This window comes from Lathyrus oleraceus, chromosome 5, assembly GCF_024323335.1.
Source record: "Lathyrus oleraceus cultivar Zhongwan6 chromosome 5, CAAS_Psat_ZW6_1.0, whole genome shotgun sequence".
Classification (NCBI taxonomy): domain Eukaryota; kingdom Viridiplantae; phylum Streptophyta; class Magnoliopsida; order Fabales; family Fabaceae; genus Lathyrus; species Lathyrus oleraceus.
This window is the reverse complement of record NC_066583.1, coordinates 138,805,374-138,877,462: the sequence shown is the minus strand read 5'-3', so window position 1 is coordinate 138,877,462 and position 72,089 is coordinate 138,805,374. Positions and strand designations below refer to the sequence as shown.

The window sequence follows — 72,089 nt, the reverse complement described above, 5'->3', positions numbered from 1 at the left end:
GTTTATCCATTGCTACACACTTTGAGCCTAAGCCTTTCTTTTGGTGACGTAGGCTTAAATTCTTAGCCATATTACTTGAAAGATCTTTTCTTTCCACCCTCTCTTTGGAGTTAGGCAGAAGTATCGTTCTTAACGTATATGAAAAATATTAAGTTTAGGGGTGCTCTTGGAAGTGATAAAAGGTTTAAGTTTGGGGATGGGGTACTAGAGAATATGATCCAAAATTTTAAAAATTATTGTGAAAAAGAAGTGCAAAAAGACACTTCTTAAAAAAATGAATGAGAAAAGAAAAGAATGATATTATAAGAAGGATCAAAACTCTATAGTACTAGCAAAAAGAAACAAAGGGGTATGGTGATAGAAGGAGAACTAGGAACCTATCTCTAAAGGTTTAAACCTACTTTCCTAAAAATATCCTACCCTAACATAAGCCAAGTTACAACGTGAAAAGTCCTCTAATATGTGTGTTGTGATTTCTATGATGAACTCGATTAGAACATGACCAAAGTAAGTTTAATTGATTTTACATGTTGATTGAGAGATCACCTTTTCCATTGAGTGAGTTATAGTGAGCTGAGAGACAGGTTGAGTACTCGTGAATGTTGAGGATGTTTTCTAAATTCGTCAAATAGAAGTTGGAAGCTATAACCATGGCCAAGTAAAAGAAATATTTAACTCGATTAGTGTATCCAATTACAACAAGCTCTTCTTGACCTCCATATATCAAGAATGATTCCTTAGTCCTTCTCAAATACTTAAGGATATTCTTGACAGCTACCCAAAAAGCATCACCGAGATCAGATTGGTACCTACTCGTTGTACTTAAAGCATACGAGACATCCGGTCGAGTACATAACATGGCATACATGATAGATCCTATTACAGATGCATATGGAATCTTATTCATGCGATCTCTTTCTTCCTTAGTTGAAGGGGATTGTGTTTTTGATAGACACATGCCATGTTGCATAGGTATGAATCCTTTCTTAGAATCATGCATATTAAAGCATCTCAACACTTTGTCTATGTATGTACTCTAACTTAGGCCAAGCAGTTTTTGTGGTCTATCTCTATAGATCCTGATTCCTAATATATAGGCTGCTTCTCCTAGGTCTTTCATAGAAAAGCATTTCCCCAACCAAGACTTTACTTGTTGTAGGGTAGGGACATCGTTTCCAATGGGTAATATGTCATCTACATATAATACCAGGAAGATAATCATGCTCCCACTCACCTTCTTGTAGACACAAGACTCATCTTCATTCTTGATGAATCCATATTGTTTTACTGTTTCATCAAAACAAAGATTCTAACTTCTGGAAGCTTGCTTCAATCCATAGATTGATCTTTGTAACTTACATATCTTTTGGGCTTCTTCTGGTATGTCAAATCCTTTAGGATGTGTCATGTACACATCCTCAAGAAGATTCCCATTAAGGAAAGTAGTTTTGACATCCATCTGCCATATTTCATAATCATGATATGTAGTGATAACAAGTAAAATCTGAATAGATTTAAGCATTGCAACTGGTGAAAAGGTTTCATCATAGTCAACCCCATGAATTTGTTTATATCCTTTTGCAACCAGTCTTGCCTTATAGGTATGTATCTTACCATCCATGTCAGTTTTCTTTTTGAAGACCCACTTGCATCCTATAGGGTTAATTCCTACAGGAGGCTCTACCAAGGTCCAAACCTGGTTTGTGTACATGGAATCCATTTCATATTTCATGGCTTCTAGCCACTTCTTAGACTAGTTATGGACTCTTGGTAGGTCACATGCTCATCTTGATCCATGAGTAATACATCATCTTGATCAGTTATGAGATATCCATATCTCTCAGGTAGGTGACGTATCCTGCTTGACCTACGCTGGTCTTGTTCTACTTGAGCAGGTTGCTATTCCACAACTACTTATGTTTCCTGCTCTAATTCCTCCATAGGTGTATCAATTCTTTGTGATTCTTGAATTTCTTCAAGCTCTATTTTCTCCCACTGATTCGTTTAGAAATAAAATCCTTTTCTAGGAAAACTCCAGTTCGAGCAACAAACATTTTTCCCTCAAAAGGATTGTAGAAGTAATACCTTCTTGTTTCTTTAGGATACGCCACAAATAAGCATTTGTCAGATTTGGGCTCAAGCTTAGTTGAAATTTGTCGTTTCACATAAACTTCGCAACCCCAAATCTTCATGTAAGACATATGTGGTTTCTTACCACTCCATATCTCATATGGTGTCTTTTCAACCTCGTTGGATGGGACATGGTTAAGTGTGTAAGCTGCTGTCAATAGTGCATGTCCCCAAAAGGAGTTTGGAAGATCGACGTGACTCATCATGGATCAGACCATGTCTAACAAGGTTCAATTTCTTCTCTCAGATGCATCGTTCCGTTGGGGTGTTCCAGGAGGAGTAAGTTGGGATAGAATCCCACACTCTTTTAGATGGTCATCAAACTCTAGGCTTAAATACTCACCACCTCGATCTGATCGAAGAGTTTTAATATTCTTACCTAGTTGGTTTTGTACTTCATTCTTGAATTCCTTGAACTTTTCAAAGGACTCTGATTTGTGTTTCATTAAATACACATAACCATTCTACTAAAATCATCAGTAAATATGATGAAGTACTGAAAACCTCATCTGGCTGGTATGTTCAGTGGTCCACATGCATCAGTATGTATGAGGGCCCAAAGATCATTAGCTCCTTCACCTTTTCCTATGAATGGAGACTTTGTCATCTTTCCAATTAAATAAGATATGCATGTCTCATATGATTCATAATCAAAAGAGTCCAAGAGTCCATCTTTATGGAGTTTGGAAATGTGTTTCTCATTTATGTGGCATAATCGACAATGCCAAAGGTAAGTTGGATTTAACTCATTAGGTTTCATCCTTTTAGTATTAATGTTATAAATAGGCATTTCAAGATCAAGGTCATATAGTCCATTGTTCATTTTTGCAGTAGCATAGAATATATCATTCAAATAAATGGAGCAACAATTGTTCTTTATTATAAATGAAAAACCAAATTTGTACAAACAAGAAACATAAATAATATTCCTACTAATTGCAGGTACATAATAACAGTTCTCTAACTGAATTATTAAACCACTAGGTAAAGTCAATACATAAGTTCCTACGGCTAAAGCAACAACTTTTTCTCCATTGCCAACTTGTAGGTCAACTTCACCTTTTGCCAAATCTCTACTCCTTTTTAGCCCCTGCACATTGGTACAAATGTGAGAACCGCATCCAGTATCTAATACCCATGATGCAGAAGTAGATAAATTAATTTCAATAACAAAAATACCTAAAGTTGAAGTCTCTACTCCATTTTTCTTATCTTCCAAGTACTTTGGGCAGTTTCTCTTCCAGTGTCCAGTCTTACCGCAATGGAAGCAGGTGCCTTCCTTTGCTATGCCTCCACTAGGCTTCAAAGCAGCAGCAATGAGTTTGGGTTTGGCAACTTCCTTGCCTTTCCCTTTATCACCCTGCTTGATGGGTCTTTTGTTCTGTCTCTTTCCATTTCTGATCATTAGAATGGACTTCCCTTTTGACTTCAGATTCTGCTCAGCAGTTCTTAACATGGCTAGCAGCTCAGGAAGAGATTTGTCCATATCATTCATATTGAAATTAAGGACAAATTGACTAAATCTATCTGACAACGATTGCAAGATCAAATCAATCGCAAGTTCCTATCCGAGGGGAAAACCCGACCTCTCAAGGTTCTCCACATACCCCATCATCTTGAGCACATGGGGACCTACAGGGGCTCCCTCATCTAAATTTCCTTGAAAAAGGGCTTTTGAAACTTCAAACATTCCATGCCTTGCTTGCTCTTGATAGAGCATCTTCAGGTGTTCGATCATATCGAACGCTGCCATGTTCTCATGTTGCTTTTGTAACTCTGAGTTCATGGTAGCTAGCATGAGACAAGCAGTTTCATTGACATCATTGACATGCTTCTTATAAGCATCTCTTTCTGCCTTAGGTGCAGAACAAGGAGGTTCCTCTTCAGGAACAGGTTTCTCCATGACATACAACTTTCTATCATGTTTGAGGACAATCCTCAGATTTCGGTGCCAATCCAAAAAATTTGTCCCGGACAATTTTTCCTTATCAAGGATTGATCGTAAAATGTTGTTAGAGGTGTTTGTTGTCATGGTAATCTACATGAAAATAATGAAAATATAAGTATCAATAACATATTTAATTAGGCCTTTAATTAAATATGCTCCCACTATTTTACTCAAAACAAATGACCCTCACCATTTGATTCGGAAAATCCCGTTGGAATATTTTCTAGTGGGTCGAGATCCACATTTCACTTTGTTTTAAGTCCGCATAGGCGGATTACACAAAACTAGGTTATTTAGGTAGGAACTCCTTCCAATTGTATCTAATACAACTTTCGAATATTTTAGTTGGGTGAATAACTCCTTATTCCAATCCATCACATGGATCATTTCCAACTCTTGCTTCTAAACATATATAATCTTATTATAATTTGTTTAGTTAAGTTTGACCCATTTTTTTAGAAATTGAATATTAGAATTATCCCGTCGCACCTTACTAATATAGAATATGCACATCGCGTAGGCGAAACCTACATTATTCGATACTAGTCTTAATGAATGCTAAAAGTTGGAAAGCATAAACTTAATATATTTGAGGGAATTTGAAATTATTCTGATCTCACCGGCTTATTTATCATATAAATCGTCTCTCACATGCATCAACATACATTCACATGCATCAACATACTTATAAAATGAAACAGTTATGGCCCCTAGCACAATTGTTCTCCCAAGCCAATGAGAGAACCTAAGCTAACATAATAACGATCTAAGCTTCTCCAAGCAAGATCTTCAAGGTTGTCCTCCTTTGATATTGTATTCTTCTCTTTCTTCATAACATAACATTACTTAAAAGAAACTCGTTTTACATACGAGGGAGTGAGATGAGAAAATAAGTTACATTAAGAGATTAAAAGCGAGGCACGTCACGCAGGTCGTATTTTAAAATCTCAAAACAAAATAAAGGAAAACTAAGGCCATAACCGATCACCACAAGACAATAATAATAAACACATTATTATTATTAATTTAAATTCTGTTAATTAAATAAACTAAATTAAATTTTGGCGACCGATCACACTACACAGAGTTAGCTGGGGGTTCTGCTCCGACGCAAAATTTTAATGAACAATTCATTTGAAATCGACGTCGATTTTCGCATCAACACTTGATGCTTTAAAGCACAACTCTTGCGCAGTCACAACTCTAATCGCATAACTCTTTGACAGCACAACCCTTGTACCGTCATGAACCATATTGCACCAATTTCAGACCGTCAAACACACCTCGGTTGTTAATTCAGTATGATTGATCAACACGTCATTGCTTCACCATACTAATGTCAGATCAAGAAGCAAATGACCATTGATGGCTAAAAGGAAAACAATCACTAAGTGTTTGAATGAACGAAACAGAAACAATATATCATATATATCATATATATATATAACTTGATCAATCTCAATTGCATAACCTATGGATGATCGATATATCGCTACTTCACCATACTAACATCGGATTCCGAAGCATAGTCAACATCAATCATCCAAATCGTACACACATGATGCCAAATTTAATTACTCGTTTATTCTTTGATTCATTCTATCTTTTAATCGTATTAATACAGAAAATACAGAAAATAAACAGCTATCAGATGCATGGTTTCGTAAGTGGCTCTGATACCACTGATGGAGAAGAGCGGTCCAAAACACAGAGGAATTTAAAACTTTCTCCTTTAGTGATCCTTACGAAAGTGCATGATCAGTGATAGAATCGTTACCTCTTGTGGCGATTGAAACCTTTGATACAGATCTACAGAGCGATCACGAACGTTGAATGGTGATAACGCCTCTACTCAGTCCACACGAACGGATTCCTTCAATCTCAGTGCTAGCTGCTACGAATGAAGGCTTTGAGTGAGAGAGAGAGAGAGAGAGAGAGAAACGAAATTACAACTGCAGAAATGCTTCTGCACAACGGTTCTATTTATAGAACCACTTATGCGGACTGTAAGCTAAAAAATCCACTTAAGTGTATGTGGCCAATATCTTATGATATGCCAAAATCACTTAAGCATGTGGTACCTTACCATATTTTGTATTCTACTTAATTACACCGTACCTTACGATGTTCTACAATTCACTTAAGTGCACCGTACCTTACGGTGTTCCTTAGTTACTCTATCTCTCATCAATTTGTCCTTTTGTGTGTAACCCTGTAGGTTTTCGCGACATTAGCAATTATATTAAATCACATATTTAACATAATAAATAGTGAGCGGTATCTAGCAACACATCACTGCTACCCAAGACACGAAAATGTCATGTGATATGACAAATCCTTTTGTGATAATACTTATGTATACAATTACCCTTTTGCCCTTATGTCTATATTGAACACAAGGCATAAACCGTGTCATCCTTGTCCAGTTTAATATTGGCCCCGTAGACACTTATCCTGTTACGCATGATGGGAAAATTCCATCTAGGTCACTCATGTCCCTCAGCATGCTTCGTGCAGTACCCATCAACTGTCTTTATGGCCATCCAATTACGGACAATGTTTGATCAGCAATAAGGCACTCGACTCTACATCTAGGGTACATAGTGGTTTCAGGTCAAAGGGTGATATACACCATTATCACCATGAGAATAACTTATTGTTGGTGTAAGCCCTAGAGGCCAATACTTTTGGTACTTATATCGAATTATTTATTAATAATAAAAGGCTTTTTCTTTATTACGTTTGTTTAATAAAGTCCCTAGAATAGCTAGTTTGTTTAATGTATCAAGTATGACTTAATCATGAGATCACATTAAACATAAGGACACTATTCTTAAAGTATCCGTAGTCGAGCTTTAGTGTGAAGTGGGATAACATTAAAGCATTAAGACTATTATGTTTGTAGACTGATGATCACATCTCATGGATCATGGATAAAGAGTTATCAAGTCTTAAACATAGGTATGAATATTAGGAGTAATATTTATACCGGATTGACCCGCTATGAGAGTACTATATAGAAAGTTATGCAAAGTGTCATAAGTTATTCTCATGGTGATAATGGTGTATACCACTCTTCGACCTGAAACCACTATGGAGCCTAGATGTAGAGTCGAGTGCTTTATTGCTGATCAAACGTTGTCCGTAACTGGATAACCATAAAGACAGTTGATGGGTACTCCACGAAGCATGCTGAGGGACATGAGTGACCTAGATGGAATTTGCCCATCCTGTATAACAGGATAAATGTCTATGGGCCCAATATTGAACTGGACAAGGATGACACAGTCTATGCCTTGTGTTCAATATAGACATAAGGGCAAAAGGGTAATTATACACATAAGTATTATCACAGAAGGATTTGTCAGATCACATGATATTTTCGTGTCTTGGGTAGCAGTGATGTGTTGCTAGATACCGCTCATTGTTTATTATGTTAAATGTGTGATTTAATATAATTGCCAACGTCACGAAAACCTACAGGGTCACACACAGAGGACGGATTGATGAGAGATAGAGTAACTAAGGAATACCGTAAGGTACGGTGCCCTTAAGTGAATTATAGAACATCGTAAGGTACGGTGTACTTGAGTAGAATACGAAATATGGTAAGGTACCATGGGCTTAAGTGATTTTGGGCATATTATAAGATATGGGCCAAAATACACTTAAGTGGGCTTTTTTAGCTTGAAGCCCACACAAGTGGTTCTATAAATAGAACCCTTGTGCAGAAGCATTCATTGCGGTTGCATTATTTTCGTTTTCTCACTCTCTCTCTCTCTCACTCAAAGCCTTCATTCGTACCAGCTAGCATTGAGATTGAATGAACCCGTTCGTGTGGACTGAGTAGAGACGTTATCATCGTTCAACGTTCGTGATCGCTCCGTGGATCTGCATCAAAGGTTTCAATCGTCACAAGAGATCTGCACCGAAGGTTTCAATCGTCACAAGAGGTAAATATTCTATTACTGATCATGACCATTCATAAGGATCTCTACAGGAGAAAATTTTAATTTCCGCTGCGTTTTGGATCGCAATTCTCCTTCACTTATGACACTTAGCATAACATTCTATATAGTATTCTCATAGCGGATCAATCCAGTATAAATATTACTCTCAATATTCATACTTATGTTTAAGACTTGATAACTCCTTATCCATGATCCATGAGATGTGATCATCAGTCTATATACATAATAGTCTTAATGCTTTAATGTTATCCCACTTCACAACAAAGCTCAACTACAAATACTTTAAGAATAATGTCCTTATGTTTAATGGGATCTCATGATTAAGTCACACTGGATACATTAAACAGACTAACTATTCTAGGGACTTTATTAAACAAACATAATAAAGAAAAAACCTTTTATTATTAATAAATAATTTGATACAAGTACCAAAAGTATTGGCCTCTAGGGCTTACACCAACACTCCCAACTATGAGGGACCTTTCTTCATCAAGAAGGCCTTCTCAGGTGGGGCTCTAATCCTCACGACAATGGATGGGGAAGACTTGCCCTCGCCGGTGAATGCAGACATAGTCAAAAAATATTATGCCTAAAAAGAAATGACAAAAGCCTGATAGATTAATCTTCACAAGATTGATCTAGGCAACAATGGCTATCCCGATGGACCCAAAAAATGAATTGTCCATGCAAAGTTAGGGAACAAAGTAAAGCTCGCTAAGTCAAAAACCCGAAAGGGCGACTTAAGCAAAAAGGAGCATCCCGGTGGACGAAAAGAAGGAGAATGTCCAGGAAAAAGTTAGGGATAGAGACATTGAGTATGATCCTCGAGCCCATTACGCTACAAGCCAGATATCAGATGGTCAAGGATCAATCCAATCCTCGAGCCCATTACTTTGGGTGCTAACACCTTCCCTCTGTGTAACCAACCCCCTTACCTGAAATCTCTGGCATTTTATTAGTTCTGATTTGAAAACTTCTTATCTTTGGGTTTTGTTCGTACTTTTCCCTTTTCCTTTGGAAACAATAAAAGCGTGGTGGCGACTTTGATTTTATTGACGTCAAGTTTATCCATAGCTTAATGGTCATAAATTTACCGCTACAGAAATTAAGTGGCGACCCTGTTGGGGAGTAGTCCTCAGTGGGTTTAGCCTACCTTTTTATGTGTATATATTTGTATATTTGATGTTTGTATATATTGTTTGTGTGATATAATTTGTCCGTTGTGCTTGGTGATCTCTGAGTGATGAGATAAGTTCTAACCCGAACTTGAGTGCAATTATGATAAGAGGATGGTATAGTCATGTTCAACTTATGTGGAGTAGTCCTTAACAAGTTGGCTTGAGACCCATCTACTCAGTGGAGACCTCTTTGGAGTTACTGATATCGCACAAGTTATTTGTGGATAGGCATTACTTTCTCTAAATCTGGGGTCCGAGAAGTTAAGGACCGTAGAACATTTAACCTAACTTGGCCTATTTTGGACGTAGTGCGGGGACTGTTCAGGTATAAACCTAATAATAGTTGTTACGCGATACTACACTCAGATGAGTTTCTCTTGAGAATATTATGGGTTGATGAGTCAGTCATCCTAACCTATAATATCTGATAGATGGGATTAAGACTCTGGGAACTTTTTAGAACATGATCTGCAGGTTTTTATCCTTAGTAGACTCCTTTGGGATGATTCTTAACCTGACTCCATGCTCGTGACTCACAACAAACCCTTTGATTCTCGGTTGATCCGATCAAGTCTTGTCAATATCAATGGAACTTGGGTGTTGATAAGGTGAAAACCATAATCCACCAAAATGGATGATTGATCTTGATAATGACTTGACCCATCCCTTGACCTTTGTTTGTGTTTGTCTTATGTGTGATCTCTTATGTGATTAATGCATTCATGCATACACACGCATCATAACATTCATCACAGAAAATAAATTTCAAGGAACTAAGGTCTTATTTGCAAATATTTTCAGACCATGGATTATGGACGAAGGAACACTAAGAAGTACAGTTTCAGATGTCCTGATTTGAAAGAGCTAAGGAAGTTGTCATCCTTTGTATTAGATCCCTTGGACTTCAAGCAACGTCATGGGAAACTTTTGTCTGTATTATCTGCTGATGTGGTTGAAGGACTTTTGAGTGTTTTGGTTCAGTTCTATGATCCTTTCTACCGTTGCTTCACTTTTCCCGATTATCAATTTATGCCTACGTTAGAGGAGTATGCCCATATCTGACAAGGTACCTTTTAGTGGATTGGAAGAGATTCTCAGATCTCATATCATAGTTGAAGCTCTTCATTTGAAGAAGTCTGAGATCGATGCTCATTTGGTGAAGAAAGGAGGTATTCTTGGGTTAACTTTTGAGCTCCTCATTGGTAAAGCTACTGTTTTTGCTCAAGCCAGTACCATGGATGCTTTTGAGGTCATCTTTGTATTGCTTATTTATGACTTGGCTTTGTTCCCTAACATTGACAATTTTGTAGATGTTAATGCCATTAGAATTTTCTTGATTGGGAATCTTGTTCCAACTCTGTTGGGTGACATGTATTTCTCTTTGCATTTGAGGAATTATAAAGATGGTAGGACTATTGTGTGTTGTGTTCCTCTTCTGTACAAGTGGTTTATTTCGCACTTGCCTCAGACGTCTGCTTTCGTGGAGAACCGACAATGTCTACGGTGGTCCCAAAGCATGTGTCAGTTCCAATGACATCTCCTTTGAATGGTTATTGGATGCGCCAGTTCAACTGGCGCATCAGTAGGGAAAAATGATTATTTTAGTAATTAGTTTGAAAAATTTGTAATTTTGATATTTAAATTGAAAAAAATGATTATTTAAAAAAAATATACATTATGATTTGCATGCTTTAGTTTATCTTATGGTTATGATTACCATGCTAGAGTGGTCCCCTAGAGTCCAATATTTAAACAATTTGATATTTGTAAGATTGATAAAACCTTTATATTACTTCATTATTACTGAACACTTGTGTCGTATCACTGAGCACCTAATCCTAATTACTCAAATATTTGTTGTTGTTGGATTTGATTGGACAATTCCCTACATCAGTCATTGTGTTAGACGGAGATGGTTTCAAAGTAATATTTCATATTTTATTTACATTTTAAATTCACTCAAATTTCCCTAATATTTCATATCAGTTTATGAAATTTAATTTTATCAAAAGTAAATATTTGTTGATTTTTTTTTAAATTAAGCTAAAAAATATGATTTAATAAAGGGATTCAATAGAATAAATGTAGAACAAAATTATATTATAAATAAATATAATATTATTATAGTCTGAAAATAAAAATATAAAGATTGAATAACAATGAAAATATTAAAATAGTAAAAAGAGAGGTATTTTGAAATACCTCATATTTCACTTCTTTTCCTCTTTCATCGTCTCTCTCAATGCCAAGTCTCGAACCGTGTTTCACATGGATATAAGGTTACCTTTAACCAAGTGACTTCACGGGAAACAGGCGACTTACGCTGCTAGATCATTTAATTTAAGTATTAAGAGCTGAGGTGGTGGTGGGGTCTTCTACTTTGTATAGGATCATTTTGAGGATTTAAATGCTACCACCAGCTTATACCACACCCTCACATATTCTGTTAATTTCAATTTTAAAAATAAAATAAAATTGGATTAAAATGTGCGAAATAAATTTTTAATAATTGATTAAATTTTTTCGATAACATTTAAAATTTTAAGTAGTTTATTTTTAAAAGTTGTATGAATTGTGTAACCGTTTTTATTAAAAGTAAATTTAGAATACTGAATTTTTTTATTAATCCAATATTCTTTGGTAAGTTTTTGGATTCTTTACAATATCAATAGTTCATATTTACTATGTTTTGAAGGTGGTATGAAAAATAAATGAGAATATGATTTTTTTTTCTCTCTTCACATAATGATGTTGTTCTTTAACACAAAAAAGACGTACGTGGACAGCTAGATAAACTTTATGTTATTTTATTAATTTATCAACTTTTATTGTTTGTAATTAGTATAGATGTAAATGTTATTAATATCTCATAATTAAAATTGTAAGGAATCTGTAGAGGTTATGTGAATTTCATGAATTTGTTTAATGTATACAAATATATAATATGTAGTTACATACTCGATTAGTCAATTCTACTTTTAATAGTAATAATTGAGTAGATTATTATAAAAATATGAAAATACAAAAATAGTTTTATTTATTTTAAAATTAAATTTCCATTTTAAAATACCATAATTAATTGGGAAGAATGATTGAATGCATATTCACATACTTCTTGAATAATCGAGAGCTTAGCGCACGCTTCGCTTCCACGATCATTTGCCTTCCGCAAACCATCTTCCCAATAAACTTAAAATAAATTTTAACTCATCAAATCAATTTTTTGCCATAGTGTATTTAAAATAATTTTTTCATTAAAAAATGGTGTTTGACTCATTTCAATGTGAAATACAAACAGATGCTTCAGCCTCCATCGTGCAAGCATACATGAAGATGTTTAATTGCTCAAATGACTTAAACACATATTTTATAAACACAACCAACACACAAACATTTTATACCAAAGAATTATGTAGCCTTGAATTCTCTATCGCACCTGGAGATACATAGGAGCGAGATTCAATATCTCGCCAGACTCATAAATAAAAAACTAAACTTTCCCCCCATTATGTAATTATCTTTTAATAAACAGAAAACTACAAACATATTTAATCTATGCACTATATTCCATAAGCTAGTTAGAAGGTTCCCGTTGAGTAAAACTGATTTGAGGGGTGCTAATACATTCCCTCTCACATAAATCGATTCCTGAATCCAAAACTTGTTGCGACGATCATGTTTTCGCACTTTAAGGGTTTTATCGACGTTTTCCTTTAAAATATAACTTTGGTGACGACTTTGTAGTTATTTCGAGTGTTAGTACACTCGAGTATTTTTCGCGCTGTGACAACTGGCGACTCTGCTGGTGACTGCTTTGCGAGTCAAGCCTATTCCTTTTAGTTTTAGGTTGAGTGTTTTTGTTTGTTTGCATATTTTTATGTTTTATTTATTTATTTGTTTATTTATCTTTTTATCTTTTTTATGTTTTATTTTAATGCTTTATTTTTTATTCATATATCATGTTGGTTTGGGACTGCTTATTGAGATAAGCTTTATAACCGGACTTGAGAAAAAACATAAGTTAGAAAGGATTTTGTGTAGTATGGGTCAATGGGATGCACATCCCAATAGATTTTATACGAAGACTCCTTCTAGAGTAGATATGTGTGATACTTTAGTCATAAGTTAGCTAGCCCACCCTTGTGACGAGATTTCGAACATGATCCTTGACTCTGGGGAAATCTTAAACGCAAAATCTTAATCATCCTTCCCTTCATCACCGTCCAAGGGAAATGGGTCCAAGCAAGGTTTGACCAACTGAATCTTATAAAAAGAAGGCAGAGCATTGATTATTACAACAGTGGATAGGAGTTTCCATGCCTTGATACTCTGACGCAGTCAAAAAAATTTATACCTAAAAAACAAAAGAGGAAAAGAGTTCGCTAAGTCAAAAAATTGAAAGGGCGACTTAGGAAAAAAAAGGGTATTATCCTGTTGGATTGAAAACTCGAAAGATCGGTCCATGCAAAATTTAGATATTTTCAAAGAAGGCAAAAAGAATGCAGCACGCGAGCCTGCTCCAAATAGAAAACTAAAGATAGGAAGAATCAACGATAGTCTCCCAAATGCAACAAAAGTTGAGAACCTAATGTTAGAAAAGTCTAAAGAAGAAGGAGTTTGGAGGATTCAGTGTCAAATCATGATGAAACTTGAAGCACATTCTCAGCCTTGACAAACCTATCGACTTCAATCTCATAGTGGGTAAAAAGGCCAATCTAACAATGAATCAAGCATGAGAGAGTCTCCTCTACATTGGAAATCATTATGCTATCATTTCCGTTTGTAATTTATTCATTTTTTAAATGCGACTTGCTTGTAAACTTGTTATTTTTATAAGATAATAATAATGAAATGAGCATGCATGTTTTGAATCAATCCTTTTGTGTTCACTTGTTTTCCATTTTTATCACAAAAATAAAAAATATATATCAATACTTCTCCCATTCACATTCCTTCATCAAATTTTTGTTTAAGCAAATATCAGAGGGAGAATGATGAAAATAAAATACCCAAAATTATTGACAGTATGCTTTTGAATAAAACCTTACTGACAGTATAAGACATTGTTTCAAATTACAAGCACCAAGGAGTTAAGGAGTGAATCCTCTGTCAACCACTTTGAACCGAGAAATTGGTGTTTCTTTCTGTATTAAAAAACCCTCATGCTTAACCAGTAGAAGGTTAGTTTTTTTAGTTAGTTTGGCTATGCATTCGAATTTCAAGAGAATCATTCCATTTGCACACCTTATAATAAGAGGTTCAACCATATCTTCTTCCTTGCACATATCACAAAGTGTCGAAGAAGTCGTGAAAGACCGATTTTTTTAGCGTTTGTTTCTCACCAACCAATAACAAGACACTCACAACCTTTATCCCCAAAAAATAAAAAATAAAGAAAAACCCGCTAAGTCAAAACTTGAAAATATGACTTAGGCAAAAATTAGGCATCCTGATGGACTAAAAGTTTCAAAGAAGCGGTCCAGATAAAAATTAGGGATAAAAAGCAAAAAAAAAAGAGGTCATCAAAATATTTTAACAAAAAAACAAGATTACGTGACCATCATACCAAAGCAAACAAAATAAAGTGACTGCCACCTCAAGCATAAAAACCTCATTGGCTATTGAGTCATCATATCATCACATTTTCAATTTCAAAATTCTCTTGAAAATGGAATGCGTGTTTCAAATCAATTGAACGTAGGAATGAAGATCATCAAGAAGAATGGGGTGGGTTAAAATTAAAATTTTGAGCCTTATATCCTTTTGTTTTGAAAATCGTGAATCAGACCATGTTACAACCCTCAAAAGACCTCATTGAAGCAAGGTTTATTTTGAAAGCGTACTACATCAAGATTGCGTTAACTTGACTCCAAAGGTCTTTTCTAATCATTTTCATTGGTATCATGCTTGCACATTACCATTTCCACACTTTAAATGTCTAAATAAACATTGCGTTCTCACTATTGATCCATTCACTGTACACCATAATATGATCTCAACACTGATTTTAAAACCTTCATGTGAATTGCATTAGAAATACCATTTTAAAGGAACAATCTTATATGCAAGTCAGCACTTAGCATCAAGGAAGTTCCAACAATGAGCAATCAACAAGGAATTCAATCATTCGCAAAGGATACAATCTGAGGAAAACCCTCTCAAGACTCTATTGACCATGGGAAAATCGCCTAAAGACACTGTTGGCCAGGGGAAGATCCCTCAAAAGCTCAGTCAATCTAGGGCAGATTGTTGTGAGGCTTGATCAAAAGAAACCACTCCAAGAAAAATTTCATTAGGGGCAAACCATTCAAAGAGTCGGTTAGTCGAGGACGAATCTCTTCAAGGATCATACTAAGGAAAGTCGCCTCAGGAGCATAATGAACTCAACCCTCCCAAGATCGTTCAGGTAAACCACTCCAAGAGTCGATTAATCAGGGGAAGACTACTTCAAGATTCAGAATATTGGGGCAATGCATCTTAAGGTCATATTATGAAGAATTGCTTCAAAACATGTATTGATCCAAATCTCTTCAAAGGTACGATAGACTCCAGAGGCGAGTTGTCTCCATATTTCAAAATGCTTAGGAAAATCCTACAATACATCAGCAATGATCGAGTTCGAAATGAGTATTGGGAGATCATGCTAGAACCATCGTCCATCAAATAGCCTATCCCCTCGATAAAGACTTTTGCCACAAAAGAGCTCTTATGTTCAATTTTAACCATCCATGCCCCTCCACATAGGCACTTGTTGAAACATTCAAGTCATCGCATAAATCATCATCATTATTTAGCATTACTCTAGCATCAAACCATGCATATCACCTCATCCATCAAGCATATTCCAATAGCATGAGTTTGTCATCATCAAGAAGCCTTGTAACACAAGCATAAAAAGTAAAAAAGCCCAACATTGTTTGACACCCCACATTTACAGTCAAAGGCCCGATCTCACTCGACGCCTTAAAAGCTAAGAGCTCGACCTCACTCGACACATCTAAAAAGCCCAAAGCCCAACCTCGTTTGGAACCTCTTGAAATATCAACCTTGCTTGACACCTTACAAAAGCCCAACATTGATTGGCATATCACAAAAGACCTGTCCCACTTAGCACTTACCCCGAAGCCTAATCTCTCTTAGAACAAAATCAAATGTATCGATCAGTCATCACACTTCATGCATTTCTAACACATATCACATAAATAATCATCATACTTCATGCATAAAAACAAATATCAATCACCGTGCATAGCATGAGTCATGTGTGGCACTCACCCTTATTCCCAAAGATCGTCTATCACCACCTATACTCTTAATATCCAAAAAGAATAACACCGTTTAGCACCCACAAAGACTAGTACTTGTCTAGCGAAGTTCAAAATCCTTTTCTTCTTTTGAATCTGATGCTCTCTCAAAACTCATTCAATTTTAAATATAGTTCTCATATGGTAATCAATTAAAGTCTATTTCTTTCATGGAAGTCAAACCCAGATCTCGTTTGATAATCAATTTAGTTTAGTTCTCGCCTGGCAGTCAAATCAAGTTCTCGTCTCGTAATCAATTAAAGTCCAATGCTCGTTTGGAGGTCTCTGGTTAAAGTCCAGTTCTCGTATGTCAATCAATTAAAGTTCAGTACCAGTTTGGCGGCCTCTAGTTTAAAATCCAGTTTTCGTCTGTTAGCAAATTGTCAAATCCAATACCCGTTTGGAAATTGAATCTTCTTCGTCCTAAATAATAGTACTCGTCTAGAAATCAAATCATTTCCATTTCAAGGTCCAGTACTCGTCTGGAGATCTAACCATGTCTGCTTTTGAGTCCAGTATTCGGCTGACAATCCATTGGCACACCAAAGTCCAGTCTCCACTGGCATTCCAAATTTCAACCTTGCTTAGACTTTTTCATCAAAAGAAAACTAAGTCATGCTTGACATACCTACCTTAAATTCCAATTTCCATTGTCCTCCATCCATTAATCCATCACATGCATCAACCATAAATTTTATTTCATGCATATCACATGTCATGCATTAACAAATGCATCGACCCAAAACATATCATGCAAATACATCGATCCAAAACATATCATCCATTTGTACAAAACATGAATACATAACATAGGCCATGGTTCTGTGACCGCTAATGGAAGCCCAAATTAATCCTCAACTAAGTCAATTGCATTTCCCTAAGTAGACTTCTTATCTCACCAAGAATGCTTATTGGTTTCCCCTAGTAGGTAACTTCCCCCACAGAGTCTCATATGAAAGTCTTCCCCAACAAGCTTTCTCCCTAATGGGTCCTCTTTATGAATCTTTCCCAGTGGATAATCATCTTAAACGATCCATACTAACCTGTGATTGGGTGTTAACCTTTCATATCCCCAAGTGAAGTTGATTTAACCTCGATTATATAGACGAGGTAACAAAGGATGTCATGAAAACTCTCAACTATACCCCTCAGTTTTAGAGTAACTGAGGGAATAGTTGAAATGGTCATTAGTTCGACCCCCAACAATAGCTTTTTTATATTTCCAAAATTAGTGTCACATATCTCTCGGTTTATGGCCAAAACCGAGGGGAAATATAAATTCTTTTAAAAAAAAATACTCATTACATTGTTTACATAAAATATTAATAAATTAATTTGTTTATACAAAATATTACATTGTTTACAAAAAATATTAAAGTAAAAATATGTAACAAATTTTAAATTTGATTCATAGTCATCGTTGTCGGTGAAGAATAAATGCTAGATATCTTGGGGAAGAACAAATATTGAATCATCGTTTCATTGAATCTTGGGTAAGATCAAATGTTAGATATTTCATGCATTTGTTTCTTATATAAAACAAAAACGGGTTAGATAAATAAAATAAGTATTCAGTTATATGCTTATTTAATTACATAAACCTTGAACACAAATAAATTTTTGCTATTGCAATCCATCATAGAGAACTTTTCCAAGCTTCTTTAAGTTTCAAAGTTTTCATGTCAAATGTTTCATTATCAACTTTTAATATTTAGAATGATTTTATAATGTCTTTTAGGTTTCATGTGATGGTAGTGTCTTGAGCGTTGATACTTATTAAATGGACGTCAAATATTTGTTTAAGGATGGCGAGGAAACTCATTAAACACGCTTATATTTCCCCTCGGTTATTACTCAAAACAGAGGTAAAATGTGTTTCTTTTTAAATAAAAAATACAATAAAATATGTTTCATCCCAAACACCACATACCTCTCGATTTCTGTAAAAAACCGAGGGGAATAAGTTTTTTTTAATTACATTGTTTACACCGAATATTAAAATATATTGTTTAAACAAATCCAGATTTTGACAATGGATTCTTGGAGAACAACAAATCTTTTCAAGTTATTTTTGGAAAATAACAAATCTTTGCTATTATTCAAATTTTTTTGTATACCCTTTGTGCACATTCTTTTCAAGTTCAATGGATTACATGCATCTAATTTATGATAAGTTATATGTTCCAACTATGAGATTTTTTTCTGCACTTACAATCCATCCTAGTAATCTATTCAAAGATTTCATTATTTTGAGAAAATGTTTAGGAATAAATTTCTCAATATTGTCAACCGAGAAAAACAATAAATTATGGAGTATTTTCTTTGATTGATAACATAAGAATGTTATTCCAAAAACACAAAAATAACATCAACATCATTATGTGAGATAGATTGGCAGAGCAGAAAAATATTTTGTTCAAGATAGAAGAACATTGAAGATATTTTATGTCTTGCAATCCATCCCAATGAATGATGTGTATAAGTTTGTAGCGGCTACAAATAAGTTAGGTTTAGAGTAAAATCTGATTAACGAGTGTTTTTATATTAAATCTAATTATCTAATCCCTAGGTCATTAAAGAAAGTCGAAGGAATGTATCATTAATTTAAAAATAAAAAATAAAATAAAAAGAAAGATATCACTTTTAAAGAAAATAAAAATATAAACTGTATTTGCTGAATTTCGAAGCATATCCTGAATTATTTTTCCTCTCGGTTGTATTTAGAAACTGAGAGAATATATGGTATTTATTTTTTAAAAAATAAAACATGGTGCGTCTTGGAATTATACCTCGGTTTTTTGTTAGGTGAGATGAAAACTTTGTTGTAAAATGTATTATGTGTAGTAGTGAGGGGTGTGTCTGCCTTTGACTTTTTCTAATTTGATTCTCTTTCAATATCACTCAACTCGGTTAACTCTTCAATCATATCCAAAAATGTATTCAGTCAAGTTTCAACTTCTTTTGTGTCCTAAGATGTCCATTCAAGGGGTGTTCGTGGTAATAAGACATCCTGATTTTAAATAAACTTGAATAAATATTGTGATTTTTAAATCCATCCAATACACATAATGTGTCCGACTGATTTTGAGGTGAGACACTTTGAAGTGGAAAAACTATTTTCGAGAAACTATATTTTGTGAGATCGATACACACTCTATTATATGCATTTGCTATAACATGACCCATTTCACAAAAATACATCCATTTTCCATCGGTGTTGCAGCGTTAACACAAGGAATAAGAGCATCGTGAATTTTATCGTATTGTTATTTTTTCCTGTATAGCCTCCATGTATGATTCCATACGGGCCTTCAATTATTTGATAAGATGTTGTATGAAAAATGTATGATTTTTTCTCCCTTACCCAAAAAAGTTAAAATAGTGTGAAATCCACAGTTACCATCACATTTAACATCTACAATCCGGTCAACGTATGCGTGCATAAAAACATGCATTTCTTCAATGTGTATCATTTTTTGTAAAGGTGGTGAAGAAGATGATTTGCTTATGTGAGCACATTTAATAGAAACTATTTAGATTGTGAAATTGGAGAATCCGAATAAAGTGGGTCGACATGTTTGAAATAGGATGATGACGTCTTGGTTGAATTGTCACTCAGTGTTAGTTTGACCTTCTTAGAATCACCTTTAGTTTAACTAGTTCCGTGGGTGATTTCATATGTGTAGTTTTTATATAGGCTATCTTACACGTCTGTTTTTTTATGTGCAGTTTCATATTATAATCAGCTTTCAAATATCTCTCTTGATTTACCTCTCATTTTGTTATAATAAAGATATATGATTTTTCACCCTTGATCACACTATCATCATTAAATCAAAATCTTTTCTAGTGCGTGTAAACCTCATTCATATGTATAGATCTATGGAGTTTCATCTTCTCGAGAGAATATATGGTAAGATCACACGGAATACTGCATCTTCTTCTAAGTTTATAACCACACTTTGAGTTATATGGACTTGTTTTCTATGCTCATACAACTTCATGATAAATAAATTTCAATGATGCTTGAGATATATTATCTACCAACCATTAATACAAAAAAAAATCTCTTTAAATTTATGTTATGATACTATAATGCTGCAACAAAATTATGTATGTATCTCGTTATTGTGATTTTAAATCATTTGACTAGCTAATTTTCTAACACTTATAAAAAAATTCTCTTTTCTATTTTCAAACCAATTCTTCATTATTGCATGAGCAAATTCAACCAATTCTTCTTTTGATTTTACATTTACTCATGAAATTTATTTCAAAATAACAAAAATACATCATCAAACTCTATTTATAAATTTTTAATAAATTTGTTTTTTTTATATATAATTTGAAACAAAAGAGGGTATAGTAAATAGTAATTAATGATATATGTTGAGAGCAAGTCTTATATACGGTGCCTTTTTTTGCACTGGTTCTCCGGATTACACTTCAGCTCTCTCACCAGAGGAACGTTTTGGCAGGTCTTGTAGAGGATCAGAACAAGAACTTGTGATTTTCTTCTCAACATTTTCATTTTCCGAGTCAATTTGTATTGTTTGTCCAAACAGCACAATCTGTTTCGACTTCGCATGATCCAGTTTCTCTGATGGTTGTGTAGAAATTGATGTCGAGCATAAAACATCCTCACACGTGTTTGCCTCTTGCAATGACGGGTTATTAGGGACGGTGTTGGATGTCGTAGCATCATTATTAGATGGAAATGATTTGGAGTGACTAAAATGATCATGTCTGGCTCCCTGCATGCCTGCAGGACTAGTTTCGAGTAAATACAAAATTGGAACATTTGGAGGTTGATTGTTGTTTGAAAGACTTGGCATTGATAATTGGCCATCAATAGGGAAAGTTGGATGTTGAGACAATTTCAGTTTCTTTCTGGAAGGCATGTTTGATACTATTTCGACTTGCCACAGATTCAGCATTTTCATATTTGTAAGTACAGGTTCATCCCATGTTACCTAAAAGTATTATTATATCAAAAGATTAGTCAAAGAAAATTTAAAAATGCAATTAATTATATTTTCTTTTAACTGAATTCAAAAGGAGAATGTAATAATAAACATATCTATACCTGCAGAAGTCTCCAAAGAGAGTCAGGCCATGCTAGATCAGCAGCCTGAACAAAAGGAATTGTTCCCATTAACCAATGTGTCTTTGACGAGTCTTCGGTTTCAATGGCCATCTTGAACCTCATTCCACAACACCACCTAATGTGAAGTTCTTTTCTAATTAAAGAGGGTTTCACAAAAAACTCGAGAGTACTAACCCGAGGATAGTAAATGACATCAAACGGTTTCATATTGACACAAAGTTTTACTGCTTCAATAACATCTTCAGCCTTCACTTTCCCAATTCCCATCACCTTATCACTTATTCTCAACTCTCCAAAAGAGGAAGTAAGTCTACCGTAGGATGGTCAAAGTTTCCTCTTTGATGAAAAGTTAAATATACAGTCGTTTCGTTTTTTAGACCTTCTTACTCCAACATGAAGATCACTGTGTTCATCTCTCACAAACACAAGTGAATCCCCCGAAACAAGTAGCTTATCGGTCACAAAATCACTCCACCCAGTTGTTAGCAGATGCCGCTTCGGCATGCCCCTATAAGCATGTCTGAATCTCCATGTTTCTCCATGCACATCCATGGGAAAAATGTCCTGAGAAGGAAGCTGACCTGAATAGTCTAATGGAGGAAAAAATGTTTCTGCACATTTCCTAGGACAAGAGAATCCACCACCATTGTTTGCATCAGATTGTGTCAACATTTTCGTATAACACTGATACTTAGTTTCAGACATGTTATCGATGCCACCAACAACGTCATCATCAAAACTAACTTCCCTAACATGGAGAGGAACAAGCCTGAGTTTTGCATAGACTTCATCTGTGTGAGGATCAGCCCTATAATGGATAGCTGCAACTCTATATAAAATTTGGTATGGAATTTTGAAGTCAGCAGGAAAATGGACAGGTTGATAAGCATGCTCAGCATGACCTTGAGGGAAGTAGAAGATTGTAGCGGTGTATTCGTCACTTTATGATTTATTGATTAAATCAAAAGCAAAGCATACAAAGAATCGAGTCGCCACCGCACTTTTATTTATCCAAAGGAATGGCTAAAAAGCGAACAAAAGCCTAAGAAGTTTTACACATAGAAAACTAATGAAAAGATCAAAGATCTGGGTAAGGGGTTAATTACGCAATGGGAAGGTGTTAGGCACCCAAAACGTCCTAGGTACTCCTAGGGAGCCCTTTTCACAACTTGTTGTATGAAATGTTATTTGTTTATGAAATATTTATTGTGCAAACATGATGGAAGGGATGATAAAAGAATATACAAGTTCTTATTTTTGTGTTTGAACGGATGAACCCGTTGCCTACGTACCTTTCCATGGAAGGTAAGGATCAAAATGTCGTAGTTCGGCTAAAAGATTTCCAAAATATGAGTGAATTGATTTTAAAACAAAAGCCCTAAGGTCTTTCGTTATCCACGGGAGAAAACTCAACCTATACAACAACAAGTCCACCATGTGAGAATAACTTCAACTTGCTAGTGAGAGGTTAACCCTATAATAAGCAAGGAAGTCTTACAATTCAATCACTAAGGACAAAAGGTGAGATTAACATCAACCAACTAGGATAAATCAAACCTATGGCTAATGTATGAAAACTTATCAAGAATGGACAAAGCCACAAAACAATTGAGTGAGTGAAATTAACCAATTAGAATTTATTCACAAAAAATGGTCAAAGTATGATTAGAATTCAATTCAAAAGAAGTATTATGAAAATGAAGTTTGAAAAATCAGAGGCTTAAGGCCTAGGTTTCTAGTTTGAAAACAAATGAAAATGTTTGCACAATAGCTTTCAAGTTTGGGTTAACATGCAAATGGAGGTTTAAAGAAACAAAAGGTGGGAGGGTTAAGAAAGTAAAACTTCTTAGATGTTCACCTCTTGAGATCATATATAGATGATTCAAGTGATTCCTTTGGAATAGGCAACAATGCAAATAACAGATGAACAAAGCAAATGGATACCGGATGCCAATCAATGGACTTATTCCAATCTCACAAAACAAAATGGATACCGGATGCCAATCAATGGACTTATACCAATCTCCTAAAATAAAACATGGATACCAGATGCCAATCAACGGACTTATACCAATCTCCTAAAACAAAACATGGATACCAGATGCCAATCAATGGACTTACACCAATCTCCTAAAACAAAAAAGAAACATGGATACCAGATGCCAATCAATGGACTTATACTAGTCTTCAAGGAATGATCATAGGAAACAACTACCAATAACTGGACTTACAATTGACTCCTCACAAGCAACAAGTAACAAATGCAATAAGCAAAAGGAAACTAGTTGCCAATAAATGGTCTTACACTCGACTCCAAGGAAAGGAATGCCAATGAATGGTCTTAGTTCCAAATCCCACCAGATCATAGGAAACAACTGCCAATAGCTGGACTTACAATTGACTCCTCAATGGACAAAACAAAGATGTCACAAAGTGATGAACAATGTTTATGAAATGATATACAAGTAATGAAGGTAAATGCACAAAGGCACACATAAGCAAAGATGCACAGATGAATCAAGTAAGCAAACAAACAAGTCAATTAGCACACACTATATACAATCAATTAGGCTCAAGCAAGGTTAGGCTTTACAGCCAACTGGAATGGGGTATTTTGAGCTCTTAACCCTAACATTGAGAGTTAGGGTGAAGCAGATGAAATGGAGATGAGGGGTGTGCCTCATAGCTCTTATCCCTGGTCAGGGAGAGCTTTAAACAATGGAAAGTGTGGGAGTTCATAAAGTAGGAACTCTTCTCCACAAATGATTGACTCTATAAGATCTTGGGTTATTATTCACCATGCATCAACACATGGTGTGAGCAAGGTGAATGACACACTGAGTAGCAGGAGATGGATTACACATCTCTTTTATCTGCCAATTGCCTCATAAGAGGACTTTTCCTGCTGGCACAGAAGATAAACAACCACAAGCATTGCCTCTTAAGGAGGGCTTCAGACAGGTGCCTACCAATAGCAGTAGGTCTTCCAGACTACATGAAGATTAGGGATTATACCTAAGTGGTTAAGCAACCAAGCAAAGCAAAGTTGAAAATGAACTTAAAGCAACTTAAGTACCTGTGGAAACAACTAAACAAATCAGTACAATACTTGGACAAACAGACAATAGTCAATAAGTAACAGACAATCCCAATGTACAAAATGTGTAAGCCAAAAGGCAAACTCAAATGAGTTAGCATCAACCTACAAAACACACAAATTTAGTAATCAAAAGCAAACATCAATATTCATATGATGAAGCATCACCAACTATGGAACTTGGATGCTCAACCTGAAATCAAAGCTCAAATGTAAGCCACAAACCACTAGGTCAAAGCCTAGGGCCAAAGATGAAGAAAAAATTCAAAACAGGGGCTGAAATTTAACACAAAGCAACTTCAACCACATATTAACACATCCGAAAAAGGCTCATATCAAAATCAATCACCAAAAGCATTTCATGATCAAGTGAAGTTCAAGGCAATTTCAAAGCTCATATGTGATCAACATGAATGAAAAATTCAAATCAAAACAGAAATGATTCAAATAAATCTGGAAAAATTCATGCACATTCAAGACATCTAACATGATCCACATACAAAAAATCAGAAGCATTGGACATCATTTGGCATGGCAATCACTTGGCACAGGTTGAACATTCAAAGGTGTGACACAAATTGTCACACCAAGTTAGCACAAGCACAAAACAGCAATGGAGCATAGAAAAAAATACCAAACCAAAACCAAAATGTCAAGCAATGTGTCTAGTTTCATCTTGCAAAATTTCACATTCATTGGATTAAAGACAAGCATTTCACAATGAGATAAGCAAGGCAAGGTCACAATTAGACATATGATCAATCATCCTAGCACCAATTATTTTTCCAGCCAGGCACAACTTGCAAACTCATGCTCATAAAAAACTAGACAGAATAAGGAACATTTTGCAAAAAATTGGGATCAATTTGGATCAATTTTCAATTTTATATGATTTTTTGAAGTTGATGGAAAAAATTAAAAATGGAAATGGACATAGCATGTGAAAATAGGAGGGAAACAAGAAAATGACAAGGCATTTGAATAAAAGCGCCAGCCAGGAATCGATCCATGTCCACTTTCAAATTTGCGCGCTCAACATCAAAACGGTACCGTATTGGACTTAAACCCTAGTGCGCAGAATTTCGTAGCTAACTCAAAATTTCGTAGCAAATCTGAAGCAAAGTCATAGCAATTTCTGGAAATGATGATGTTCATAGGTTGAAGATGAAGATCATGATGATCTTCATCTGAATTTTCCAGAAAAATCAAAAAGTGTCCAAAAATCACAATCAAGCACAACATTCGAATCATCATCACATGTACATCAAAGATCCATGAACAAATCATGCAAAAACATCAAAACAAACTCGGATCGAAGAAAATCATTTCAACATGTCAAATATTCAATCATCCATAACTAACTCAAAACAGCACCAAATCACACGATTCAAAGCTCAGATTCATCAGGACAACAAGATCTACAACAATATCCTAATGAACTCAAGAATAATTGAGATCAAATCCTGACCTCTTGAAGTGCAGAGCCTTTGAATCGCGCGCTACAAGCTCAGCCAAGCCTCAAATCTCCACTATAATGCTTAATGAAATGATTGATGATGAATTTGAAGCTCCAGCATACACGAATCCAGCTTAATTTGCAAAATCCATGGAACCTTCAAGCTTTGAATCTGGCTCAATATAGCACGGTTTGCTTTGATTCCACGTCCAAATCTCCTCAAAAACACCTCAGGAGTATGAATCAATCAAGAGAAAGTGTTCTTGTGTGAAGAAATTGGAAAAAAAATTGAGAGAAAAAATTTGATGATTCTTGAAATTCAGATCTGAAATGAACTGTTAATGAAGAATGCAGTTATGATTAATCTTATATATGCCATGCTAATGATTCTGTAATCAAGTTTAAGCCAAATGCAAATGAGATTAGCAACTTATGAGGTGTATGTACAAAAATGGTTTTTCACCTCATGCACTTCATGCATGCGTGAACAGTGCTTACTTCTGGCCCAAATCCACTTAAAATGAGTTCATGCACCCTTTGGAATTGGTTTTGTATGCATACAATCATCCAAAATGGTTTCATGAAAATTCCTTCTAAAAACTACATGAATGAGCACATGACAATGCAAATGATATTCAAGCCATGTAATGAGATGTTTGGAAAGCACATGTTATGAGGATCAAAATGCAAAAAGAACCACTCATTTTGGAGCTTTGGTTGAAAAGTTATGCCCATTTGAAGTTTTGAACACACGTTTCCATGATTTGATCATATCTCCTCAACCACACTTCATAAATCCATGATCTTGGACGTTTTGGAAATGGGAGAGAAAGATCTACAACTTTCATGTTCAACAAAATTTCATTTTAAGCTTTCTTGATGATGTAAGATTGAGTTGAAGTTGGTCCAAAATCTTTCCATTTTTGGAAAGTTCAAATTATAGGTCACTTGCTATTTTTGGAAAGTCTTGACTGGACCTCAAATTCTTCAATGTGAGTGCTTGAAATGTCAAATGAGACTTGTTTGAACATGAATGAAGTATTTCTAATCATTTCCCACCTCCAAATCCACAGTTGACTTTGCAGTTGACTTTCTAGGTCTTCAGATGACCTGGGAATGTTCTGATGAAATTCAAGCTTCTACCACCTGGGATTTTGCTTCAAAATGACATCATAGCTCATATGAACTCTTGTGAATGATTGTGGGGTCCAAATCTCAAGAATGACCACCATCTATTGCTCAATGAATGCCTTTGATTGCCTTGACCTGTTAATGCTTCATCTGCAAGACAAAGGGTTAATGGCATATTTTTGTACTTTTTGGTTAGTGATAGAAAGAAAAACAATGATATACAAATGCAAACATGCTTGGTGATCAAGAATCACTCTCAAAAAGATGACCCACCCACAGGGAAGAAAGCAAGGTGTCCAATGATCCTTGAGGCAATGCAATGATATGATGTGATGCCATGAGGGATCTTAGGAACAAAATTGGGGTCTTACAGATGCCCCTATTTAAGGTCATTCTAGCCGGGGAAGTGAAGGTTAAAATCTTCATCTCGACGCGGTAGAATGGGCTTAAATAACAATAATGAGACAAATTTTGGTCCCTAAGAGGCCTCATGGTGCAAATGTATGCATGTAAAAGAAACAAACTCTGTAGGGAATACTGGTCCACAAAGAAGAAAAGACGATCCATCGGAGTAATAAACTCACCAGGAACAGAGACTCTCATGGGGATAAGAAAACGAAAGCGTGAGTAGGACACGACTCTGAATTAGGGGAAACTGACGCGGCGTGAACAAGACACAACTGGACTAGAGACTTCACTGGTGAGTAAAGGACTCAAACTGGGGAAAAGAAGATTCCAAAGGAAGACACATCCATTGGAAAGACTCAAGCTGACTCAAACTATCCACGAAGGATACTTCGGATGAAAATCCAGACTCGAACTGGGGAAAGATTCACACAGGACCTCCCTGCCGGGGAAAACTGCATATATTGGGGAAAACGCCAATACAGCAAAAGGGCAAAATCACAACGGAAACTCCTCTGGGGAATGTCTAACAAAGAGACTCTCCTGGAGAAAAAAACTGCAAGATGAGGTGTTACCGGCTACTGGGTAACAAACTCAAAGAGACATGTGATCTAAACACCGGTTACTGGGTGAAAGAACAACAAGCTCAGGAAGAATGAATATCTAAGACCGGTATAAGGGTGAGAGATATCAATCAACCGAACATCTGAGAAAGACCTGAAAAAGGTACATCAACTCAGGAAAATCTGACTCCACAGGGGACCAAGGTCATAATAGGGAGCAGAAAGGAAGGAACACCAAGGATACCTGTTACTGGGTATATAATAGGTGACCGACCAAAACGTGAATTGGTATACATGCCAAAACACTCATCATCCGAAAGGAGGGCTTGAAAAAGCAAATCGACTTACAGGATGGACATTCGACTCCTCAACGGGAAAACAAATCTTACTCAGCTGGGAAAAAAAACCCAAAGAGTGCATGAGATATAATATCCATTACCGTCAGAACGTGGATAGTATACTCGCATGAGATATATTATCTATTACCGTCAGAACGTAGATAGTATACTCGCATGGAAGGAACACCAGGGATACCGGTTACTGGGTATATAATAGGTGACCGACCGAAAAGAGAGACAACCGATACCAACACCAACAGTGTAAACGAAAGATAACTCACAGGGGATAAGTTGCAAGCATCCGACAATTATCCAAGAGACATATCAAATATTCGATTCCACAAAGGAATACGAATCTTACTCGACTGGGGAAACACAACAGGCTTCGACTGAAGAGTGCATGAGATATATTATCCATTACCGTCAGAACGTGGATAACATACTCGTATGGAAGATTATCCACAACCGGTCACTGGGTTAATAAAGGATAAATCAACCGAAAAGAAAGGCATCGGGATACCAAAACTAGGTATATAAAGATGACCGATCAAAGGGAGCAACAATCATTACCAATCAAACGGGTAAATGAAAGAGAACTCACCAGGGATACATTGATAAACATCAATGATCCGGGGAACAAATCACTGGCAAACGGTGAAAGGACCCGCTGAGGATAAAATTGCTAGCATCCGACAATTATCCACAAGGAAAGAGATCTGCTGGGGATACAACTGCTAGCATACGGCAATTACCCAGAAGAAAGAGGGAATATCAACATCGAATACTGGATGAGGATAGCCACAAAGAGTAACCATCATCGGTTAGGATGAACAACAAGGTTAACTCTGCAAAAGGGAGAAATTAGGATTTACAACTACCGAATACGGGGTAGAAGACCAAAACTCTGGCTGAGGATAAAATTGCTAGCATACGGCAATTATCCACAAGAAAGCACAGACTCCGCTAGGGAGACAACAACAACATAGGATTTACAACTACCGAATACTGGGTAGAAGACCACAAAATCCACCATCAATCAGAATGAACCACAAAGGTTACCTCTGCTAGGGGATAAAAGTAGGGTTTGTAACTACCGAATACATGGTAGAAAACCAACAACTCTCTGCGTGGGGAATGAAAGAATCACAACTCCGCACGGGGAAACAAAATAGGGTTTATAACAAACCACCAATTGCTGAGGAGCAAGAAAAATAGGATTTACGACTACCGAATACTGGGTAGAAAACCAATCGACTCTTGCTGAGGAATAAAAGGTGTTCACAAACACAGATTCCACAAAAGGGAAAAAAGGTATACAGGATTTACAACTACCGGGTACTGGGTAGAAAACCAACAACTCTCCTGAGGAATAAAAGGTATATAACCACAAATTCTGCCAAGAGGGAAAAGGGGATATAGGACTTACAACTACCGGTTACTGGGTAGAGGCTCAAACTCCGCTGGGGATAAAAAGAATTATTGCCGGTTATTGGGCAATTCATTCACTTATTCCACAGGGAAGCACAAGAGACAGTTGAAAAATGCCAATTCAGGCTCAAACCAAAAAGGCAAACTGAATCAAGACTCGTCCTAATGAGGATATAACTCAATAGGAAGATCCATCCCAATATATGTGTTGGGAGGAAACGGAAAAAACCGTCATCCACGAGGATATATCTCAAGGGGGAATTGCAGAAGGAAAGACAGACACTTTCTGCTTATGGGGCTGACTCTATATTGAGAGATTAGACACCCGACATCTGCTTGGGACGATCTACTGGAGAGATCTACATCACCGTTAGCAGGAGACAACAAACAAAAGATATATGGCAAAAAATGCAACATGAATATCTGAATGTTGAAAGTATGCATGAATATGCGTAATTTATGTTTGATGAATGCTGACAAAACAGACATATCTAACACAAACAAGTCCAGGAATCAAACGCCCGGTACTACACTTCCAGAGGAAAATCCAAGAGATCCAACTGGAAAGCCAGTCTGCTGGAGATCTACATGCTAAAAAGCAAAGATCTGCTGGAAATCCAAAAGACCAGAGATATCAAAGAAATCACAAAATCTCTGAGTGATGGATCATCAATCAACCCAACCGGGGAACAGAAGTTCATAACAGGCAGAAACTACCACAAAAGCAAATCTGTTGGGGAAATGGAGAAATCCTGAGATTTCTGCAGGGGATCCTCAGTATCAACGGGGAAACAAGAGTTCACTGCACAAGCAAGAACTGCTGAAGAGAACAGAACACACAAGTAGAATCTAGCCGCACAAACAACTCTACTGGGGATACCGTCAACCACTCCATTGGGGATAAACCCACTGAGGGTAAATAGATCACATAAGTAGATTCTGCTACAAGCCACTCTACTGGGGATCAAAAGCATCAGGAAATCAACCAAATCTATGAATGATAGATCACCAACCAACCCAACTAGGGAACAGAAGTTCACAACAAGTAGAAACTGCCACAAAGACAAATCTGTTGAGGATACCAACTCTGTTGGGGATACTGCAGGGAAATCACAAAACTTCTGCAGGGAAACATCGCAGACACAATCCACTGTACCACAAATCTACTGGGGAATTATCTGAGGAAGAGAAGGAGAACTGGTGATCAACCACCAAATATTGAACCTTCCAAGAAAAACCACCAACTGCTGAGGAGGAAATAATCACTGCTCTGTTGAAGGGATAAAAGGTGAAAACCTCAACAAGCACTCTGATGGGGAAAGATAGCATAGATAAAGTATATCATGCCAACAACTCCGCTGGCGACTATACTAAGGAAACAGACGAAGTACCGGGATGTCAATCCACCAACTACCGAATCTTCCAAAAGGAAAGCACCCATGCTGGGGAGAGAATATTGTTGGAGAGGACTGTGAAGTTCTCAACAAACACTCTGCTTAGGGAACAACCCTACCAATAATCTGGAGAAAAGGATACAACCATGCTAGGAATGTGAACAAATGTCTTACCCTGTTAGAAATCATGCCACCCTTGGGAGAGCACTGAGAAATTCTTAAGTATCCTTTTATCATTGTGAATGTTCGCTTTGTTTAAAACAAGATTTGAAAAAAAATTATTTGTTTAAAACAATGACATTTTATCAATTAAAACATGCAAAACATTTGTTGAATTGAAACAAATAAGAGTACGAATAATTGGATAAGAGCTCAAATTGATTTGATGGAATGGTAGCCTGCAAATGGCAAGACTCCATAGATCTGTACAAATTTGAAATCAGTGATATATATTGGAAGAGGGCTACATTGAACATAATGATCCTTTCTCTACCAATTTGAATTTCGATGTATTCGAAGCTTCAGTTGACGACGAATCAAAAATCTCTGACAAAAAGACAGCTGAGGAACAGAAAGTCTTGTCAGGATGCAGTTACTTGCCAAATCCCTAATTTTTGCCTAGATTGCCCCAGGGTGAGGTACTCAATCTAGCGGGATGCAAATATACTTTTTTTTTATGTCTCTAACTTTTGCCTGGATCGCCCTTTCGGGTTTTCCACCGAGACGCTCATTTTTGCCTAAGCCGCCCTTTCGGGTTTTCAACTTAGCGAGCTATTCTGTTTTTCTTTTATATACTTCTCTTTTTTTTTAGGCAAAGTATTTCTTGACTGCATCTGAATTCACAGGACGAGTGAAATCCTCCCCATCCATTGTTGTAAGCATCAAAGCACCGCCTGAAAAGGCTCTCTTAACAACATATGGACCTTCATAGTTTGGAGTCCACTTGCCCCTGGAATCGGGCGCGAAAGACAAAACTTTCTTGAGCACAAGGTCGCCTTCTCCGAACACACGAGGCTTGACCTTCTTATCGAATGCTTTCTTCATTCTCTGCTGATACAACTGACCATGACACATGGCAGTCAATCGCTTCTCTTCAATCAAATTCAGTTGGTCATAACGACTCTGAATTCATTCAGCATCAGTCAACTTGGCTTCCATCAAGACTCTCATTGATGGGATCTCCACCTCTACTGGGAGAACAACCTCCATGCCGTAAACAAGAGAAAAAGGGGTTGCCCCTGTTGAAGTGCGGACAGATGTACGATAACCATGCAAAGCAAATGGCAGCATCTCATGCCAATCTTTGTACGTAACAACCATCTTCTGGATAATATTCTTGATATTCTTATTAGCAGCTTCAACAGCCCCATTCATCTTTGGTCTGTAAGGAGAGGAATTATGGTGTGCAATCTTGAATTCAGCGCACAACTCTTCCATCATCTTATTATTCAGATTAGATCCATTATCAGTAATGATCTTATCTGGCACACCATAACGGCATATCAACTGATTTTTGATAAACTTCACAACCACCTGCCTAGTCACATTCGCATACGAAGCGGCTTCAACCCATTTGGTGAAGTAATCAATTGCTACGAGAATAAACCTGTGTCCGTTGGACGCTTTCGGTTCAATCATGTCAATCATGTCAATTCCCCACATAGAGAAAGGCCATGGTGATGAAATCACATTCAGAAGTGTCGGAGGAATATGAATCTTATCCGCATAAATCTGACACTTGTGGCATTTCTTCACATATTTGCAACAGTCAGACTCCATTGTCAGCCAATAGTAGCCTGCTCTCAACATCTTTCTTGCCATGGCATGTCCATTGGAATGAGTACCAAATGAACCCTCATGGACCTCAGTCATCAACAGGTTTGCTTCGTATCTATCCACGCATCTGAGCAAAACCATGTCAAAATTTCTCTTATACAGCACTTCACCACTGAGGTAGAAACTGCCTGACAACCTTCTTAAAGTTTTCCTGTCTTTCACAGATGCCCCAGGCGGGTAGACCTGGTTCTGGAGGAAATTCTTGATATCGAAATACCAAGGCTTGTCATCATTCACTTCTTCAACTGCAAATACGTGAGTTGGTCTATCCAAGCGCATCACGGTAATATTGGGAACTTCATTCCAATAGTTCACCACAATCATCGAAGCAAGCGTAGCAAGCGCATCTGCCATCCGATTATCCTCTCGAGGAATATGATGAAAGTCAACTTCAGTAAAGAACGTTGAAATCCTCCTCGCATAATCTCTGTATGGAATGAGACCAGGCTGATTCGTCTCCCATTCTCCCTTGATCTGATTGACAACTAGGGCCGAATCACCATACACATCAAGATGCTTGATCCTCAGATCAATGCACTCTTCCAATCCCATAATGCAGGCCTCATACTCAGCCATATTATTCGTGCATTTGAAAGTTAGCCTTGCTGTAAACGGAATATGTGTGTCATGAGGAGTAATGATTACTGCCACAATTCCATTTCCATACCGATTTACAGCGCCATCAAACACCATCATCCATCTGGAACCAGGTTCCGGACCTTCATCAAGTGTAGGCTCATCACAATCTTTCATTTTCAAATACAGAATCTCCTCGTCTGGGAAGTCGTACTGAATAGACTGATGATCTTCAATCGGCTGATGTGCTAAATGATCAGCCAAGATACTACCTTTGATAGCTTTCTGAGCTCGATACTCGATATCATACTCAGATAACAACATCTGCCAACGGGAAATCCTCCCGGTTAAAGCAGGCTTCTCGAAAATATACTTGATTGGATCCATTCTGGATATCAACCAAGTTGTATGATTTATCATGTACTGGCGCAAACGCTTAGCTGCCCAAGCCAAAGCACAACACGTCTTCTCAAGCATAGAGTATCGAGACTCACAATCAGTGAACTTCTTACTCAGGTAGTAAATAGCAAATTTTTTCTTTCCCAATTCGTCTTGCTGACCGAGGACACAACCTATCGAATCTTCAAGAACAGTCAGATACATGATCAGAGGTCTTCCTTCTACAGGCGGAGACAAGATCGGAGGTTCAGACAGATACTCTTTGATACTGTCGAAAGCTTTCTGGCAATCCTTGGTCCAATCATGAGATTGATCTTTCCGGAGGAGCTTGAATATTGGCGCACATGTGGCAGTCATATGGGATATAAATCTGGAAATGTAGTTCAAGCGGCCAAGAAAACCTCGGATTTGCTTTTCAGTTTTGGGTGCAGGCATCTCTTGTATTGCTTTGACCTTTGCAGGATCAACCTCAATACCTCTCTCGCTGACAACAAAACCCAACAACTTGCCAGAACAGACTCCAAATGTACATTTGTTCGGATTGAGACGAAGCCTAAACTTCCTCAAACGCTGAAAAAGCTTCAACAAATGCTCAACATGTTCAACTTCCGTTCGGGACTTAGCGATCATATCATCAACATAGACTTCTATCTCCTTGTGCATCATATCATGAAACAAGGTAGTCATAGCTCGTTGATACGTGGCTCCGACGTTCTTCAAACCGAAGGGCATCACTCGATAACAGAATATTCCCCAAGGTGTGATGAATGTTGTCTTCTCCATATCCTCGGGTGCCATCTTGATTTGATTATACCCGGAAAATCCGTCCATAAAGGAAAAGACTTTGAATTTAGCTGTATTGTCTACCAACATGTCAATGTGTGGTAGAGGGAAATCATCTTTTGGACTAGCTTTATTCAAATCTCTGTAATCAACACACATACGGACTTTTCCGTCTTTCTTAAGCACTGGCACAATATTGGCCACCCATAGAGGATATGTAGAAGTCACCAGAAACCCTACATCAATTTGCTTCTGAACTTCCTCTTTGATCTTCACTGCCATATCTGGATGAGTTCTTCTGAGCTTCTGCTTCACAGGCACGCACTCAGGCTTTAAAGGCAGGAAATGTTGCACAATATCTGTATCTAGACCTAGCATGTCTTCATACGACCAAGCAAAGATATCGGAATATTCTCGTAGCAAACTGATCAACCCCTTCTTGACAGACTCTTCAAGAAGTGCCCCAATCTTCACCATACGAACACAATCTTCAGACCCCAAGTTGATTGTTTCCAGATCTTCGAGATATGGCTGAATGATCTTCTTCTCGTGCTCAAGGAGACGGGTAATCTCGTCAGGAATCCCTTCAACATCATCTTCCTCTGCCTCAAATACAGGGAATTCAAAATTGGGAGATGGCGTTGGATCATTATGTTCAATGGGTTTTAGAATCAACCTGCATAATGATTTTGGATAATAAAAAACTTTAGAATTTAAACAAACAAATCATTATGCAGATGAAAAAGATTGTTTTTATTCTTGTTTTTAGGGTTTTTTGTGATCACCGATTTCATGCAAAAGCAAAAAGTGAAAACAAATGGAAAAACAAATGTTTAACAATGCATTAATTGAATGAAATATCATTGTATATATGGTGCCAACAATGTCATCACTTCTCCTTTTGGCATGGGAGAAGGGTTTTGAAACAAAGTGAACATATTACGCTGACTTATGAAAGACCGTAGGAACATCCACAGCGACCCAATTATGGCAGACCCGCCAGGGATGACAAAGTTGCTCAAATCCTCTGCATCCTCTTCCAGAATAGCAGCAGTTTCCTCAGCTTGATCAGAATGGATGAAACCTCCACTCTTGAACAGCCCTTGCTCGTTAAAGACCCCAGAAGAATAGCCAATGCCAGCCCGGGACTTGTTGTCTTCAAGCTCAATCATCTTCCCTAAACCAGCAACTGCACCACATTTAATGGCCAGTTTTGCATCACGATAGGAAGCAAATGAAGGAGACTTCTTCTCAATTGGCTCAGCAATAGATAAAGCTTGGAAATGCGTTCCAACTTCATCCTCGGCATCAATATATGAGAAAGAAGACAAGTGGCTAACCAGGAGAGCCTTTTCTCCCCCTACCACAACCAGTTTCTTGTTCTTGACGAATTTCAGCTTCTGGTGTAGGGTGGACGTCAGGGCGCCAGCCTCGTGAATCCATGGTCTACCAAGGAGACAGCTATAAGATGAGTGGATATCCATAACCTGAAAGGTAACTTGGAAATCACTTGGTCCAATTTTGATTGGGAGATCAACTTCCCCAATCGCGGTCTTACGCGACCCATCGAAAGCTTTCACAACAACACCACTCTGCCTCATGGGAGGCCCTTGATATGACAATCTCGAAAGAGTAGTCTTCGGCAATACATTTAGAGATGACCCAGTGTCCACCAGCACGTTGGACATGGCGTCGTTCTTGCAATTCATGGAAATATGTAAAGCCATGTTGTGGTCTCTTCCCTCCTCAGGGAGATCCGCGTCACAGAAACTCAAAGTGTTGCAAGCAGTGATGTTTGCAACAATACTGTCAAACTGTTCAATTGTGACATCATGATCAACATAAGCCAGATCCAACACTTTCTGCAGAGCCTCCCTATGGGGTTCTGAATTCAGAAGCAACGATAGCACGGAAATCTTGGACGGCGTTTGTAGAAGCTGGTCTACAACGTTGTACTCACTCTTCTTGATGAGCCTCATCATCTCATCACAGTCTTCATTCACAATGCCACTAGGGCCAACAGAAAAAGCAGGAGTCTTTTGTACAGAGGAGGGTTTGGCAACAGCAAGTGCCGGGTTCGGAACATTCACCGCAGTCCCAACTGGACGCACAACAGAATCAGAAACAACATGAGTCTTCGGGGGTGCAGAAAACACACGACCGCTACGGGTCAACCCGCTCACATCAGCAATATTTACCACAGAGGTTGAAGGCAACGACACTTCTTTCCCATCTTCAACAGCAACTGGATTATATCGGAAGGGAATTGCTCTATCTGAAGCATAAGGCACAGGGCCCGCAGGTTTGATCACCAAAGAAGAAGAGACCTTCGTCTTGCTACCATCATAACGGATGACAACAGGCTCAGGAATCTTGAACACAGGAGAAATCAAATTTACTTCTGGTTCGTCTTCATCAACGTTTCTGTTTTGAAGAATCTCAATAGTCCCCTCATCCAACAGCTCTTGAAGCTCTCTGCGCACTTGGCGGCAACCCAATCTATTGACGAAGCAGATACGACATTTGTCATGGTCGTGCTCCATATGACTGTAATCACACAACAAACGATGCAACTCGACCAATGATTGTCGAATATGGCTTACATATTTGACCATATATTTTCCAGGGCAACCCTGGACCATGTTAACCGACTTCCCATGCTCGGGCAATGGGTTCTTCGTAACATTGGGGCCTGAATCCTCAAAGCTCAGAATGCCGCATCTCATAAGGTCTTGAACCTTAGTCTTCAACGGATAGCAGTTTTCTATATTGTGACCCGGAGCACCCGAATGATAAACACAATGCTGGTCGGGCTTGTACCACCACTGCGGGTTAGCAGGTACAACCGGAGGATCCCTCGGGGTAATCAGTTTCCGCTCTATCAAAGAGGGATATAGCTCAGCATATGACATAGGAATAGGAAGTGATCTTCTTCCTATCATAATTCAAATTAGCCTGATTACTGTTGTTGCGAGGCTGGTAAGCCTGTTGCTGTGGACGATGTTGCTGTTGATACTGAGGTTGTTGCTGATTATGCTGATTGTTGTCTCTGAAGACAGGTGCTATGTGAGCCACCTGATGCTGGTTGCTGGCATGACGCACAGGCTTCTTCTTGGCAGAGGGTCTTCTAGGTTTAGCATGGGATTGCACAGCATGTGCCTCCCCATCTTTCTTCTTAGCAAACGCCCCATATCGTTTAGAAGAGCCTTCATCCTTAGTCAAACGTCCTTCCCGGACTCCTTCCTCCAATCGCATCCCCATGTTCACCATCTCGGTGAAATCAGAGGGAGCACTAGCGACCATCCGCTCATAATAAAATGAACTAAGAGTTTTCAGAAAGATCTTAGTCATCTCCTTCTCTTCCAGCGGAGGAGTAATCTGAGCTGCCAGCTCTCGTCACCTCTGGGCGTACTCTTTAAATGTCTCTTTGTCCTTCTGAGACATGACTCTGAGTTGATCACGGTCAGGAGCCATATCCACATTATATTTGTACTGCTTGACGAAGGCTTCGCCAAGATCGTTGAAGGAACGGATGTTTGCACCATCAAGGCTCATATACCAACGAAGAGCTGCACCAGACAAACTATCCTGAAAATAATGAATCAGCAGCTGATCATTATCTGTTTGAGTAGACATTTTCCTGGCATACATGACCAGGTGACTGAGCGGGCAGGTGTTCCCCTTATACTTCTCAAAGTCTGGGACTTTGAATTTGACAGGTATCTTCACACCGGGAACCAAGCATAATTCAGCAACAGACTTGCCGAACAAATCTTTCCCTCGAAGGGTCTTCAATTCCTTGCGGAGTTCAAGGAATTGGTCGTTCATCGCATCCATCTTTTCATTAACATCTGGGCCCTCAGACGGCTCAGAATGATAGATGGTGTCGTCTACTCTGGGAGTGGTATGCACGACAGGAGGAGGCATTGCAAGGACCGGGCTAGATGCCGACATGGAAGCAAATGTAGGAGCTGGAATATTTGGCATAAAACCTGGAGGCATACCCCACGGAAACCCGGCTGGCATGGCTGGCATGAAATGGGCACTAGCAGCTGGCACTGTTGAAGCAACTACTTCATATATAACAGTCCTCTGGGGAGGAGTTGCAGGCGGTGGAGACGGTTGATTCTGAGCAGCTAAAAACTGCTCCATCAGAGCGCTCAGTCTGGCGACCTCTTCTTTCAGCTCACGGTTCTCTTGTTCAAGTTGATCCATCACTCTTGCAGAATTAGCTCGGGTGTAGTACCGATGAGTCAGCTTGTCTTCAAAATAAATGAAGAGCACAGAGTTAGGCCACAGACAAGAAGACCAGAACAACACCTGCTTATGCAAAATGATGCATGCAATGCTCGTGCATATGCTTTGTTTTTATTTTAAGGAACTTTTAGGGTTCTATTTGCAAATTTTGAAATATTAAACATTTAATAGCATATGGAAAAATATCTCATCAAATATATATTCGAGACAAAGAAGTACAACATTGTCAATCATATTACAAGGGAAAAGGAAAATAAACATCCTATGGATCCCTAGAAGACGAGATACACAAAGCCTCTTGATCTCTCTCTCGTATGCTGCTTCCATATCCGCTTTCTCCTTAGCAAGTCGATCATACTTCCTCTTCCAGAATTTGGAAGACTGAGGAAGCAGAGAAGTCCAGGTATCATTCGGATCATCTATCACCTGATGCTCGAGGAATTCGATCAAAGCGTCCTTCTCCTTAATCTGTTGAAGCAACTCTTCTCTTTCACAGATCCAAGCACGTGAAAGGTCTTCTTCTCTCAACTCCTCTACGCCTTGGTTAGGGAGGGTTGAAGGCCCGGCCATAACCAACGGTGTAGGTCTCGGATAATCACAAGGCATAAGATACTCTGATGCTCTCTGTCTGACCCAAGAAGTATACGGCTCCAAAGCTATGCAGTTCTTCGGACCCAACTCATTTCTATCCTTCTTGTGAATCTTGCGCCAAGCGCGGACCATCCTGGCTTTCAGGCCTTGGGGATCTTTACCCTCCTGAAAGAATACACCTTCTAACAGAATGTTATGAGGTTTATCCTTTAGGGGGAACCCAAGCTGACGACGTGCTAAGATAGGGTTGTAGCTGATCCCACCGCATGTACCAAGAAGAGGCACATTAGGGAATTCACCACAATAATCAATGATCTGAACTGTATCATACACGCAATCATACCAAGAGATATCGTCATTAGTGAGAGACATAAGTCTTGTAGACCACCGTAGACATCCCTTGTTCTCCTTGAAAGCGACCGTCTGCGGTAAGTGAGAAATAAACCACTTATACAACAGAGGCAAACAGCACACAATAGCTCCTCCACCCTTTGCATTCCTCAGATGCAAAGAGAAATAGGTATCACCCAACAGAGTAGGAACGGGATTAAGAATAGAAAAGATCCTAATGGCGTTCACATCCACAAATTTGTCGATGTTGGGGAACAATACCAAACCATAGATGAGCAACACAAATATGGCCTCAAAGGCATCCTCACTTATGGCCTTCCCATAAACGGTAGCTTGAGCAATGAGGAACTCAGAAGGAAGACCCTGAATTCCACCTTTGGTGGTCAAATGCGTTCAATCAGGGATTCATCTATGTGTAACAAGTCTGCGATCTCTCGAGAAGTCGGAATACTCTCAAAGCCACTGAACGGCACCTGATCCAGAATCGGAATTCCCACAAGATGAGCATACTCCTCGAGCGTAGGCAACAGTTGAAAGTCCGGAAAGGAGAAGCAGTGATACAGAGGATCATAGAACTGTGCCAAAGTACTCATCAACCCTTCGTCAACCTGAGTAGTCAACAGAGGCAGAAGCTTCCCATAACGAGCTTTGAAACCCAAGGGATCTAATACATAAGATGTCAGATTCCTTAACTCTTTCACATCGGGCTGTCGAAAGCTGTACTTCTTTGTATGCCTTTTTGGTCTTTCCATGTCTGAAAATTTTGCAAATAAACCCTTTAAGTTCCTTGAAAATTTTCGGATTTTTCTGATGACATGAATGTAGATGAATGCATGAATGTATGAATGCAACAATCACACTCAAGGATCAAGCAAGACACACCAGACAAAGGTCATGGGAAAGCTCATAGTATCCTTAATATCAATCATCCATTTTGGTGGATTATGGTTTTCACCTTATCAACACCCAAGTTCCATTGATATTAACGATACATGAACCGGCTCAATCATCCTTAATATCAATCATCCATTTTGGTGGATTATGGTTTTCACCTTATCAACACCCAAGTTCCATTGATATTAAGGATGTCTGAACGACTCAACCATGAATCACGGGTTTGTTGAGAGTCACGAGCATGGAGTCTCGGTTAAGAACCACCCAAAGGGAGTGTACTAGGGTTTAAACCTACCGAACATGTTCTACAAAAGGTTCCCATAGTCATCATCCCATCTTTCGAATATTATCGGAGGAACGAATACTCGTATTCCAAAAATATTCTCAAGAGAGACTCTTATGAGTGTAGTATCGCGTAACAATCGCATCAGATCTTACATCTGAACGACCTCCGCACTACGTCCTAAAAAATAGGCCAAGATGGGCTGGGTAAACTAAGGTCCTTGGCTTCTAAGGCCCATGATTGAAAGAATAATGCCTAACCACAAATGACTTGTGTGACATTATTAATCCAACATGACCTCCACCAAGTGAATGGACTCGCAAGTCAACTTGCTAAGGAATACTCCACACAAGTCGACGAGACTATGCCATTCTCCTATCCTAAGGTGCACTCGAGTTCGGGTATAGAACTCATCTCACGGAGATCACCAAGCAAACAACAATTGTATATCAAGCAATTCAATCATTACAATCAATACAGTAATCCCAAATTGTACAAAGATATGTCATATAACAAATAAACAATATCATACAACAAGGGTGAAAAGTAGGCAAAACCACCAAGGAGTTTCCCCAGCAGAGTCGCCACTTTTATGTAGCGGTGTATTCGTCACTTTATGATTTATTGATTAAATCAAAAGCAAAACATACAAAGAATCGAGTCGCCACCGCACTTTTATTTATCCAAAGGAATGGCTAAAAAGCGAACAAAAGCCTAAGAAGTTTTACACATAGAAAACTAATGAAAAGATCAGAGATCTGGGTAAGGGGTTAATTACGCAATGGGAAGGTGTTAGGCACCCAAAACGTCCTAGGTACTCCTAGGGAGCCCTTTTCACAACTTGTTGTATGAAATGTTATTTGTTTATGAAATATTTATTGTGCAAACATGATGGAAGGGATGAGAAAAGAATATACAAGTTATTATTTTTGTGTTTGAACGGATGAACCCGTTGCCTACGTACCTTTCCATGGAAGGTAAGGATCAAAACGCCGTAGTTCGGCTAAAAGATTTCCAAAATATGAGTGAATTGATTTTAAAACAAAAGCCCTAAGGTCTTTCGTTATCCACGGGAGAAAACTCAACCTATACAACAACAAGTCCACCATGTGAGAATAGCTTCAACTTGCTAGTGAGGGGTTAACCCTATAATAAGCAAGGAAGTCTTACAATTCAATCACTAAGGACAAAAGGTGAGATTAACATCAACCAACTAGGATAAATCAAACCTATGGCTAATGTATGAAAACTTATCAAGAATGGACAAAGCCACAAAACAATTGAGTGAGTGAAAATAACCAATTAGAATTTATTCACAAAAAATGGTCAAAGTATGATTAGAATTCAATTCAAAAGAAGTATTATGAAAATGAAGTTTGAAAAATCAGAGGCTTAAGGCCTAGGTTTCTAGTTTGAAAACAAATGAAAATGTTTGCACAATAGCTTTCAAGTTTGGGTTAACATGCAAATGGAGGTTTAAAGAAACAAAAGGTGGGAGGGTTAAGGAAGTAAAACTTCTTAGATGTTCACCTCTTGAGATCATATATAGATGATTCAAGTGATTCCTTTGGAATAGGCAACAATGCAAATAACAGATGAACAAAGCAAATGGATACCGGATGCCAATCAATGGACTTATTCCAATCTCACAAAACAAAATGGATACCGGATGCCAATCAATGGACTTATACCAATCTCCTAAAACAAAACATGGATACCAGATGCCAATCAATGGACTTATACCAATCTCCTAAAACAAAACATGGATACCAGATGCCAATCAATGGACTTACACCAATCTCCTAAAACAAAAAAGAAACATGGATACCAGATGCCAATCAATGGACTTATACTAGTCTTCAAGGAATGATCATAGGAAACAACTGCCAATAACTGGACTTACAATTGACTCCTCACAAGCAACAAGTAACAAATGCAATAAGCAAAAGGAAACTAGTTGCCAATAAATGGTCTTACACTCGACTCCAAGGAAAGGAATGCCAATGAATGGTCTTAGTTCCAAATCCCACCAGATCATAGGAAACAACTGCCAATAGCTGGACTTACAATTAACTCCTCAATGGACAAAACAAAGATGTCACAAAGTGATGAACAATGTTTATGAAATGATATACAAGTAATGAAGGTAAATGCACAAAGGCACACATAAGCAAAGATGCACAGATGAATCAAGTAAGCAAACAAACAAGTCAATTAGCACACACTATATACAATCAATTAGGCTCAAGCAAGGTTAGGCTTTACAGCCAACTGGAATGGGGTATTTTGAGCTCTTAACCCTAACATTGAGAGTTAGGGTGAATCAGATGAAATGGAGATGAGGGGTGTGCCTCATAGCTCTTATCCCTGGTCAGGGAGAGCTTTAAACAATGGAAAGTGTGGGAGTTCATAAAGTAGGAACTCTTCTCCACAAATGATTGACTCTATAAGATCTTGGGTTATTATTCACCATGCATCAACACATGGTGTGAGCAAGGTGAATGACACACTGAGTAGCAGGAGATGGATTACACATCTCTTTTATCTGCCAATTGCCTCATAAGAGGACTTTTCCTGCTGGCACAGAAGATAAACAACCACAAGCATTGCCTCATAAGGAGGGCTTCAGACAGGTGCCTACCAATAGCAGTAGGTCTTCCAGACTACATGAAGATTAGGGATTATACCTAAGTGGTTAAGCAACCAAGCAAAGCAAAGTTGAAAATGAACTTAAAGCAACTTAAGTACCTGTGGAAACAACTAAACAAATCAGTACAATACTTGGACAAACAGACAATAGTCAATAAGTAACAGACAATCCCAATGTACAAAATGTGTAAGCCAAAAGGCAAACTCAAATGAGTTAGCATCAACCTACAAAACACACAAATTTAGTAATCAAAAGCAAACATCAATATTCATATGATGAAGCATCACCAACTATGGAACTTGGATGCTCAACCTGAAATCAAAGCTCAAATGTAAGCCACAAACCACTAGGTCAAAGCCTAGGGCCAAAGATGAAGAAAAAATTCAAAACAGGGGCTGAAATTTAACACAAAGCAACTTCAACCACATATTAACACATCCGAAAAAGGCTCATACCAAAATCAATCACCAAAAGCATTTCATGATCAAGTGAAGTGCAAGGCAATTTCAAAGCTCATATGTGATCAACATGAATGAAAAATTCAAATCAAAACAGAAATGATTCAAATAAATCTGGAAAAATTCATGCACATTCAAGACATCTAACATGATCCACATACAAAAAATCAGAAGCATTGGACATCATTTGGCATGGCAATCACTTGGCACAGGTTGAACATTCAAAGGTGTGACACAAATTGTCACACCAAGTTAGCACAAGCACACAACAGCAATGGAGCATAGAAAAAAATACCAAACCAAAACCAAAATGTCAAGCAATGTGTCTAGTTTCATCTTGCAAAATTTCACATTCATTGGATTAAAGACAAGCATTTCACAATGAGATAAGCAAGGCAAGGTCACAATTAGACATATGATCAATCATCCTAGCACCAATTATTTTTCCAGCCAGGCACAACTTGCAAACTCATGCTCATAAAAAACTAGACAGAATAAGGAACATTTTGCAAAAAATTGGGATCAATTTGGATCAATTTTCAATTTTATATGATTTTTTGAAGTTGATGGAAAAAATTAAAAATGGAAATGGACATAGCATGTGAAAATAGGAGGGAAACAAGAAAATGACAAGGCATTTGAATAAAAGCGCCAGCCAGGAATCGATCCATGTCCACTTTCAAATTTGCGCGCTCAACATCAAAACGGTACCGTATTGGACTTAAACCCTAGTGCGCAGAATTTCGTAGCTAACTCAAAATTTCGTAGCAAATCTGAAGCAAAGTCATAGCAATTTCTGGAAATGATGATGTTCATAGGTTGAAGATGAAGATCATGATGATCTTCATCTGAATTTTCCAGAAAAATCAAAAAGTGTCCAAAAATCACAATCAAGCACAACATTCGAATCATCATCACATGTACATCAAAGATCCATGAACAAATCATGCAAAAACATCAAAACAAACTCGGATCGAAGAAAATCATTTCAACATGTCAAATATTCAATCATCCATAACTAACTCAAAACAGCACCAAATCACACGATTCAAAGCTCAGATTCATCAGGACAACAAGATCTACAACAATATCCTAATGAACTCAAGAATAATTGAGATCAAATCCTGACCTCTTGAAGTGCAGAGCCTTTGAATCGCGCGCTACAAGCTCAGCCAAGCCTCAAATCTCCACTATAATGCTTAATGAAATGATTGATGATGAATTTGAAGCTCCAGCATACACGAATCCAGCTTAATTTGCAAAATCCATGGAACCTTCAAGCTTTGAATCTGGCTCAATATAGCACGGTTTGCTTTGATTCCACGTCCAAATCTCCTCAAAAACACCTCAGGAGTATGAATCAATCAAGAGAAAGTGTTCTTGTGTGAAGAAATTGGAAAAAAAATTGAGAGAAAAAATTTGATGATTCTTGAAATTCAGATCTGAAATGAACTGTTAATGAAGAATGCAGTTATGATTAATCTTATATATGCCATGCTAATGATTCTGTAATCAAGTTTAAGCCAAATGCAAATGAGATTAGCAACTTATGAGGTGTATGTACAAAAATGGTTTTTCACCTCATGCACTTCATGCATGCGTGAACAGTGCTTACTTCTGGCCCAAATCCACTTAAAATGAGTTCATGCACCCTTTGGAATTGGTTTTGTATGCATACAATCATCCAAAATGGTTTCATGAAAATTCCTTCTAAAAACTACATGAATGAGCACATGACAATGCAAATGATATTCAAGCCATGTAATGAGATGTTTGGAAAGCACATGTTATGAGGATCAAAATGCAAAAAGAACCACTCATTTTGGAGCTTTGGTTGAAAAGTTATGCCCATTTGAAGTTTTGAACACACTTTGCCATGATTTGATCATATCTCCTCAACCACACATCATAAATCCATGATCTTAGACTTTTTGGAAATGGGAGAGAAAGATCTACAACTTTCATGTTCAACAAAATTTCATTTTAAGCTTTCTTGATGATGTAAGATTGAGTTGAAGTTGGTCCAAAATCTTTCCATTTTTGGAAAGTTCAAATTATAGGTCACTTGCTATTTTTGGAAAGTCTTGACTGGACCTCAAATTCTTCAATGTGAGTGCTTGAAATGTCAAATGAGACTTGTTTGAACATGAATGAAGTATTTCTAATCATTTCCCACCTCCAAATCCACAGTTGACTTTGCAGTTGACTTTCTAGGTCTTCAGATGACCTGGGAATGTTCTGATGAAATTCAAGCTTCTACCACCTGGGATTTTGCTTCAAAATGACATCATAGCTCATATGAACTCTTGTGAATGATTGTGGGGTCCAAATCTCAAGAATGATCACCATCTATTGCTCAATGAATGCCTTTGATTGCCTTGACCTGTTAATGCTTCATCTGCAAGACAAAGGGTTAATGACATATTTTTGTACTTTTTGGTTAGTGATAGAAAGAAAAACAATGATATACAAATGCAAACATGCTTGGTGATCAAGAATCACTCTAAAAAAGATGACCCACGCACAGGGAAGGAAGCAAGGTGTCCAATGATCCTTGAGGCAATGCAATGATATGATGTGATGCCATGAGGGATCTCAGGAACAAAATTGGGGTCTTACAAAGATGCTAGAGTTAACTTCTGGAATTTGCACCATTCCTCCAGCAACAACATGCCACAGCTGAGGATCCACATCTTTATTCCCATCAGTCTTCTTTTTTGACTCTTTATTGCAACCTTTTTCCTTTTCTTTCCTAGATCTTGCCATTTTAAAATCGGTTTCTGCATGAAAAGGAAAGTTCTGATATCAATTAGAGAGAAATTACGGAAAGAGTGATTGTACAGAAATGCCACACATTATACTTTTTTTGTTGAATCAATAGTCTTAGCACTGGAAATTTGTAAAACCACAGAGAAAGAAAAAAAAGTGTAAGAAACACAAGAGAATGGACTATTTTTGTTGAATCAATACTCCCTACAACATAATCACTTTCATATCAGTAACTCAAAGTTGCAGCCTATTCTACCCCTTCCAGAGTTCATCAACATATCAAAGAATAAACAAAAGAGAATTGAAACTTAGTTTTGAATGATTGCACACAAAATCAAACGGTATACTCAGTTGCAGGCAACAAATATATTAAAAAGGAAAGTTGTGATATGAATTAGACAGAAATTAGAGAAAGAATGATTGTACACAAATACAAATTGCACTATTTTTTTGAATGATTGTAACAAACACAAGAGAATTTGAATGAGATAATGCGTATTAAGGGCTAACCCTGCAAAGGAAAAGGGAGGAAAAAAGTAAAATAATACTCCCTACAACATAATCACTCTCAGTATCACAATGACAATTGAAAGTTAAAATCAAGAAGCAATAAAAATGAAATAGAAAATAAAACAAGAGTAGAAGAAAGAATATAAAGAAAGGAAAAAGAAAAGGAAAATAGTACCTTCCCTTATTGCCAGCTTCTGCAATCAGTAAGAGAGAGATGTGAAAAGGAGTTAAGTAACTGAAACTTTCAAGTGAATTAGAGGTTAATGTAAAATTGTTTCAGAGATAGTGAGAGCTTTGAAAGAGTTGGAGTAAAAGAATAGGGTGAGTTAAAAATAAGTGCTTTGAAACAGTTATAACAAGAAAATCCTGGAGGTTATTTTTAAGACAAGTTATAAATCTTTAACCATAGTTTGAGTGAGTTAAATAAATTTAGGAAACACATTGTTCCCAGCTTCAGAGCAAACAGTTATAACCCAGCCACATTGCAAATTGGACACAAATTGACCAATAATCACACAACAAAAAGAACAAATTAAAAGCAACAAGGAAAAAACTCAATACAAATTGAAACCATTCAATGACATTTATAATACTTTTTAATGAATGAAGAAGTTAACTAAACACTTGGACATCTTTTCAATTCATACAACTTAGCTTTGCCTGTAGATTATATAAACACTTGAGTTTTTTTGAAATAAAAAATGTGGGGCTCTGCTTTCAGCTACTCCTTTGCTTACTTTCACACTACACTCACATATATTCTGCTATGTTTTTTTTCTTACATGATGTCAATGGTTTTCTGTGAAATATAAATTCATCCAAATATTAGTTATAATAAGGATGATCCTAAACTTCTACTTTTCACATATGAAAAGGTGTGATGGCTTCACTTATCTAGAGAAAACATTTGATTTTGAAATGTCCCATATGCTTAGTTTATTAAAAGTTGATGCAAAATAATTTAGTAGTTCAAATTCAAACAAAGCAGTTTCAATAGCTTGATACAATTTCTTGTCACCACCTTGAAATCCATCAACAGAACGAACATTAACAGAAAACTTAGGATCTAAAACCATGTACTGCTTCACTCTCTCTTGGATTTCATGAACTTGTGTCTTGTATGGAGATATGATATTGTTCTACAACTCCAACACTTAACTTTTCACAAACTCCTCCATGGTCATAGGACAATGATACTTACACTGTTTCTTGTATGAAAATATGAATCTTTCACATGACTATAATTTCCAGAAACAAGTTATTTATTATCTCTCGCAATATGGTCTATTAGAGCATCCACATTTCATGGAAGTTACCCTCTCTCCCAATCAACATCTCCGTTTGAAAGATGTATCTGATCTCCTAATTGTTGAAATATTAAATTTGATTTGGGTCTAATCTTATTATTTGATTCTAGGCTTAGTTATTTGGGCTTAGTTTATTTTGTGTAATGTTTCTAGAAAAGTCTTGTAGTATTTGGAGTATCTAGATATTTCTTAAGATTGTAATATTTTCTAGAATACTCTTTGAATATCTAGAGTTGAGAACTCTCTAGAATTAGTGTGTCTAGAGTTCTCCTTAGAGTACTATAAATAGATATGTAATCCTACATTTTTGTATAAAGAAAAAAAATACAAAGTTCTCTCTTCCATAAATAATTCTCCTATCTACCAAGTTTCTATTCAAGCCTCTAATATTCCCACACACTTTCCCTAAACACAAAAAGGGTTTATTTTCAAAAAGTGGCATAAGAGCTTCAAAGTCCTAAAAAAATGGCGAATGGAGGTTTCCCTTTCCAAATGCCGATGCTCACAAAGAACAACTATGACAATTAGAGTATCTGGATGAAGACGCTACTAGGAGCTCAAGATGTGTGGGATATCGTTGAGAAAGGTCTCAAGGAGTAAGATGAAACCTCGCTAAGCCAAGGTGTAAAGGAGACATTGAAGGAGTCAAGAAAGAGAAATAAGAAAGCTCTCTTCCTTATATATCAATCGGTGGATGAAGACACATTTGAGAAGATCTCCAACGTAACGACGACCAAAGAAGCATGAGACAAACTTCAAACTTGCAACAAAGGAATGGAACAAGTGAAAAAGATTTGTCTTCAAACTCTTAGAGGTGTTTTTGAACGTTTATTTATGGAAGAGTCCGATTCAATTTCTGATTATTTTTCTCGAGTATTGGCCGTAGTCAATCAACTTAAAAGAAATGGCGAAGATGTTGATGAGGTGAAAGTCATGGAGAAAATACTCCGCACTTTAAATCCAAGTTTTGACTTCATTGTTACCAACATTGAAGAAAACAAGGATTTAAAGACCATGACTATTGAGCAACTCATGAGTTCCTTACAAGCATATGAAGAAAAATAAAAGATAAAAATTAAACAAAAGGAGGCTATGGAAAAACTACTACAAATTAACATAAAGGAAACAAACTATGTGAATTACAAGAGTCAAAGAGGACGAGGTCGTGGCCAAGATCGTGGGCGTGGACGAGGACATGGAGAAGGAAGAGGTTGTTACAACAACTACTCTAACAATGGAGAAAGAAGTTGGAATCCACAAGCAACAAGAGGTTGTGGAAGAGGAAATTCATGGTCGAGGTGTGACAAATCACAAATCAAGTGCTTCAACTGCAACAAGATCGGTCACTATGCATCTGAGTGTAGATTCTCGAAGAATGTTGTGGAGAAAGCTAACTTTGTAGAAGAAAAAGGCGGAGAAGAAGAAACTTTGTTGCTCGTGTGTCAAAACCAATTTGAAGAGAAAAGAAACAAATGGTACCTTGACACCGGCGCAAGCAATCACATGTGCGGCGATCAAAGAATGTTCATAGAGATCAATGAAGCGACAACTGGCAATGTCTCATTTGGAGATGACTCAAAGATACCAGTCAAAGGCAAAGGTAAAATTCTTATACGCTTAAAGAATGAGAGTCATCAATTCATATCCAATGTCTATCATGTTCCTAACATGAAGAATAATATTTTGAGCTTGGGACAATTATTAGAGAAAGGTTATGACATCCACTTGAAAGAACATAGTCTTTTCTTAAGAGATTGTAGACATAACTTGATTGCTAAGGTGCATATGTCAAAGAATAGAATGTTCCTCTTGAACATTCAAAATGATGTTGCAAAGTGTCTCAAGACTTGCTATACCGACTCTTCGTGGCTATGACATCTACTATTTGGAAATCTCAACTTCGACAGTCTAAAATGCTTGTCAAAGAAGGAGGTGGTGAGAGGCTTGCCTAGTATAAATCATCCAGACCAACTATGTGAATGATGTCTAGTTGGGAATCAATTCCGAAAAAGCTTTCCAAAGGAATCAACGCCAAGAGCGACAAAACCACTAGAGCTCATACACACCGATGTTTGTGGACCAATCAACCAAACTCTTTTGGTAAGAGTAAATACTTTCTCCTCTTTATTGATGATTATTCTAGAAAAATATGGGTTTATTTCTTGAAGGAGAAGTCAAAAGTGTTTGAAAACTTTAAGAAGTTCAAAGCCCTTGTGGAGAAATAAAGTGGTCTTTCCATTAAGGCCATCAGATCTGACCGAGGAGGAGAGTTCATTTCAAGTGAGTTCCAAAAATATTGTGAAGACCATGGAATCCACCGCCCACTAACAGTGCCAAGATCACCACAACAAAATGGAGTAGCAGAGAGAAAGAATCGGACCATACTTAACATGGTACAAAGCATGCTTAAGAGCAAGAAGATGCCTAAAGAGTTTTGGGCCGAAGCAGTGGCATGTGCAGTTTATCTGATAAACCGTTCCCCAACAAGAAGCGTGCATGAGAAGACACCACAAGAAGCATGGAGTGGAAGGAAGTCTGAGATCTCTCACCTCAAATTGTTTGGAAGCATTGCCTATACTCACGTTCCCGATGAAAAGAGAACAAAGCTCGATGATAAAAGTGAGAAGTATGTATCCGTGGGTTACGACTCAAGCTCCAAAAGGCACAAGCTCTATAATCCAAATAGTGGAAAGATTGTCATAAGTCGTGATGTGGAGTTCGAAGAAGAAGATTGTTGGGATTATAGTGTTCAAGAAGACATGTACGATTTTCTTTCTTACTTTGAAGAAGAAAATGAAATGGAATAACCAATGATAGAGGAAAATATTACACCACCGACCTCACCAACACCAAGGTTGAATGAAACAAGCTTAAGTGAGAGGACACCACGACTAAGGAGTATTGAAGATCTTTATGAGGTAACCGAAAACATAAATGACATTAACCTTTTTTGCCTTTTGGGTAATTGCGAGCCTCTAAGCTATCAAGAAGCAGTTGAAAACGTAAAGTTGAGAGACACCATGGAAGAAGAAATCAAATCAATCACAAAGAATGATACATGGGAACTTACTACACTTCCACGAGGACATAAAGAAATTTGAATAAGATGGGTGTATAAGGTGAAGTTGAAGTATGTATTGTCTCAAGATCAATCTGCCAATATTTTCACCAAGCCACTCAAGATTGAAACTTTCGTGAAGCTAAGGAATATGCTTGGAGTCACAAATCAAGTTTAAGGGGGATGTTGAAATATTAAACTTGATTTGAACCTAATCTTATTATTTGATTCTGGGCTTAGTTATTTGGGCTTAGTTTATTTTGGGTAATGTTTCTAGAAAAGTCTTGTAGTATTTGGAGTATATAGATATTTTTTAAGATTGTAATATTTTCTAGAATACTCTTTGAATATCTATAGTTGAGAACTCTCTAGAATTAGTGTGTCTAGAGTTCTCCTTAGAGTACTATAAATAGATATGTAATCCTACATGTTTTTATAAAGTAAAAAATACAAAGTTTTATCTTCCATAAATAATTCTCCTATCTATCAAATTTCTATTCAAGTCTCTAATATTTTCACACTTTTCCTAAACACAAAAATGATTTATTTCCAACACTAATGCCTCAGAGAGGAGGAAATGGTATGCCTTCTCAATATTCATGATCTACTAAAAGGTAAACTTTAACTATAAATTTTTATTTTTTATAATGGATTCATGAAGTAGAACATTGTTGGAAAATAAATTTCAGGAACTATAAGAGTTGTTGGATATGCGTGGCATGACTTGTCGCTGAAGGACATAATATATCCATCAGAAGGTGGAGCTGCGTATGTTCTGAAATGATCTGAACTTGTAGAAGGATTTCAACAACCGAACATGAGCTGAGTATGTTTTGGAGTAACTGGAGACTTTGCATTGTTCAAAGATGGCTCCATTGGCTGCACTTGCTTTCTTATATAAGAATACACATCAACTATTAGATTTAAGAATTTAAATTACTAATATAATGTTAGTCGCACAATGATATTTTTAGAGTTTTATTCAATATTTATATAGCTTACTCAAACATTTAATAATGTCTACTTTTAAAAATGAATTTATATTATAATAATTAATTTCAAATAAAACTTTTAAAACATGTTTGGAAATCTACGTGATTTGCAGACCAAATAGGACCATTCAAACCCATGATTAACCAGATTTTCTCGGGTCAACACATTTTGTCAACAGATAAAGTTGATTCTGAGTCATTATGGGAGGTATCATAAGAGCTTAGTAAGTGCAATATGTCGGCTAGGTCAAAATGCGAGAATTATTCAAGTGCTTGTAGAGACGAAGTCAAAGCTTCAGTAGCTCCATCAATTGTTTACTATTAACTTAAAGCCTTATATAGTATAAGATTTTAGTAGCTATTTACAACATAATTGAAATGTCAATGAACAATATAAAATAGATACAAGAATGTTGTTTAAGTCGAACATGAAAACTCCAAAGTTGACTTTTGAAATGACAACGGTTGAACTCAGAAGAACCATGATTGCAGTAAGTTCAGACCTTAATTGTTCTTTGTTAAGAATCTGAGCACAATGCTATGATAATGTTTTGAAATCATTAATACATGTCTTCCTTTAAATTAGTTTGATGAAAATCACCCTAACATTTATCCGACTGACCGCGACAAAATGCCGCATTAGGTTATTATTTGTCCCATTATTATTTGATTATTTATTTATTGGATGCCCTATGTTGGGAAAACTTAATTAGCCATGTTTTATAATATGAGTGTTGCAACTCTTCTTTAAGAAGCATAAACTTTTAATAAAAACTTAATACAAATAACATAACAAAACAAATATCAACTTAAAATAAAAGCTTTATATAAGATGAATCAGAATTGAATTAGAATACATAGACAACTTCTTATAAACCCAATATCATGTTTATAGCAAATTATGGCTATTGGATTGTCACATTACAAGATCAGACTTCTTCCTTCCATTGCTAATACAACAGTCACGCTGCCTCTTTTGATGAACTCCCTGAAACAACACAAAAAATATTATTATCGTATATCAATTTCTAAGAGATGAACCAGTTTTTGCAATATAACAAAGATACTAAATTTTATTCATTTCTAATTATTACCTGAATGTTCAATCTCCACTATTTCTCCTTCAGAAGTACTATCTTTTTTTGCATTGTAGAGGATCAGACAAATAATTAGTGATTTTCATCTCAGCATTTTCGTTTTCGAGTCAATTTGTATTCTTTGGCCAAAAAGCACCAACACTTTCGGCTTCGCATGATCCATTGTTTGGCCAAAAAGCTCCAACTCTTTCGGCTTCGCATGATTTATTGTTTGGCCAAAAAGCACTAACTCTTTCGGCTTCGCATGATCCAGTTTCTCTGATGGTTGTTAGAAATTGATATCGAGCCTGAAACATTCTCATCGTTGCTCTCCTTTTGCAATGTGGGGCTATTAGAGACAGAAGTGGATGTTGAGGCATCGTAATTAAATGATTGTCGGAAATGAGACATAAAGGGTTCTAATGGAATTTTTTCAAGGTGAAAGGATGATTTGGAGAAACTAAAATCATCATGCCTGGCTCCCTGCATGCTTGCAGTACTATCAACATTTAGAGTTTCCTTGTTTGGAAATGTTGGCATTGCTAATTGGCCATCCATGGCGAAACTTGGTTGTTGATCCCATCTCAGTTTCTTACTTGATGGCAAGAAAGGGAGAAAAGGGAACATAGGCATGTCCGATACTACTTCGACTTCCCACGGATTCAGCATCTTGGTATTTGTAAGTAAATCAGGTTGGTCCCATGTAACCTAAAATTATCATTATATCAAAAACATTAATCAAACAAAATTTAAAAATACAATTAGTTATATTTACTTATATATTTGAGTTCAAAAGGAGTAATGTAATAATCATGTCTATACCTGCAAACGTCTCCAAAGAGAGTCAGGCCATGCTGGATCAGCAGCCTGAACAGAAGCAATTGTTCCCATAAACCAATGTACCCTTGACGAGTCTTCGGTTTCCATGGCCATCTTGAACCTCATTCCACAACACCACCTAACCTGAAGTGCTTTTCTAATCAAAGAGGGTTTCACAAAAAACTCGGGAGTACCAACCCGAGGATAGTAAACCACATCAAACGGTTTCATATTGACACAAAGCTTTACTGCTTCAATAACATCTCCAGCCTTCACTTTCCCAATTCCCATCTCCTTATCACTTATTCTCAACTCTCCAAAAGAGGAAGTAAGTCTACCGTAGGATGGTCCAGGTTTCCTCTTTGATGAAAAGTTAAATATACTGTCGTTTCGTTTTTTAGACCTTCTTATTCCAACATGAAGATCATTGTGTTCATCTCTCACAAACACAAGTGAATCCCCCGAAACAAGTAGCTTATCGGTCACAAAATCACTCCACCCAATTGTTAACAGATGCCGCTTCGGCATGCCCCTATAAGCATGTCTGAATCTCCATGTTTCTCCATGGGAAAAATGTCCTGAGTAGGAAGCTGACCTGAATAGTCTAATGGAGGAAAAAGTGTTTCTGCATATTTCCTAGGACAAGAGAATCCACCACCATTGTTTGCATCCGACCGTGTCAACATTTTCGTATAAGATTGACATTTATTCTTAGTTTCAGACATGTTATCGATGCCACCAACAACGTCATCATCAAAACTAACTTCCCTAACATGGAGAGGAACAAGCCTGAGTTTTGCATAGACTTCATATGTGTGAGGATCAGCCCTATAATGGATTGTTGCAACTCTACATGGAATTTGGGATGGAATTTTGAAGGTAGCAGGAAAATGGACAGGTTGATATGCATGTCCGGCATGACCTTGAGGGAAGTAGAAGATGTTAGAGTTAACTTCTGGAATTTGAACCATTCTTCCAGCAACAGCATGCCATAGCCGAGGATCCACATCTCTATTCTCATCGATCAACATTTTCTTTGACTCCTTATCCTTCTTTTTATTAGAAGGACGAGTTCCACTGCAACCGTTTGTTCTTGCCATTTTAAAATTGAATTCTGCATCAAAACATGAAAAAAGAGTGTTATTGTATTGAATTTCTTGCTTAATAAATTTATTTTGTTCCCAATTATAACAAGACAAAAATAATAACCAGCCATGATTAAATTTTACAAGTAAAAGTTGTAAAGAAAGATGAAAAATAGTGAAAATAAGAACCTGTTGAAAAATAGAGCGTTGAAGAAATAGGGTTCAGTGTATGTGAAAGTATTTTGTGGGTAGAAAAAACAGGAAACAAAAATTAAGCTCATACATTTTATAAATAAAAACCTTTCGCATGAATATCTCCTAAAAATTAATCGAAATAAAAAACAGGGTTTAGTGTTTACGTTAAATAGACATGCGGTGTATAAAACCATAACAGAAAACATTGTTCTTGTTGTCCCTCAAACCCTAATTATACGAATCTCTAACAAAAGAACAGTAAATATTAGGAAAAGTTGTTTTACATAAGAACTTTCTGAAATTAAATTTGTGTCTTGATACTTAGAGTTTATAATTTTTAGAGAGTTTAAACATATAATTTTTGTTTGTGTAAAAAAAAACATATAACTTTTATACAAAAATTATTTATTGTTCATATTATGATCCTTCATTACTCTAATTACTCTAACTAAAGTCCCAATATAATTTAATCTTATAGGAATAACTCTTTTACGGGTGAATCCTTAAAGTTCTACTTTCAAATCCTTGACGGAAAGTGACCATTCAAGTAAAGAATTATCAATATCCAACTTAATAATCATTTTTAGGTTTAAAATTATAGTGTAAATTAATAGAAATGTTGTTTTCGTTAATTCACAGATAACACAAGAAAGACTATTATTTATTCTATATTTTATTTTTCCACAATTGTTTCTTCCATTTTTTTTAAAATTTACTGGAAACCTCCATGAATTCACCATTTAAGCATCTTGTGAAGAATTGAATTTCTCAAGTGTGGTTGATGTCTTATTCTCCTATCCATTATTTTTGAATGTATCTGATGTAAATTAATTTTCTCCGTATTCAAATCTATCATGGTTGAAATTTGTGAAATTATTATCCCAATTTTATTTATTTTAAAAAACCACCTCCTGCATATTTTTGGCCAGTTAAAAAAATTTGTACGAGAGAATGCGTAAATGTTCAAATTTTTATTTTAATAAATCTGAACCATTAATTAAATTTAATGGTACCATTTTTGTGTACCACCACTTTTGTGCACCATTAATATTGATGATGTAAGTAAAAAAAAATTCCCGATAAGTAATGATAATTGTATTAGAAGTTAGTGTTTAACCCAAATACAAAAATAAACGACCTAAATTACACTAACTACAAAGTAAAAGTGGTTAAGGGATAAATAAACCACTCATTCCTATTAATATTCAAAGATCCTAAGGATCTAGCTCTAACCATTCCCATGAGAGATTTTTAGAAGCAAAACTATGTCGTCCGGACCTTTTAACCAATATTTATTTCTTAGGAGCCATATTGACCACCTAATTGACATTCAAAATAATAGGTTAAATTTCTTGGTGCTCTTGCCTTTCATCTTCGTATTGAAGCTAAGAATATAAGCCTCCGTTATTGTAGATACCTTAAGCCACCTAAAGATCGAGTGTCATTACGGAAACTGTTCAATGGAGAAATAGGCGAAGATTGGATTTCCTAGGCCCCAAACACAACCTGATCATGCAGCCCCGATACGATTCCATGTTTTGATGATTCGTCTATAGTTTGTAACCTGTTAAGAATTAATCGTCAGACAAATGTCTGAATATTGCTTGATAAATTAGAGGACCACACTAGTTTTAATGCTTTGATCTTATTCTTCTATATCGAACCATCTTCGGCATATTTATCAAGAAGTATGTTGATTTTACAGAAAAACCATGGAGATCACGCCACCACACGAATGCATTCGCTGAATCCTGAATTGGACAAATATTTATCAGAATAGTAGTCAACTCTCTATATTATGTACCTGCAAAAACAACCATGAGTCCACCAAAATCAATAATGTTCGAGATCCATTTGTCTTGAAACTAGGGGCCATTTTGAATTATTTTATGTTTTGGTGCATGCAGCGATTGAAATAAGACCGTGAATAAAAGTTTCAAAGGAACGTCATTGAAGCTAGCGGAAATATACCCGAACGCATTGCAAGCTCGAACATACAATACAGTTGCCATCGAACTTTATTTATTCCCGAAGGAAAGAGAAAACATCGATAAAATTCGGTAAAAGAGAAACTGAGTAAGAAAGTCGGTTATGCAAGGGGAAAGTATTAACACCCCTAACATCCGTCGTATTCAACGGGAACCGTTTTGATTGTTCTTTGCTTGGATGGATGTTATATCTAAAGAATATTCGTGAAAGAATAGAGAAAAAAGAAAAAAGAAAAGATAAAGTGCTCGGTGAGGGTTAGGGCCCTCATGCATACGTATCCTTATAGTTCAATAAGGAATTCAGAGCTCCGTAGTTAATAGAACTAGTGGTTGGAGGTGAAAAGAAGTGTGATGACAAATATGATTTGAACCAAAGGATAATATTGTTTGACTCTAAAAAGGATGAAATCTGAACCCAAGAGTAAAGATGGTATAGACTAAGACGTGGAGGAAACTAGGCATACCCACTGTATGGTCATAACCAAAAAGAAAGAATTAGGTGTTTGACATCAAGGCAAACATATCTTGGTTCACAAGCAGACACGAGATGGAGCTCAAAGAGATAATGTATTTGGCTCAAAGCAAGAGTATATCATATGAAGTGAATGAAGGTAGAATTAGGAATGCATCATGGAGATGAATGGAATGATAGAGAAAGGTAACCAAAATCACAAAAATGAAGGATTTGGTAAAAGTGACTGAGGATATGATTTGAAACCAAAGGTAAGGGTATACTGGAATCCCTAGGAGGGAAGGAAATTTGTACCATATAGTAAAGGTGGTATATACTAAGATGTGGAGGGACAAAGGCATATCCACTATATTGTCATAACCAAAAAGAAGGAAATAAGTGTTTGGTTCCATAGAAAACATCTCTTGGCACAAAGGTGGACAAGTGTCCTAAAATGGTATATATGGAATTCCAAATAAAATTATATTTGGTTTCAAAGAAACAATATGCCACTGGGACGAATGTTTATGATTGAAGGTAGATAATGGATCATGATAGATATGTGTGGTGCCCTAAGACAAAAGGAATAATTAGGATTGTGCTCGCCAATGGTTCGAAGCCTTGTGCCTATGTATTCTCATCGTGCAATGAGAAAGTCAAAGCATTGTAGTTCGTGAAACCACGAAACCAAAGGGAAGAAACAAAGAGGTGCTTTCCTACATAACTAGGACTAACAAGACAAACACAACTTCAAGGGTATGACTGCAGTGATGATCAGTGTAACTTGTACCAAGAGAACATGGTGGCATGGGAAACCATTAAGGTAAATGAACTTTGAACCAAAGAGTAAACGGACAGACCAACAAGTGAGGGGCGTAAGGCATGATATCAATGTATTGGAATGATTGGAAACAAAAGGAATTAAATGTATGGTTTCACAGCCAAGCAACTCTTGATTCACAAGGTGGATTCCAATTAAATTTTCCTAAAAGGATAAGTATGTAACCCAAAGGAGAATGATGATTGGTACAAGGAATAATATATCACTATGGAGAGAGCAAACAATGTGAAACCAAATAAGACTGGTATATTGGATCCATTAAGGAATAAACTCTGAACCAAAGAGTAAAGGTAAACCAACACGTGAGGGGCCTAAGGCATGGTATCACTGTATTAGAATAACGAAAAATAAAGAGAATTAAATGTCTAGTTTCACAGCCAAACAACTCTTGGTTCACAAGATGGACTCCAATTAAATCGTCCTAAAAGGATATGGATGAAATTCAAGGAAAAATATATTTGATCTTAAAAATATGGTATTGATTGATGAATGGAGAAATAATAAATAAGATAGCTTGCGGAGAATCTGAATCCTCGTACCTACGTATTCTCACCGTGCAATGAGAAAGTCAGAGCTTTTTTAGTTCAACCCACTACAACCAGAACAAAGACATCAAGAGACTGAGGCAAGAGGACATAATATTTGATAAAGAAAAATGAAGGAGACTTGGCAGTCATTTGATACGAACCATACTAAAGTCTATGAGTAAAGGTGAATACGATGAGCAACTGGGTCATTCGTCCCGTATCGAAAGATATTGAGAATGAGTTAATGGAATTCTCCACTCTAATTCATTCTTTACTACTTAAGGCTCGTGGCATGTGATTCTCATCATAACTTTTAAGTTGATGAAGAAGAATCCTTGTTGCTCCCCACGATGATGAAGACTTTATCAATCATTCTATTCGAATTGCACTAAAGTCTATGAACAAAGACAAATACCTTGAACAACTGGGTCATTCGCCCCATACCCAAGGATACCCTAGACAAGGAAAAGAAATATCCACTCTCGTCATTCCTTGTTACTTAAGGCTCATGTCACACAATTTAATTTATGATTGATAAGTTGCTGATAGAAGATCTTAAGTGTTGATCCTGATGATACAATATTGTTTGTTTGTTGGAGAAGACTTGACAATCATTTGATTTGAATTATGCTAAAGTCTATAAATAGAGATAAACACGCTGAGCAACCGGGTAATTCGTCTCATACCCAAAGATATTTAGAATGAGGATAAGAATTCTCCATTCTCACCCCTTCTCTATTGCTTAAGGCTCATGTCACAAAACTTGAATCAGGATTGACAAGTGTTGATACCTTTGTTGTGCTTGAACTGTAGTTCAATATGTCTTCAATAAGAATGCTTTGTACTTACTTGAAGTCTTGAATTTGAATTTGAATATTGAGGTCTTGAGCTCCTGAGGTCGAGTATAGCTTGAACACAAGGGACTTGTCCTATCAAGTGATCAAGGGTCTTTTAATCACTTGAGCGAGCTTGAGGAATTAAGCACAATGCAAATGATTTGGTTGATAAAAGTAAACTTTGATCAACACAATCAATGGGAGTGAAAAAGATTAGTTGAATTAAGTACACAATAAACCTAATGAATTGATCAGTCAGATTATACCAGTTGAATTCTATACAAGCCTAGGCTAAGGGAACATGCAATTATTCATGAGAATGTCATATTAAAAGGTCCTAAAGTTATTAATCTAATTACTTGATCAAATTATATTTGATCAAATAATTAAATCATTCAAGGGAAATCAAGTCATAAATTAACAAAAGAATTAATTAAAGATTTAATTAATTAATTACTTGAACCAAAAGAAGATTTATCAATTAAACAAAAATAATTAACTAATACATTAATTCTACTTCTAGCATTTTGAATAATCACTAAAACTAATTAAAAGAGAAATTAATTCTAGTATTTTCACTAAATTAATACTAGCGTCTATTTTTCTAACCAGATAACTAATGTATGGATTTTATAAGCTAAGGCTAATATGTTAATTTTCTAAGCTAAAATTAATGTATTAATTACTAAATTAAAGCTAATGTATTAATTTTCTAAACTAAGACTAAAGTATGTATATTTATGAAATCAAATAACTAATGTATATATTTATTAGACTAGATAACTAAGGATTATATTTATTAAGCTAGTTAACTAAGTATTATGTTTATTAAAACTAATGTAATGTATCAGTAAGTATATCTAACCAAACTAAAGTATATGCTTCTAAAAATAAAGTATATTATTCACTATTTTTTATCCTATACTAAATCTAATGTCTTATAGAAATAGAAAAGCTAATGAAAAAAACAATGGCGCTTAAACCCGGTGAATTTTTTAACTTCTTAACTTAAAATAACTACCATGTGTAAGTGGTTTTCTCCGTTACTTACTTTCTTTACTAATATTTACATCATATGCACCCCTTCTTATTAACGAGGCTCTGATACCACACTGGCCGGGAGCCTCACATATCATGAAACTCAGTCTCAACTGAATCGTCATCAAACAGCCAACCATAGGCACAAGATCCTCAGTTGATGCAGGTGTAGAGCATACTTGCATCTATGTGGGGAATTATGATATGAATATAGTAACTAAAGTTTTTAGGGAGAAAGAAAGGATATTTAGAACATAGTTGTTCTTGAACACACAAAGAGTTTTTATTTGTGATTGCTTGATGAAAACAGTTTACAAGAGCCCTCCTTTTATAGGCAAGGAGGAGCATAAAGGACAAAAGCAATACTATTACAAGCATGGCATTATAGAAATGCTTTTTCCAAAAGTCCGACACCCTTATCTCTAAAGCATACATAATGGAATTACTTTGACACAAAAGACGAGAAAATACTATTCATAAGCATGCTAATGACCCACAAGGGACACTTGTCACCTAGTCTTTGAAAATGGGTTCATGAGATGGGGACATGTTCTGATCGGATAAGTTCTCATCAGAAAAACAATCTCCATAACGTGATGACTCATGTTGCCAGATGTCATCCATCATGTAAGTGTGATCCATCAATTTTCTATTAGCTTCTTCCACCTGTCCTTCTGAGAATTCAGCTTCCATTAGAGAATCCGGATCCTGTTGTATGGCTTGAGTTGAGCTTTCTCCAACTTCTGGTCTTCTGAATTTTCCATGACTTATACAAGTTGTATTATCATCAAGGTTCTTTGGGTCATAAAGATTGATGTAGTTGACATATTCCATTAATTCCCTTGTGATTTTTAGACTGGGGGGATAATCATCAATTGTTTCCCATAAGTGAACATAACTCTTACAATTAAGTAAATTTGTTTTGGGATCTGTCTGATAAGGCCAGTGTAGAAAGAAAACAGACTTGAGCTTGTTAATAGCTTCTAAGGCTAATCTTCTCTCTTTGACCTCGTCTATGACTGGTTTTAATTGACTCCTCCACCATTGTAATGGAGAATACCATTCGAGAGTAGTCCAAATCAAGGACTTGTGATTTTCGGGATTCATCAGGTGTTGATACATGGCTTCGGTGGGAATAAGAACAGGCATAAAATATAATATTGTGGCACACCAGATATACCATAAATGGTTTTTTGTGAATTTAACATTTGGGTTTATTAAAATTGGTAGGAGGAAAGGTGTGTCAGGGAAATAAGGAGTATGATCCCGGAGCTTATTCCTTATGATTTTTGTCATGTAATAAAAGAGATTGTTCTTGGCATACTGTTTGAGCTGGATGGTGAAGAGGAGACTGTTATCCTTGGAGGAAGATTTCTGGTTGTGGATGCATGAACTGGTAGTGGCTTGACCATAAGAATCAAAGGAAAAGTGTGTTTGGCTGTGATGATCTGGACAGGTTTCATAGGTCGGGATAGTAGATCCAGAATCACATTTTGGGTTCCTTTGATGTGTTTTACTGAGAAATCATATCTGGAAAACCAATCTTTGAGGCGAAGGGTTTGAGGATCGGGTGGCATCTTATTTTTGAATTCAAGGATCTTGGGAAAAGATGAATTATCCATCTGTACTTCAAATTGGTAGCCTCTTAGGTGGAAGTCAAACTTTTGAATTCCCATTTTTACTGCAAGAGCTTCTTTGTAAGTGGTGTGATAATGTTTTTCAGCTTCTTTAAATTGGCCGCTGGCATGACCACAGTAGTATCTTTTCCCTTCAAGTTCCTCTATCAAAACTGCTCCCCAATAGTGATCACTGGCATCGGTCTGCAGGATTCTTTTCCCATTTCCAGGAATTTTTAGGGCAGGTGGAGTTTGTGCAATCTTCTTCAAGGCTTTTACTGCTTTAGTTTGCATTGTTCCCCACGGTGGGGGTTTTTTCTTTAACATTTGTGATAGAGGACTCGTGTATTTCGCCAGTCCTGGAAGGAAATCTCTGATATAATTAATTATACCAAGAAATTGTCGGATTTGTTTGACAGTGAGATTTTCATCAGGAAAGTTTAACAGTTCTTGGGCAATATGAGGTTGAGGTTGATATTTCCCTTAGGAGAAATGCATCCCTAAAAAATCAATCTCTGTTTGGCCCAATTGACTTTTCCTTTCAGAGAGCATTATTCCATGTTGTTGGGATATCTGAAGGAATTGGCCCAATACTTGTTTATGGGTTTTTTCATCTTTTGAGAATAATAGCACATCCTCAATATAGATGAGGATACTATTGAGAATGAGTTCAAAAATTCTTGTCATGGCCTTTTGAAAAAGTGACGGAGCAACTTTGAGCCCAAATGGTAACACAGTCCATTGGTACTGGGCGTTAGGAATGCAAAATGCTGTTTTGTAACGATCCTCTGGGTTGATACCCAATTGCCAAAATCTTGACTTAAGATCAAACTTAGAATAGATCTGGGCATCTTTGATGAAAACATTTAAGGACGAGGCCTTTGGAATGGGAAATTTATCATCTTTGAGAAAATAATTTAGAGGTTTGTAATCAATTACTAGCCTCTTTTTCCCTCTTAACTTTCCAGATCTTTTCTCCACATAAAATGCTTAACAAGCCCATTTTGATTTGGTGGGCTCTATCAAACCTTGCTTGAGCAACTGGTGGCATTCCTCCCTAGCCAATGAATAATCTGATGGACTCATTCCTGGATGAGTGGCCTTGGTTGGATTAATATCTTCATTTAGCTTAAAAGGTAGTTGAACAAAAAAGTCCTTATTTTTCCATAGGGGTTTCGGATGGCGGAATTCTTCATGGCTGTTTGCGCAGAGTTTGAGTAGGTTGGACTTGATTTCTTCATAACCAACAGGGATCTTAGACAAGGAATATAGTTTCAATATTCCGGAATAAGGCTTGAATTCTCTTTTGAACTTGATTCCTGTGGGGAGAATTTGAAGTCTGCTTGCTGCTGAATAGACATCCATTCCTACTATAATATCTTTGTTTGGAAGATTACTGCCAATGACTTTGGTCCAGACGATGCAGTCTGGGAAGAATTTAATTCCTATTTTCTCCTTGGTCATTAGATCTGTCTTAAAAACCTTCCCATCTGCTGCTACAAAGTATGCGGCATGTGTTACCCACGATTCAGCTGGGAGAATGTTAGGGTTCATCATTGTAATATGGGCCCCAGTGTCCATATAAGCTATAACTTTCTTTGGACGTGAAAACTTCGTCGCGAGGACACGAACTTCAACACAAGGGAGAGGTGGAGTAGGAAGAGAACTTCCTATCTCTTTGAAGGAATAAACAGGGAGATATCTGCCATCTTCCGACTCCGAAGATGATGCTTCATCAGACGAGGAGTCTTGGAGGGCAAAAATTATTTCTTCGTCAGCAGAGCTTTGCTCATAATACAACGATTCTAAGTCTCCTTCTAAAGGTTGAAGAGAGTTGATCAGTTTTGCGGATTTATGAGTATTATTAGGACATTCTTTAGAGAAATGTCCCTTCTTCCCACAAGTAAAGCATCTCTCATTTTCCATTTTCCTCTGAGAGGTTTTGTTCTAAAGAACTTCATATTCTTCCTTTTCTTTCCCTTGAAGGTCCTATGAGATTTGGTGTATTTTTGTTGATGGTGTTTCTTTTTTCTTGCACAGCTACACCTCTTGTCTTTACACTTAATCTCCAGGTAGGGTTTTCTACATGCGTGGGTGAATTTTGACTTTTGTTCTATAACTTCTGAAAATTGGTGATGAAAACTGTAAAGCTTTTCAAGTGCTTCTATTGTCACCTGGTGAATTTGTCCAAGACTCATGGTTTTGATATCTCTTTGAGTTGTGGCTAACATCCTATGGATTTCTGGCTGGAGTTCTTTTGGTAGAGAGAAGACATAGGTATTCTTGAGACTAGGGTCATTGTATCCATTAAGGACATAATATCTTTGTGCCATCCTGTGATAGTGTCTGTCGAGATCCTTTGTTTTGAGGGAACAACACTTCATCTCAAATAATTCTTGTCTGTTTTTTCTATCAAACATCTCCATATCACCGATAAATTCACGATGAAGCACACCAAGAATATTAGCTATAGTTTCTAAACGGTGTAACTCATCTTGTTTGAAAGTTCCAAGATTGTGATACCATTCTTTCATCATGCCTGTCATCCTACAGCAAAATTCTTCAATGATCTTATAGCTATCTGCACTTGTTTTCATCATCTGAGTGTCAAGCCAAGCTCCAAATTCAAGTAGTCTTTTTCTCCAGCGACTGGGTGGAATATCATCAAAGGTGAACCAAGGACCGCCATTTGGTTTAATCCTTTCAGGGATCAGAGTTTCTTCAGGGGATTCTTCTTCAAAAAAGGAATCTTCCTCTTTTATATTTGCCATGAAGAGTGTTGGGATATAGTTGTCTTCAGATTCTGATTTTGAGGAAACAGATCTTGGTGTTTTATCAGTAGATGTTTCTTGATCAGAGTTATTATCACTATCTATCGAGGACTCATCTTCCTTGTGTGACGATGTTTCAGCAAGGTGGTGATTTTCTTGGGAAGATTCGTACTTTCTAGTGATCGCCATGGCTTGGAAACCTTTATCTGGAGTTTCTTCTTCCTTTTGGATTTTTGGAGGAGGTGTTTCAGGGATATCCTGAGAGTCTGAAGATGAGGCACTTAGGCAGGGAGCTTTTCCTTTTGTCTTGGAGGTCGAGAGAGTTGAAGTTCTAGTAGATTTTGGCCTATAAGTTGTAGGTATGTATCTAACCTGATCTGGTGGTGATGAAACATAGGTAGGGTAGAAAGGATAAGGCCTTTCTGGTTGTTTGAAATATGTAGGAAAATCAGGAGGGTCAAAGAAAGAGTTTTCAACAGGCTTGGATTTTCTTTCATGAGAGGCTCTTAAGAAATCATCTATCTTTTTTACCTGGCCTTTTAGATCTCTGATCTCTCTTTCCTTTTGGTCAAAAGTTTTGCCAAAAGTTCTCTCTTCTAACATCTGCCGCAAGTCACGATCCAGCTAAGATACTTGGGCTTTTAAGCTCCTGTAGTGCTTCTGCATTTTTTGGGACAAAACCTTGAGATTGTCATCTGTCTCATCAATTTTCTCAGCAATCTTATCCACCCTTTTGTCAAGGCTTTGGAGAATCTCATTTTGAGAAACCATGTTTTCAGATTGCCAGTTTAGCACTTCTTCAGCTTGAGTTAAAGGCTTAAGTTTCCCATCGGGTTGGACTTCACTGGGATGAATGAAGGGTTTAGATGTTCTGCCTGTGATTGGATCCATTTTCCTTTCCAGGGAAGGAAATTGCCGCTCGTACTCTGGAGTTGCAGCTGAGTACATAAAACAAGGAATTGGTTGGACAACAGTTGGAGGATGTGGTGACTTACAATGGTCTGTTGGTGACCATGTAACAAGAGTTGGATCATCAAGTGGTAACAATCCTTCTTTCCTGAGGATTTTTAGTCCTTCCTCATAGATAGAGAGGAGTTTCTTTTTCCCATGGATTCCTACCCATGGACCATTGTCTGGATCAAATCTTCTTTGAGGAGGCGGAGAGGGTTTACACCTCCCTTTTTATTTGTTTTGGGAAGAATGATATCTTGGTCAATATCATTGTCGTGCATCCAACAGTCACAATCTGGGTCACATCTTGTAGGATCAACATCCCAGATGAAGTGGCCATCTATTTTATCAGTGTAGATGGGTTTTCCTTCTGTTGTAACAGCATGGACAGGACACCATTCTTCTTTTAAAACTGGTTGGATCATCATTGTCTGGATGATTGGAGACATTGAGGTTGACCCTTCGTCTGGCTTTTTGAAAATCGTATTGACCGTCTTGTCAATAGATCTTCTGAAAGTAGCCTCTTGGGATTGGATAGGTCTTCTATCAACATGGAGTCTCTCGTAGTTGGTTATCCATTCAAGGGGAATTAGCTGAGTTAACTCTTCCCTTGTAATTCTTCTCAGAATTTGGACTATAGAGGGTATGTCTTCTTCTCTATTGGTGACAACCAATAGTGAATCAGAAGAGCAACCTAAGAGAGGGAGATCTATCGAGTGATTCTGCAAGCGGTATATTATCTAGTGATGGAGAGTAGCTGACATAGCTTCTGGTACTTGGTCATTTCCAGTGATTTGAACATGTACTTTTAGTCTCGTGGATAAAGTATTATCACTGAGACTTACGTTATAGTTAGGAAAAATGGTGAGGACGACACTCCCTGCATGCAGCGTGGTGAGAACAATTCCTATCACAATGTTTTCATAGTGGAGGTAGCTCGAGTCCAACAGAGCTATTTTGCAAAAGACATGTTGGTTCTTCCTTCCGTGTAGGGAAAGAATGAGCCAGATAGCCCCGAAGTGTAAGGTTGTATATCCTTCAGTCTTTGATTTATGAGATACTGGGGAATCTCTAAATCTACGTACTGCTCCTGGTTCGTAGCTCTTAAGCTACATTGGTCTAGTCTAGAGGACTGGACATATTCTTTCATATGAGGGCGGTTCGTAGAGATAAGATTTCGGATGGATCTGGTAACACTTCTTTGTCTTTTGAAGATGTTGTACGGGCTTAATAGAGGAGTATTGTTTCGGAAATTTGAGCATCTTCTGGAACATGAGAATACTCAATAAGGTTTTCTATTTTATGGGAATTTATCTTTTTATAGAGTTTAGGGAGCGATAAAGAAGAAGTAGTAGTAATAGGTTGAGTGTTTGGTTCAGGTGTTTCCATGTGTAAGTGGTTTTCTCCCTTACTTACTTTCTTTACTAATATTCACACCATATGCACCCCTTCTTATTAACGAGGCTCTGATACCACACTGGCCGGGAGCCTCACATATCATGAAACTCAGTCTCAACTGCATAGGATTTTATATTAAAATAATGGTAATCTTAACTTAAAATAACTACCAATTAAAATATAAAACTAAAATTATTGTATTTAAAAAAATGAAAAAGAGAAAAAACAAGAAAAGAGAAAAACAAGACAAAGCAGCATGTGTAAACTAAAACTCAAAACAGTACATTTAGAAAAAGAAATGCATAGCACTAACATGGTGATGACATATAGCACTAACATGGTGATGACATAATATGTAGCATTATTAGCATCATATGTATCAATATAAAAACAATAGAAATATCCAATTACCAAAACAGTAGCTTAACCTAAATCAACCAACAAATATCCAATAATTCATGGCGATGGTGTAGAAGAGATAAATGATTACATACGAAGTGGAGATTTTCCCCATTAACATTGAAAAATGGAGCGCCGAAAAGAAACCTGAAATATTTCAAGAATAAGCTCCATTAATCCAATTAACTTCCAAGTTTTGATAATTATTCTTGATGACGACTGAATGTAGAAGATGAATCATGAATATAGAATATTCATAAATAAGCTTGAGTTGATGAATCTTAGATGATGATTGTTGATAAATCTTGATAAACTTTAGATGATGATTGTTATAGAAATTGTTGATGGATGATTTTTGATGATAATGCTTGAATTGTTGATTGATAATTATTGATGATAATATAAAAATTGTTGATGGCTAAGTTCCACAATTTTAAAACTTCAATGTGAAATTCTAAATGGTGATGAAAATGAACTTTAGTGAGAGTGAGAGAGAAGATGGATATTGAGAGATAATAGAGGAAAAAATGGTGGAAAAATAATGGTTAATTGTGAATTTTCTAAGTTAGGTTAGTGATATTAGCTAAAGCCAAAATTATGAAAAATAATATGTTTATAATAGACTTGGTAGGTGAATGATCACCCTTGGATTGTGATCCAAGTAAATATTTTATCAACGGTTAGTAGTTAATTTATTCCTTAGTTATGGATCACAAATTTCAAACATAAGATTAATTGTTAAGAGTGACTAGGATTGAATGAAAAAAATGGAAGTTGAGATTTGTGTTTGTTTGGAAGTTTTGTGTTAGCTTGGAAGTTATGGTAGTTAAGGGTAATTAGTTAAATTGATGGCTTGTGGAGAAATATGTAGTTAAGGATAGTTAGAGACTAATGATGTTTGAGTTTAGTAAAACTACCAAGTTAGGATGTAAGGCAAAGTGTCACTACTAATTAACTTGAATTTTCATGTATTTGCCTTGATTTTTCTATCACTTTTAGATTGAATTTTGAGTGGCTTAACCCATGACTTTTAGTACTTTTGAGAAGTGATATTTTCCAATAAATGAATGAATTCTTCATTTTTTTCCAACTTTGCATTTTCCTTTGAATCCAGGCAAATCTCCGAATTAAGTGATGATCATTTCAATTCCTCCTGATAACCATGAATCTCAAATAAAGAGATGATTCTCACCACAAGTAATACGGGAAATAAACCTGAATAATTATCAAATAATATACACGTCGAAAATCCACTTAAACTGATTAAATTCATTATCACCTAACCTTTGGCCTAAATTTGTTACCATATAGAAATATCGATGAATGCATGATCAAATAGAAAAAAGTATGCAAATGAACAAAACCAAAAGTCAGACGAACTGAATAAAAAAGTAAGGCAAATTTTGGGGTATGATAGTCACCACACCACTTGTTATGCCAAAAGTCTATATCACACCCCTTCCCAACTTACATAAGAAACTGCTACCTAATTAATCGTTTTTCGCGCTAATGTTAATCGATATTAAGAGATCTCGCCACCATAAAGAATGTTTCTTGCGTCTAACACTGTTGGACTAATCCAGCATCAAAGATATGAAGTCCCCATATCTGAATTGTAACAAGGAACGCCAAATTGTATTTTGATCCAAGAGGATTCGCCAAACCCATTTCCCAATTAATGTCATGTTGAATAGTTCAATATTTTTTATTCTGAGATCTTTGTCGAGCTTAGGCTTGCAAATTGAGGCCCAAGACACCAAATTTATCCGTTTTTTCCCTCTCCGGACCACTCCAAAGAAAGTCCCTTTGAATTCTGATAATTTCATTTGGGACTCGTTTTCGTGCTTTGCAAAAAGATAGGAACAAAAGAGGTAAAGCATTCATAACTAAGTTTATGAGAATTACTTTAATTCCTAACGAGACATGCTTTCCTTTCCATGCATAGAACTTGTTGCAGATCTTCTGAAGGATTGGCTCCCATGTTGAACACCTATGAGGGTTAGCACCAATGGGAATACCAAGAAGAGTAAAAGGAAATTGACTTATCGAACACAAGAGGAAATCAGATGCATCCTGTAAAAAATCTTGACTAACATTGAATCTTAAGACCTTGCTTTTGTTAAAATTAATGCACAAACCTGATGCCAATTCGAACCCTCTAAGTACCGTCTTTATTGACCATAAATTATCTCACTAAACCTTTCCCATAATTATAGTGTCGTCAACATATTGAGTCAAATAAAAATCCATTTTTTCTTCAAATGAGAACGAGAAAAGACAGGAGGATGTTGAAGCATTTCTCATAAGCCATGCAATTCCTTCTGCTACAATGATGAATAGAAGCGGCAACAATGGGTCACCTTGGCACAAACCCCTCTTAGCCACAAATTCCTTCGAGGGACTTCCGTTGATTATGAACCAAACCAAATTATTACTGATACAAACCCTAATCCAACTAATCCATTTGGAACCATACTTCACGCGCTTAAGGATATAAAACAAGTACTCCCAAGAAACCAAGTAAAAAATATTTTCCATATCAACTTTGAATAAGAACATATATCTTTTGTACCGTTTAACATAGTCTACCAATTCATTCACAAGCAAAGTACCATCTAACATATTCCTATTCTGAAGAAAAGTGGTTTGATGATGTGAAATGAGCTTACCAATTACCTTTTTTAACCTACCAGTAAACACCTTTGAGGTGATTTTGTAGACACTGTCAATTAAACAAATTGGTCTGAAATCTTTAAAATTTTGTAGATTTATCTCTTTGAAATCAGGGGTTAAAATTAATATTATAAAAATATATATATATATTTTTCTTATATTTTGTTATTTAGTTGACAACATAAAACTTACTTTTTTTTCTTCTCATTTTACGAACTCTAAAAACTTATAATCGACCATTTATAACTTTACAAATTATTA

General features: G+C 36.8%; 2 pseudogenes; both read right to left on the bottom strand.

Annotated features, from left to right (window-relative positions):
* Positions 1-20,970: 20,970 nt before the first annotated feature.
* LOC127079276 (auxin response factor 18-like) lies at positions 20,971-47,294 on the bottom strand (annotated as a pseudogene).
* Positions 47,295-54,296: 7,002 nt separating this feature from the next.
* On the bottom strand, positions 54,297-56,096 carry LOC127079275 (auxin response factor 18-like; annotated as a pseudogene).
* Positions 56,097-72,089: the final 15,993 nt, after the last annotated feature.